Source organism: Pollicipes pollicipes, unplaced genomic scaffold (assembly GCF_011947565.3).
Source record: "Pollicipes pollicipes isolate AB1234 unplaced genomic scaffold, Ppol_2.1 Scaffold_6052;HRSCAF=7182_pilon_pilon_pilon, whole genome shotgun sequence".
Taxonomy (NCBI): domain Eukaryota; kingdom Metazoa; phylum Arthropoda; class Thecostraca; order Pollicipedomorpha; family Pollicipedidae; genus Pollicipes; species Pollicipes pollicipes.
The window spans coordinates 850,970-920,039 of NW_023596805.1; the positions used below are offsets into that span (position 1 = coordinate 850,970).

The following is a 69,070-nucleotide window of genomic DNA, read 5'->3' on the forward strand; positions in this document are numbered from 1 at the left end:
GTGTGTCTGGTGTGGAGCTGCTTGTGTGGAAGGTAAGCTGGCTTCCTTGGTGTCGCTCCCGCTATGGCTCTAGGCGCGCCTCTGACGGCGGTGCTGGACTGTGTTGCATGATGCTCGAGTGGTCAACATCATGGCCTGAAGGTCACCATCAATTGGCCGTATGCAAGTCTTTATTGGCCACTCCGAAGCCATAAACAGTCCGAATCCCCACTACGTCTTTTCTCGTCCGCATATGGTGGTCGGCGCCGGTGCAACGCCGGTGCCACATGGTCGCCTTCTTCGTCTCGGTCCCCCCCCCCCCGCGCGCCCCTCCCATGCGACCGGCCGCCAGAGCTGCACCGCTTTCTCCTCTGTGACGCGGTGCGGTGACGGAGGCCACGGGTGGAGCGCGCGCCGGCTCGGGGCTCGTTCGACCCGCGCCCGTCGCCGCCCGTCGGCCGCGCACGGCGTCCGGTCCGCTGGCGCCGCCGCCGCCGCCGCTGCCGCTGCCGTGTCGTGGTCGTGGCCGCAGCCGCTACTCCGGCATGGCCATGTCCGCGGCCGTGTCCGCTGCCGGTGTCCGCTGTCGGTGTCCGGTCCTGTGACCGCTGCCAATGTCCTCTCCTGTGCCCACTGCCGGTGTCTGGTCCTGTGTCCGCTCCCCGTGTCTTGTCCTGTGTCCGCTCCTGTGTCCGCTGTCACCCCGTCGCGTGCCAGACGTAAGGCGGTAGCTGTAAACCCAAGTAAATAGTCTGGCGGGAAGCTGTTTTGGGTCGGTGCTAAAAATGGTGCCGGCTGTACGAGTCGTTCAGCGCGAGATGCTATTTCTGGCGGGGTCGGCCAGAATAGTTGCAATGGCAGGCGCGGCGGGGTTTGAATATGGATGTGTATGCTCCACGACCGTCGTGATAGCACATCGGCCGGTCCGCGACATCCGCAAAGGCCCGGTGGACCAGTTTCTAGATCCGCCTGAATCACAGGAACTCGTCGAAAGAATTAGAGCCGCGTCACGTGGGCCAGTCCCGGATGCTCGACGAGACTGCGCCCGGTAGACGCGGAGCGACCCGGTTTGCCGGCCAGCGCATGACACGGGGCTTGCGGCGCGCGGCTGGCCTGCGCAGAGCCTGCTTGGCCCCTACGTGGCGTGTGACGCACGTGTCGTTAGGCTGACTGGGACGCGCGCGGCGTCACGCGTGGTGGCGCTTGCACGGAGATGACGTCATCGCGCGACTCGTGTTCCTACCTGTCAGCCCGGCTGCTGGGCCGGCCGGCCGGCCGGCGCTATCTTGGCTCCGCCCCTCCCTCCCAGACGTGCGCCTCTGGACTGCTGCCATCCAGCCACCCACTCGCCGCGGCCGCCGCCGCCGTCGCCGCCATTCGGTTGGCTGGATGGGCACGTGCCTCACTGCCCATTGGTTACGCAAGGGTCTGCAATCAGTGCTGGTGACCTGCATTCAGCGCTGCGCAGCCGAGGTGCCCCGCTGAAAAACGCGTGTTGCTATTAGCTCCGCGCAACGGAGGTACACCTGCGAGTGGGGCGCGTGCTGTCATTATTTCTCCGCAGTGAAGGTGCGTGAGTCAATTGGGCACGTGTAGTGAGTAGCTGTTTTTCTGCCGTCTTCGAAGCGGGTAATGAAAAGAAAGTGGGCCGGCTTCCTCCGTGGCGGATGTGTATTATATGATCAGACGCGTGCAACGACAGCGTCTTCGCGACGGAGGCGTACCAATTTGCGCAGAATCCTCCCGCTCCGCAGTGCCCCCCAGGGCAGTGCTGGTGCGCCCCGCCTTTCCCGCGCCTGCAATTTCTCCCATGTATGACACGGCATGCCGCTATGCGAGCGACGTTTTACTTCTGTGAGAAAATGTCGCGCGGCGCGCCCACGGCGGTGGCTTCCGCGCCGCCGCCGTTACACCGCAGCGCCGCCGCGCCGCCGGAGTCGGCCATGGACAGGGGGGACGCGGGGGCGCGACGGGCTGGCGCGTCCACTAGCCCCCGCACCGGATCTGGCCGGGCATTTAACCGGCCCGGCCGCGGAAGTCTGGGGGAAACTCGACCGCTATTAGTCGCTTCCTGCATGTGGACCGGGTTGGGGCGGCGGGAGCGGCGGGGGCGGCGGGGGCGCAAGCGAGAGCGGCAGCCGCCGCCGGCTGTGATCGGTCACAGGGGCGCAGCTGGCCGGCCGCCGCCCGCCGCCCGCCGCCCGCCGCCGGGCGTGTTTTGGCCAGACCCGAAATACCCGGCGGGGTGGAGATCGCGTCTGGCCTTGGCCAAGCCCTCCGCCAGCCGGCGCGGAGTCGGAGCTGAGGGGAGCCGTCCGCGCGGAGGCGGGAGCCGTCCGCGCGGACAGCGCGTTGTCCTCACGGAGTGTAGCCGTTCGCAGCCAGCAAACAGCTGGAGCTTGAGCTGGAGAGGGCTGCAGAGACCGTGCAACACGCAGCAGCTGAAGCTTGAAGGGTGCGGCACCCACGACACTGCCACTGTAGACAGGTGTTTCTGGCGGTGATCGCTTTGTCGGCCGTTTGCGGGGGTGTCGTGTGCAACAACTCTGCGACCTTCGAATCAACACGGGTCAGCAAGGACACGACGAGCAGGGCAAACCCCGTCTCCTCTCTCCGCCTAGCCCCGATGTTCCCGCGCCCCCGTCTTCTGGAAAGTCCGTCAGGTGGGGGCCGGCCTCGTCTGCCGGACGCCCTCGCCGACGACCACGCTGGCCTGGGCTGGGCGCCGGCGGACAGCGGAGCCGGCGCCGCGTCGCCCCGGGGGTCTCGGGCCGGGCCGCGCTCCGGCCGGGTCGGCGGGGAATGCCTGACTCACGGCTGGCGGCTCGCCCGCACTGCAGGGCAGGATTAGACGCCGGCGAAACATCATACACGGCCTGCCAGCGGCCCGGTGACACGGGCCCGATAGGGAGAGGCCGCGCTGCCGGAAGGTGCCGCTCCGCTGCTGGTGAGGTGTTCTCTGCCTCGGTTGGGTGACCTCCTGCCGCGGCTTGACGCTGCTCACGGTGGCAATTGGAGTTGTGTTGCCACCGGGGCCGGGCCTGCCGGACGGGTCGGCCGGGTGAGGTGAGGTGAGCTGTGAGGTGAGGTGAGGTGAGGTGAGGTGAGAGGCCAGGTGAGGTGAGGTGGTCAGGTTGTTCTGTGGACGGTATCGCGCCAGCCTCTGGTGCTGGAGGCCCGTGCTGAGCACCGGGTCAAGGCGCCTCCACATGAGGTGACGGGACAGGCTGGGGATCCCCCGGTTGAGTAGAGGTGGCCGGCACCGCGGACAAACCCGAACACCGCGGCAACCGGCGCTGGCTCGCCGGCAAGTACAGGCCGGTGCCAGCCCAAGCCAGGTCACAGTGTCAGACGATACTCTGGCATGACCCGACCCATCAGCTGTGTATCTTGCGGCCAGGGCAGGCAGGGTGACAAGCTGAGCGCGGAACGACTGGGGCGCGTGCCGTCGCCGCCCTACCCGGCCGCCCCGACCGACGCGGCCCGCGCCGCCAGCTGGGTCAGGTGTCCCGGCCGGCGGCCGGCGACGGCGCAGGGGTGTCCGACCCGGCGCCGGCGCCGGCGTCGGCGCCCGGTCGGCGCCCCCTGGCGGCGCGCGGTCAGCGTGTTGCACCGCCGGCGAGCGGCCGGCCGCGCTGCCAGCGGCGGACAATGGCAGCGCGCGCCGACGTGCTGTTTGCAGGCTCGCCGAGCCGACGGCCGGCCGGCCGGCGCCGGGATGTCCCGACGGCTGGACGCCTCGATGTCTCGGTGGCTCGACGGCTCGATGCCTCGACGACGGCTCGATGCCTCGACGGTGCGAAAGCTCGACGCCTGGTCGGCTGGCGGCGTCGGCCAGCGCCCCGCGGCGCCCGGCGGCCGTGGACCGGCGTGTCATTGTGTAATGGCCGATTTGCGCCGGTCGCCTCCGGTCGGCGTGCTGTAATGGGCGGTGCACAGCCTGATGTAATGGGCGGTGCACAGCGTGATGAAGACACGATAGCTGGCGGAGGCAGTGACGTTGACTTTTGATCTGTGTGGTGGGGCGCCTCAGTTCGTGCTGTGCGGTGGAGGCTTGGCGATGCCGTTGTGGCTGTCAGCCTCTGCCCTGTGGTCTGTGGCCGGCTTGTGTTGTGTGTCTCAGGGTGATGTCTGCTGTCATGATCGTGACGTTTTGATGTTGTGGCGCCGTGACGTCACCCTCGCTCCAAGTCAGGACGGTCATCCGGGTCACCCCATAACAGTGCTACCCTGCCCTCCCCGTAGTCCGCCTCTGCTGTGGCCGTATGTGACGCTGTCGGCCCGTCACCATGAGGGAAGTTCACCACATTTTCGAGTGGGCATGTGTCGTCTTTAACTTTAACTTTTGCAACCTATACTCGTTTGCAGCTTATGCTTAGGGTATGGAAGTTTTGCGCGCAGAATTTACTTAAGATGTCAAACTTGTGTGTACGCTAAGAGATTTTCAGAAAGTTGTCACGTGCTGCCAGCTACCGGGTACTCCAGCCGCCGCCCCCAGCAGCTGACGCCAGTCTCTGACTCGCGCCGTCTGTTGCAGGGAGCGGGAGGGACCGGTGTTGCTGGCCGCGGCCGGCGCCGACGCCAGCTGACCTGGCCAGGTCACCCGGCCACGGGCCGGGCCGGCCGGCGCGGCCCGCCGGCGCCGGGTCAGAGGTCAGGGGGTGCAGCGGCACCCCCGGCCGGGGCGCCGCAGGCCCGCCGCGCCGCCGGCCGCGCCGCCCGCCCGCCCTCCACGTAGTGCTCTTGCTGCTGCTGTCGTCGCTCTTTAGGATAGCAGGTGAGTGGCGGCGACGCCGCGCAGCTGGCGCTGGCGCTGGCGCTGGTGCTGGCTCTGGAGCTGGTGCTGGCGCTGGTGCTGGTGCTGGTGCTGGTGCTTGCGCTGGCGCTGGTGCTGGCGCTGACACTCGAGCGCGCCTGATGCGGGCAGACGCCGGACGATCCGGCTGTCGCGGGATGAAGGTCACTTGTTTCGTTCTGAGCGCGCGGGCTGCGGCGCAACTGCCTCAACAATTTTTGCAATAAGCTGCCTCAGGCTTAGGCCGGATTTAAACGCTCCGACCCTAACGGGGGGCGAGGGGGCGAGGCCCGGCCATGGTCGCGCCGACCGCACCTGGTCCGAGGCGTGGCCAGCCGGGCCATGCTGGCCGGCCCGGTCACAGATCAGCGGACTCCGTGCCGCGGGAACGGGCCAAGGTCCGCCAGAACGCGCTGCCAGGCGCTCCAGAGCCGCGTCCGCTCCCTGCGGAAGCCGATCAGCCGGCGGCCAGAAGCCGGCCGCCGTCGTGTTGGCTGTGAAAGTCGCTTGGCGGCTGCCGTGCGCGCCGTCGGCTGGTTCGGCGCCGCTGCCGCGCGTCGCCGCCGCGCCGGTGGCGAGTGGTGGCGCTCGGCGTGGCCGCGGTCGGCCGCCCCAGCGCGGCAAAATCGGCCAATCTCGCTAAAAGTCCGAGCGGTCTGGGCGCCGACGGGCGTCCGTTTTATGGCCCGTGTGCACCGTGTGCCAGGTGCGCTGCAGACGCCTCGCGACGGGGGCAGCTGGCGGCGTAGCGGTCGCGCCGGCAGATCGGGTATCGCACGAGTAATGCGACGGCAGCGCGCGCTTCATTTCGGCGGCGCGCGACTGTGCAGCGGATTGCCGTAGATTTACGGTGCCCGAGGCGGAGCTAAACCCCGTGCTTAATCCGTTAAAAGCATTGTGGGTGGTTCGGCCGCTGAGCCGTGGGCGGGTGCATGGGGGCTGCTGCCACCGGCCCAGGCGGGCGCTGATGGATGTCTTTCTCAGAAGCTTCTGTGCTAGCCGCGATTACGCCTGCTGTGTCGTCTCCTCGCTGTGGCGCAGTCGGCCCCGGCGTGTTGCGCCGAGGTCCTCCCGCTGCGCGGCGGTGTGTGCCGGCCCGCTGGCCGACGCGCGCGTGGGCGGCGCCGGCGCCGGTCGGCGCTCTGACCCGCGATAGGACTGTTGGTTTAGCGCGCTCTGATTGCCTATCGGCGCGACTGCGAACGCGGCCGCCCCCCCCCCCCCCCTCGGCGATTGACAGACGGGCGCCGTCTCGTGCCCCCCGTCCCCCCCCCCCGCCTGGGGGGTCTCAAACGGCGCGACGGTGGTGTTTCTCCCGCAGGACTGGGGCTCTGGTTTGATATGATGAGCGTCCTTCCAGTGCGCTCATAACGGAACAATGATAATCGGCGGCAGGGGAGGTTGGCGACAAATCCGCGTCCTCATCCGCCTCCTCATCCTCGTCCGCCTCCATGTCCTCGTCCGCCTCGTTTCAACCCCGCAGTGCCGGAGGGCGTTTGTCGTAGCCGCCGTCGGCACCTCGCGGCGCGGTCTCCCCACTGTGCGCCGCCGGCCGTCGCACGGCCCGGGGACACGCCCTTTCCAGCATCAGAATGCGTCGTGCGGCGCGGTGGCGCCGGCGCTCCCACGGGTGCCGGTCTGCGCCGGCGCGGGGTGAGGCGCTTCCCAGCGCCGCGATGTAGGCCGCGCGCTGTGAGATAGCGCGCCGCCCGCTCCCACGCTGAGAAAACGGCCGGCGACGGCGGTCCGAAAGCGCCGACACGTGCCAAAGGAGTCCAGGCACCGGCGGCGCGGCGATCGCCGGCTTTTACCGAAAACGCGCCGACCGGCGGGGAGGGCGGAGGGGCGCGGGCGTGTGCAGGATTTCGTGGTTGAGAGTGCGCGGTTTCGGTTTTCTCGGCGCGTTTCGCCGTTTGAAATGGTGAAAACGTGTTTTCGGCGTTGCATTAGCATGCAATTTTGTCTCGGAAGTTAACGATGAAGTTGCGATGTAATAACACTACTCATGTAGTAGATTCCATTCATTTCCTTGCATGCAGTAGATTTCATAACGGGCACCACGTCCCCCGAAGCTCCATACATTCGTGTGCGGAGGGGACCGTGTAAGATGTGCTGAAGGGATCGCGCATCCTTGAAGCCTGTATTCTCAAAGACAAGAAGGTTTCTGGAGCCTGCGCTCTTGTTGCGCATCCGAAGCGCCCGGAAGCCATGCTCCCCCCCCCCCCCTCCCCTATGTTGAAGAAGAGCGAATGTTTTGTGTTGTGGTGAGGAGCGAGAAAATGCGCCTGTCACGTTCGTTGTCGCCCTGTTGAAGCCCGCTTGCGCCGTTTTTTCACTGGGGTCAAGACGATCACTCGGAGCCGATGCGGATCAATTGAAGGCCGGCGACGCCTGCTGACCAGGCGGTTGAGACGAAATCGGTGCGCGGCGTTTGAGACGAAATCGGCGCGGCAGGGCCGACAGCTCCGTGTTTGCGTCGCACGCTATCGACCGCCGCTGTCGGATAAGGTGACGCGGCGCCCGCTCCCTGCTGTTGCGTCACTGGCCGGCGACCGGCCCCGGCACCGGTACGACCCGCGACGGAGACGTCGCACGTCGCGTCGGGCCGTGCCGGGTCGCCCAGGCCGAGCGTGCCGGCTGGAAAAAACGTCCGCCGCCTCGCCGGACCACCCAGCCGTCGTCCCGCCGCGATTAGCAAGTCGAATGGTGCCGCGACGGGCGGCCTCGCTGCGCGCTGCTAGACCTCGGCGAGGCGTTTGATCGCATCGGGAGGCGTTTGGTTTCATCACGGCCGGGATTGCCGCGCTAATAGCAAGTGGTGGCGGCGCAGAGGGTGTCGCTCGGGCTCCCCGGTGCTGCCCGCGTGCCCTTGTTCCGCACGCGTCGTATTTGTGCCGGCGCGGCGGCTGGTGGCGCGGTGGCACGCAGGGTTGCCACCTGTGTCCGGTGTAATTTGTCGGCCGCGCGCGCCGGCTCCCATTGAACAAACGATCGATTTTCAAATTTCACCTGGCGCCCGAGCATCTGCCGCCGCCGTCCGTAGTGGTCAGAGTCGCGGCGCGCGCGGCCGGCGAATGACCTCTGCGGACGGTGGCCCGGCGCGACCTCCGCCGCAGAGGATGCTGGGAACAAACGGGACGCGACTTTGATGGCGCCGCTCCGACTCGTTCGTTAACTGCCGCGGCGGCGGCGGCCGGCGCTCGACGGTGGTGATCGCAAGTGCGGGCGCGCTCATAAGGGCCCGGTACCGATCATGATCCGACCCGGCCGCTCGCTAATTATCTTGTTAGAGGAGGCAACTGCGCGCGCGGATCTGGCCGCCGGGCGGGCAGCCGAGCCCTCGGCGGTCGGTCGGACGTCTCCCCGCGCACCGCCCGCGGTGCGACGGTAAATAAACGCGGCGACGGGGTCTGTTTTTGCCGAGATTTTCCTGCCCGACCGCGCGCGCCGTCACAGGCAGCAGGCGGCTTTATTGCCGTTTCCCAGCATTTTGGAGGCGTTTATCTGGTGCGCATTGTTATTATCCTAGTTGTTCGGCGCACGCGCCACTAGGCCGACCGGCAGGTGCACCGACGTCGCCTTAATTTGTCCGCTAACCGATCCAACGCGCCCGGCGGCTGAGCCGACAGCGCCCATTGGCCGACCGCCTGTAAGCCGGCCGCTGATTGGCCAAGATGCCGGCAGCGTTTAGCGGGTCACGCGCCGCTGGCGCGCGCGGCCCGTCTTCGGCGGCGGCGGCGGCGCGCGCGTGCCGGTAACCATGGCGACGCGCGCGCGCTCGTGCGCCGCGGGTTGAAGGAACTCGTGCCGTCTTGCGGCGGCGGCGGCGACGGCGACGGGCGAGGGGAGGGGACCGATAATGGGCGCACGTATCGCCTTCAGGCCCGGCTGGACGCGCCGCGCCGGTCCACCGGGTGCAGGTGGAACAACAGGCGCGGACAATAGCCGGCCGCCGCCGGCGAAACTCACTAGCGCCAGCAAGGTCGCGGTGCGCGCCGGCCGCCGTCGCCCGCGGCGCGCACATTGGTCACGCCGCCTCGTGTTTGCGCGCGGCTGGACGGCGCCGCGTCCCCCTCCCCCTCCCCGTGACGCTCTGGCGGCGGATGACACGGTGCCGCGTTTCGATGCGCCGGCTCGGCCCAGGCAAAACAAGGCCTCCTGTGTTTTGTCGGCGTGTTTGGACGGCTGTCCGGCGGCGCGGCGGGCGGCCGCGCTGTCCCCGCCGACGCCCGACGCCCGGCGGCCGGCCAGCGCCGCGAGCGCCGCCGGTGCGCCGCTTTGTGTCGCGGCACCTGCCGTCGCGCCGTCTGCGGTCGACGTGCGTCACCGTCTCGGGACGGTGTGAGGGACGGCGGCCGGCGCCGCGGCCTCGGCCCGCCGGCGGCGTCCTGAGAGGGATCGGCGCCGAGCTCGGGAGGAAGCTGAGGAGAGGCGCGACACCCGTCCGGCATTCTCTGCGCGGGAGTGAGCGGACGCGCGTAAAAACGGCGTCGCCGGTGGCGGCGCGGCGCGAGGGGAGGAGAGGCCGCCGCCGCCGGTAAAAACGCCGCCTCGGAGGCCGGCCGTGGGGCAGTGACCTGGAATCGGCGTGGTGGGTCCGCCGGGCAGCGCGGCAGACCGGCGGGCGCGTCCGGCCGCGCGGCCGCTGATCGGGGGGCTCCGTCGATGCGGCCGATCCGCAATAAAAATACGCCGCCCCCGCCTGCGCCCCTCCCCCCCCCCCCCCCACCCCGTCCCCAGGAGGCGCCCTTCATGTCAGCGGAGACGGCGGCCGGCCGGCGGACGGCGCGAGAGGGAGAAGAGGGGGGGGGGGAGGAGGGCACGCGCCCGACGCGCCGGCGCAGGTGCAGCCGCGCGCAACACTTGATCCGCGCCGCCACCGAGGATGTGTGTCGACCGGCGCGCACGTGCGGCCGCGTCGCCATGGCAACGCGGCCGCGTCGCCCGCAGAAGGCGACGGAGGGTTTAAACGGGGCCGGCGGCGGCACCGGAAGCTGTTTTTGCGCGCGGCCGGCGCGTGGCAGGCCGCTGCGGCGGCCGCGCGCGCGCGCGCGCCGGCATCGCCGCGCTGATGCCGTCGGCGCCGGCGCCCGACACGACGCTGTAACGCGATAGGCGGGCGGTCGCGGCGCCGGAGGGCGCTTTTTGCGCCGGCGGCGCGGCGCGGCACTCGGGGACAGACCGGCCGGCAGCAGCGCCGGGGCCGGCCGGGCGCCGGCGCTGCCTGTCGCTCCTCCCGTCCGGCACTGCCGCTGCCTCTGTCAGCCTCGCCGGCCGCGGCGGTCGCGCCCAGCCGGGCACGCGTGGTGCGCCGGGTTCGCCGCCGCGGACCGGCTCGAGCGCGATCTGGCTGACCCGGTTCTGCCTTCCGCACGGCTGCCCCGCCGCCGGCGGCCGCCGTCCCGCCGCCGGTCGCCGCCGCTGGTCACGTGACGTGGCCTGTCGCGGTCCGCCGCCGGACGGCTGGCCGGGGTCAGGTCAGGTCAGGTGACGTCTCGGTCCCGAGCGGGTCCGCGCAGCCGCCGCGCCGACGCCGCCCTCTCAAGAGTGGCTGAGCGGGCTGGCCATCGTCCACCGTCTCTTTTTCCGCCGTCGTCCCTCTTCCCTTTTTCACGCGTCGGTGCCTTGAGCTGCTCATCCCATGCCGCTCCCTGAGTTTGGCAGTTTGCCAGCGCTGTGCTGGCGAAGCTGCTCGCTGGTCGCGGAGGACTTCCGCTGGCCGTGCGCGCGGCGGGTCCGGTCACCGGCGAGCACTGCGCGTGCGCGCACCCGCCGCCGTGCCCAGCCGTGGGTTCTGTGACGGGTGGCGTGTCGTGACGCGGCAGCATGTGAGCGGAGCAGCCTGTCGGCGGAGCAGGCTGTCGGCGGAGCGGCCTGTCGGTCGTTCAGCAGACAGGCATCGCTCACACACGTGACGGTGTATGGACGGCGGACCGAGACCAGCATCGGCGCCCACGAGACGACCGGGGCGCTGCGTGACCATTTGCAGTCGACGCGGCCTAGAACTTCGAACCGCCACCGCTGGAGAAGTCGACGGGTTAAACTGCGGCTGAGGCTGTGGAGTTAGGCGTGAGACACGCCGGTTCGGATCCCGCATGTTCCTGCATTGTTTCAATTGTTCCATCGCCGTTCCCGTCGTAGCATGACAAGTCAAACGGTTTCTCCCGTGAGTTCGTCAGTCTTTCGCACGCCGGGCTCGCCGGCTGGCCGGACAGCCGGACAGCCGGACAGCCGGACAGTGTGTCCGGCCCGCGACAGTCCGCAGCGGTCGCCCCCCCCCCCCCCCCTCCCCCAAGTCACGCGGCCGGCTCGTCTCTCCCATGCACCGGCGGCCGCTGTCTGGGGCGGCGGCCGCCGTGCAGCCGCGTGTGAACGGCGCGCGCGGCCCGCGACACGGGTCACGGGGGTCAAGGCGACGCCGGCGGCGGCAGCGGCGGCGGCGGCGTCCCGCTGTCTGGACGTGGATGGATCCACGTCCCGCCGGCCACCTGGACGTGGACTTGCTAACGTCTGGCGCTCTGGACGTGGAGTCACGCCCCGCGCTGATTTGTTTGTCGTTGCACCGCCGCCCGGCGCTTGGAGGCTGCTAGGGTTGTGGAGCACGGCTGTTCTGTCTGGGCTTCGAGTTCCGTGTCCTGGCCCCGCATTCTCATGTCCCGGTCCTGTCCCGCATTCTTGGGTCCGCACTGCCCGACCTGCTGCAAGCTCATGTCCCGTGATGCCGCGTCCCGTATTCCCGTGCTCTGGGATCCCGTGTCCCATATCCCGAGGTCCCATGTCCCGAATCCCAAAGTCCCTTATCCCGGCCTTGTCTCACCGACTAGAACTCTAAGGTCACGACCGCGTCCCATGTCCCGGGTGTGATGTCCCATGTCCGGGAATGGTCTCACGGACCAGAACTCTCAGGTCGCGACCGCGTCCCATGTCCGGGGACGCGACGTCCCGGCTGGCCAGCTGGCGGCCGCTGACCGGCCGTTCGCCGAAGCGGCGCTGCGAGCTGCGAGCATCGGCCGCACCTGTGGCGGCCGCGCCCCACGGCGGCCGCCTTCGCCGCCTGGAATGCAAATAGCTTGTGTACGACGACTGCCGGCCGGCATGCAACGGCCGTCCCGCGACGGGCGCCGGCGGCCGGCCGGTGACGTCACCAGGGTCGCCGGGGTCACGCGCGTCCTCCCCCGCCGGCGGCGCCGTCTGGCGGAGCTGACCGGCGGGGGGTGAGGGAGCGGGAGGCGGACTCGGGACGGGAGTGAAGGCCCCGGTGTTTGCGGTTGGCGCGGTCAACGCGTGTGAGATCCTTTGCACTGTTTGTTTCTTGCACGTGTAGCGTTGTAGAAGTTAAGATGGTTGGGAGATTGTTGTAAAACTTTTATGAGATCTCGACATCAAGTTGTCGAAATACCGGTGAGAAGTTCATGTCCAGATCGAGTTGTCGAAATACAAATGAGAGCTTGAATTTTAGGTTCACATTAGCTCATTTTTCAGACTTGCCGCTGCCTTCGTCTTGTTTGAGGAACGCAGCGGTGGAGACTCAAACAGGGTGTCGCTATAGTTATCAGCTGGGAACAGTTACCAGTCAAGAAATCGTCCGCGAAAGATACGGCCGTGATGCAGGCCTGCAGCTGCGGAGCTTGCCGCCGGCAGCTGCTAGCGGCCAGCTGGTGAAGCTAGCCGCAGCTGCTGCTCGCTGGGCGGGCGCAGTAGCTGCCTGGCGTTGGATGCGAGCTGGATAAGAGCGGGCATCGTCGCGCCGCAGGCATTTGGTGGAGGAAGTGGAGCGTGAAGGCAGCCGTCGCCGCTGTCACTTGGCGTCGTTTGTCAGAGGGTCTGGCGAGGGATCGCCGGCAGTTTGCGGACGTGGAGGCTCGTGAGCAGGCGCACGGGACACGTGACCTGTGGCAGAGCCAGTGCCCGGCCGCTGGTGAGACTCGCCGGGCCGGTAGTGATGTCGAGGTCGAAGTGGCAGATGATGATGGTGCTGTCGATGTCGACGAAGATGTTGCAGACGTGTCGGGGATTTGCGGAGCGCGCGGCTCTGACGCGTTCCACATGCGGCGAAGTGGGTCATTATCGTGGCGGTCGTTATCGTCGCAGTATCGTCGCGGTCGTTATCGTCACAGTATCGTCGCGGTCGTTACCGTCGCATGCGACGGTCTCCCCTCGCAGCCCTGCCGTATCGCCCTCATCTGCCATTGTCCGGCCGGCATTCGGTCGGCGAGTGTCGTGGGAAAGGCCGATCAAGACCGGGTCAGTCCAGACGGCCGGCATTTTTCCGCCGGCCGGGAGATCCGATCGCTGGAGCGAAAGCCGCGGCGAACAGCCCGGCGCTGTCCGGCATCGCGAGCTGGAGCGCCGCGCGGTGTCGGCGGCGGCGGCGGCGGCGGCGGCGTCTGTTGGCGCAACGCGCGACCGGTGCGGACCAACAGCCGAAGCCCCGCACCCCCCCCCCCCCCCACCCCTCTCCGGCGATCACCCCTTCCTGTTGTCGCGCGCGCGCGCCACCCCCGTCCATGCTCGGGTCGGATTACCCCCCCCCCCCCCCCGGCGCCAATCGATAGCCAGACGAGCGCCCATCTGGCGACCAGCCGCCATCCGTCATCAGCCGCCATGTTGACGGCCAACACGTGTTGACGGCCGACACGTGTCGGCGGTCGCGCGTGTTGACCGTGGTCGGCCGACCGCTGACCCGGTGCGAGCGGGGCGGAGCGACGCGCCGACGGCCGCGGCGGGTCGGCGCCGACGGCCGGCGCTCGGCGAGGAGGCGGAGGAGGAGAGGCCCACCCGCCGACCGACCGGCCGGCGCCGCGGACGCCAGGCGGAGTGGCGACGACGTGATGGCAAGCGGGGAACGGCGCCTGGCCGGGAGACGACCGTCGGTCGTCGGCTTGGTCGGGAGGCCGGGTCGGATGGCCGGCCCGCCGACGCCCCCGGCGATAGGCCAGAGGTCGCGGTGGAGCCCCGGGCGCCGCCGGCGCCGGCCGCGGTACCAGCTCGCGGGACCCGGGCGGCGGCGGGGACTCGCCACGGCGGGTGGGCGCGGCGGCGGCGCGGTTTGCACCTCTGCGTGACGTCGCCGGGCCGACGCGCTCCCAGCCGACGCGGCCGCAACCAATGAACCGGCAAACGGGCCGGCACCGTTCGGCGGCGGCGGGCCGTACGTTACCCATTTCCCACCGGCGGCGGCGGCGGCGGCGGCGGTCTGGTGCGCCGGACTGGCTGGTGACGTGACGCCGTACATGGGACGCGCCGACTTCGGGTCCACGGACACTGCGCCGCCGGGCTCTGGCAGATGCCGACTTGCGGACACGGGGCCTGCGGACGTCGGTCTCCAGACACGTGTCGCCAGGTCTGACGCCGTCTGCGGACATCGGCCCCACGCGCGCGGACTCCGCAGACAGCGGATCGGCAGACACGGAGTCCGCGGTGGAGACGGGTTCCCGCAGCGCTGCCCTTGGCAGACGTGGCTGCGCCAGCTGGCTGCGCGGAGAAGCTCGGACGTCGCCGGGAGGGAAGGGGGAGGGGGGGGGGAGACTGCCGGCTGGTGTTATGCTGTCGGGCCTCGCCTCGCTGGAACCGGCGGCGCTCGTTGTCACAGCGTGCGTGGTCCGCATCGTCCCGGCTGATCCCGTGCCGGGTCCTACGGGGGTCGTAAGCGGCGAGGGCAGGCGGCGGCGCCGTGCCTCAAACACGGCCGAGAACAGGCGCGTTTTCTCCGCTGCAGGGCGGGTTTTCCGCGATTGGGCGCGGCGCTCGGAACCGAGCCTCGCACGCCCTGCTGGTCACTAGGCCGCTCCGAGGCGTGTTGCTGGGTGCGTGGCCGGCCCCCGCCGTGCCGTGGTCAGGCTCGTGCCCCGCGGGCCGGCCGGGTCACCTGCGTGCGCCGGCTGGCCCCGATTCGGCCGCCGCCGGCCGCGCGGCTCTCGTGAGAACGAACCTACTTAGCGCGGTGGAAAGTGAAACTGCCGCGTGCAGGATGCGCGCGGCGCGCGCGGGAGGGGGCGGGGCCGGCGCCGCGACCCGCATGAGGTCGCCGGTGCTGACCTCGCGCGGGTCAGGCGGCGGGACGGCGGCGCGTAGCGAGGGGCGGCGCTGAGGTTTTCATGATGTCTCCTGCAGGTGGTGGCACGTCGGCCGGGTCTGTGTCTTCCCTGTGGAGTTTATCATCATCATTATCATCATTATCATCATCATGCCATCATGTCATATTTATCATTATCGCATCATTTTGGGGTAGTGGACGGCGTTGGAATCCTGCGTTATCCAGCAGCCGTTACAATTGTGAACGGGCAAGGAGGAGGAAGAGGGTGTGAGGGGAGGGGAAGCCGTCTTCGTACCGCCCATACGGCAAACAGAGCGTTGGATTACCTCACTATCGTCTCAGCCCACCGATAAACAGCCTATCTCTTCGTCCGGAATCGGCAGGCGTATTCAGTCACCGCCGCCACCGCTACTGGAATTACCTTCCTTCGCATGTGTCATCGTCTGCTTATCACCGACGTGTCACTGTTGTCGCCGTTGTCACTGTTGTCGATGTTGTCCAGCTGCTGAGTCGCGGACACACCCGGGACGCTGTGACATCTGACGAACGCATGTAATGGTCAGCACGCCCGTCGAAGCAAAGTGCCCGAGGCAAAAGCGCGGAAGGCGTCTTCGCCGCTCTGTAACTGGACCAATGTCAGTTGCATTGACGGAGTGAGGAGCCGCGGGCACTCGGAGACGGAGGAGCGTCGGTCGATCCTCGGGCGTCTGCGGTGTAAACTCCCGCGGGACCTCACCATATTGTCCACCACATGCGCGCCTCGCACCTCTCCACGCTGGTCCACTGGCCTTCCAGATCCTCCAGATCCTCCAGATCCTCCAGATCTAGATCCAGATCCTCTCAGTCCGGCCCGGCCCGGGCACGCACCGCCGTCCGTCCGGGCGGTTTTTTTCTCTCTCCCGCCCGCCCGCTCGCCTGCCGGTGCCGGGCGGCGGCGGCGGTGGCGGCGGCGGCCTTGGCTCGGGTCGGGCTAATCGCCGATCCGGGCGGCGGAGGTGCCGATCGGACGCGCCGGGCAGGAATGCGGCCCGCGCCCGGCCCGCTGCAACACTGCACTGTTGACGACGCATTCCGAGCGGCGCCGGCGGCGTGCGGCTCGGCGAGCGCGCCGCCGCGGCCGCGACCGGGCCGCCACCGGCGCGGCCAACGAGGCGCCATGTGGCCGCCGCTGTTGTGGCGCCCGCTGGATGGCGGCGTGGGTCAAGCGGTCGTTGGGGTACGACGATGCAGATGCTTTCGCTGACAGATCTTTGTTGTCACAGGTGATGCATGCTTCCAGTGCTCTAGTCCCCGACGGAGCATTTTGGGGGAAGATAATGAGGTTTATCATCAGCGAGATTACCATTTATTCATCAGGCAACTAGGCAACATAAACATAGCACGTGCAAGCCAACTCCAACTCCTTATGGCAAGACGGGACTTGAGCCTGAATTAAAGCTATCACTTTTCTCAAGCATTCATGCCCCGTCGCCGCGTCAAATGCACGGCATCGCTGACTTGGTTAGCAATATCAAGGCCCCGATGTCATGCACGGACGGCGTGGCGCTGCGGCAGCGGCCCGCACAGTCGAGCGATTTGGCAGCGATTTGGCAGCTCTTCCCAGCTCTTCTCAGCGGTTACCGACCGGGGGCCAGACGTTCGACGCTAGAGAAAGCGTGGAAAGATGTGGAGTTGGGAAGAGGGAAAAGCGCGAGGAGGCGTGGACACGGTGTTGAAGGGGGAGATGAGTTCTAGGATGAGTTCTAGGGGAATAGATGATCAGATGAGTGATGAGTTCGTAGCATGTGGGAGGAGTAGGTCCTAGGAGAAGACCGCGTTCTTAAGAAGGAAAGGGATGGTGCCGTAGGACTGGGAAAAAGTTTGAGAGTGGAAGGGAAAGAAGAAGAACCATAGAGGGAGTAATGTTACATGAAAGAAGGCACGACATTGTGATGGACTGGTGAAGGATCAATCCACAGAACGGAGCGCAAACGGACGGGACGGAACGGAACGGAACGGAACGGAACGGAACGGCACGGCACGGCACGGCACGGCACGGCACGGCACGGCACGGCACGGCACGGCACGGCACGGGACGAGGAGATTCAAGGCGAGGAGAGACGAGACGAGGCGGGGAGATTCAAGGCGAGATGAGAGGAGGCGAGGCCGGGCTGGCCGGAGAGAGGCCGCCGATTGTGACGCGCCGCCGCCGCTAATCCGGCGGCGACGCGCCGGCGCACGGAAAAACGCGCCGAAAATGTCACAAAACGGCGGCGAAATCATGACGGATGGCGGCGCGACGGCCGCCCGGTCGCGCGGGGCCATTGTCGCCGCGCTTGGCCGAGGTCAGCGGAGAGTACTGGACAGAGGGGGGGGGGGGGGGAGGGGGGACTGGAGGATGGCGCGGAGGGCCTGCGCCGCTCTGTCGAACGGGACGGTATGCATGTACCTTATAGGTGCACTATGACTTTGTGTACTGGGTGATAAGTATTGGTTAGTGGGCAACGTTAGACGCAAGCATGTTATGTAATGCACTTTTTTCCTTAGCCTGCATTCGTGGGAACTAGGTCTGACCTTTGACTTTCGTGTCAGAAATGGCCTCTCCGTAAGGAGTGGATGACGTGCACACATGGCATGACGTCTTGGGGAAGCAAGTTTCTAACATCGTGCCCATCATTTGAAAATCAAGCCTGTGGAGAGAGGCATTTCGCTTGCTGGCTGCGGTCGTTCTTCGTTGCGCCTTCTGCCGGGCCCGCCAGTGATCTTAACTCCGAATCCGAATCCGAATCTGAATCCGAATTCGAATTGGCGCGGACCGAATTCGGTGCCGTCGCCCCCGAGCTGACGGGGTCGGCGTGAGCGGGCGGTGGTGCCGCCGCAGCCCGTCAGAAGAATGCGGCCCGCGGCCGGTGCCGGCCACAGACCGCGCTCGCCGGCCACCGGTTCCCAGTACTGGGCGGTGGAGGGGCGGCGCCGAAAGTCGGCGTCGGTCGGCGGTGGGCGGTGGGTGCCGGCTGACGGCTGACGGCTGACGGCGGCGTCGTGCGCCGGGGTCGAGCGGACGCGCCCGGCGGCCCTCCGCTCGGCGCGGGCTACGCTCCTGTTCGGCGGGCGCAGTCGCCGCGGTAGCGCCGCGCCCGCGTCCCGGCGCGGAGCCGGCCGCGGCTCCGCTCTCGGCCCTCGCCCACGCCTGCCAGCGGCCCTCTCGGGGCGCGCCGGCCTGCTCTTCTCAAAGGCAAACACGCCGAGCCGGGGAACGGCGCGTATGACGTCACGGGCTGCTACGTCGGGGCGGCGTTGGCCGAGGAGAGAAGGGTCGCGGCAGAGCGGCGGTTACTTGTTCCTGTCGGCCCACTGATGGATAGGTGCTGGTGCTCGTGTCAAGACGGCTGCTTGGGTAGGATGCGGTCCGAATGGTGAGCTGTGTTTGTGTTTGGAGCGGGGCCTCGGTTTTTGCCGCGGTGGCTCTCCTCGTGCTGAGAGGGTCGCGCCGCGCCGACTTCGACTCGCCGCCGGAACGGAACGGAAGCTCCGGAACGGAACGGAAGCCGGGCAGACTCGCGTCACGCCAGCGCGACTGAGCCCTCACGCCGCCGTGACCGTGGCGTGTCCCTGACGTCGCGGTGTCGCCGACCGCCCGGCGACACGGCAGTGGCGTGTGGGCGTTTGGACACAGGTCGTAGCGGCGCGCCGTGGGCGTGCGATGAGGGTCGGTGGCGGCCTGAGAAAACACACCGACGCGCGCGGTGCTGAGCCAACGCCTCTGGCCCGGGCAGATGGCGTCACGGCGCCCGCTGAGAGCGGTGCGGTGCGGTGAGGTCTCTTCTGCGGTACAGGTGTCGGCTGAAGGACGAAGACACTTGAAAACGTTCCATGTTGGCTAGTGTTCCTTTTGTCATCGATGCTGCGTTCGTCCTGGTCGTCCTGCTCCGAGCCTTGTTACCGTCTCGCTCTTGCCGGCGAGCCTGTGAAGTAGCTGAGATAGTTGACTGCGCCACTGTTCTGGAGCGATCTCGTAAAGCGTGGCGGGCCGCTGTGTCAGTGGATTTCATCCAGGCAGACCCGGTCGGAGCCCCAGCTGGCCGGCCCCGCGCCTCGGCGTGGCCCTCCGGGACGCCGCGGGCCGGCTGCGCCTGTTTGTGCCGGCGCGCGGCGCGTGGTCGTGTTGACACGACCCGGCGACCGCGGCTGGCCCACCTGCGGGCCCGGCCTGTCCACCGTCCACGTGCCATATGCCCCGCTCGGACCACACGGGCCGGCCGGGTCAGCCAGCCGCACGGGCGACCGCCGCCCGCGCCGCGCGGCAGTCTCGCCCTTACGGCCGGCCGGCTGGCGGCCAAGGGGGTCGGCGAGGCGGCCGCGGCCGGCCGCGTTATGCAAATGATAGTGATTAGCGGCGCGCAGCTATGAAAGTCAACACGGTCCACGCGCAAGACGCGTCCAGGTGGCCGTGTCTCGTGCGCCGGCGAGCGCTCCGCCGGCCGGTGACGGATTGAGGAAGGACGCGCCCGGTCGGCAAGGTCGGCTGCCGAGGGGAGCGGGCGCTTCCGTGTTCGTCCCGTTTGCCCTCGTGTGGAGCACCGGGGTGATAGAGGAGCCGGGGCGCAGTTGATTGGCGACACGGGGTCTTGTGGTGCCTCTGTCTTGTCGCGGACAGACGCCGTTGTTTGCGGTGATCTACCGCAATGTTTTTTAAGCTTGAGTTGCTGTGATTCTCGACTTGGGGATGACGTTTGACTCGGGCCCGTCCTGTCGGAGGTGGCAGGCGGCCGGGGCGAGATCACGCCGCACTCTTATGCACGGTCACGCTGCACTCTGGCGTCATAGGCCGCGGCGCGTTTGCGCCTGTTTGTCGCTGCCACTCCGTACGGGCCGCAGTGTTATGGCGGCGTACCACAGGGGTCACCAATCGCCGCGGTGCTAATTGTTATTTCGGCGCCGGCATTGTACTGGCGCGCACGTGCCGTCGCCGGGCTGTATTATTTCAGGCAACCGCCCGGTGGGGGGGGGGGGGCAGAGGGGGCGCCTCGTGCGTCCCGCCCGCCCCGAAACGAGGTCACATGACGCGGTGGGCGGCCGATCTGCGCGGCATTTCCGCCGCCGCTGCAGACGGGCGGCCGCCCCGTTAAGACTATATTATCCTTCCCCGTCCCTGGAGAGAGCGCATGCCATTTGGCCAATGGACTGCCGGCGATGGTCGCTAATCGGAATCCTTTGGTGTCGCCGCTCGGGGCCCACCTGCGCCGGTCGCGCACTATTTGCGTGTGATTGGCGCGCCGCGGCGGGCGGCGCGCTTTGTGCGCCACAATAGGTGGGCGGCGCGGCGGCGGTCACGGCGCGGCTGCTGTTTGTGCGGCGGGGAGCAGGTCGCCGCGGTGGGCGGAGGTGCGACGAGCTAAAGGGGAACTGGTCGTGGGTGTGTTGGGAATGACGTTGAGGCGAAACCAGGGCTGGGGACTGGGGACTGCGAGACACCTGCCGCCGTGAGATAGATGTCAGTTGTTAAGTGGATTGCTCGCTGCATCTGCCTGGCTGGAACGTGATACGTTGCCGTTATATGTGAAGCACTTTCCACATGAGCGTGGCATGACCATTTGCAGGCGACGCGTCGTATAACTCAAAACCACCACCAGACCTCGAGCTCTTATAATATCGTGTTGTGCTTTGATGAACTTAACGATCGTTGTTAGAACATGGTACAGGTGTTGCCACCGGCGCTCAGTCCCGTGCTTTGATGAACTTAACGATCGTTGTTAAAACATGGTACAGGTGTTGCCACCGGCGCTCAGTCCCGTACCCGTCGGCTACGCTCCTGCCGGACGCCATGCGTCCCGCCCGTCCGCCGTGCGTGCGCCCGCTCGGCAGGGGTTTGGCGTGCGTGAGGCGGCCGCGCGCCGCCGTCGCACCGCTCGTAAACGCGCGCCGCGCAGTCGGAAAACGGCGGGCGGCGCCCGGCTGAATGGCGCGACGTGTCGCCCGACGCTTTCGACCCTGCGGGGGGAGGGCTGACCGGAGCCGGGTGAAGGTCAGGCGCCAGCTGAGTCACCGCAGCCTGGCGTGACCCCGCGCGGGCCGCCGCGCCGCGCCCGGGACGGATGCAGGGCCCAAATGTCTCGCCGGGGTCAGGTGTCACGTCGGGCGCGCTTCGCGGTGGATTTGATGTCGGGGAGTGGTCCGGTGAGGTCTTGCCGCGCGCCGCGCCGCGCCCCGGCCGCTGGAAGGGGCCAGCGTTCGACGCGGCCGGCGCTCGTGACCCGTGACGGCATGGGGCGTGACCCGGCGGCGGACGCGGTGTCCGGTCGGCTCCGGGTCGTGCGGAGATCCTGTTTGTGTGCTCGGCGATCGCCCCTGGCGCGGCGGCGGCGGCGGCGGCAGCGCCAGCGGCAGCAGCAGCGCCAGCGCCAGCGCCAGCGGCGGCGACGCGGTGGAGGAGCAGAGACGACGCGCGTCGGCGGCGCGGCCGTGCTGCGGCGAGCCGGCGGTGGCCGGCGGTGGCTGCCCGGGCCGGGCCGGCCCGACCACCGACAGCTGGTGCAGCGTGACAGCTGGCGAGGCCGGCGGGCCGGCCGTACCCGCACTGGCCCAGATCGGCGGCCGGCTGGCGGGCAGACCGCGTCGCGTGGCCGGCATCGATTCGGGCGCGGCCGACTGGCGCGAGGTGTGCGCCGCGCGTGCTGCGTGTTGGCGAGGCGCTCCAGCGGGGGCGCAGCCGCTACCGCCGGCTGGCGCGAGGGCGCGGACGGGATGGCCCGTCGCTGGGGCCGGGGTGTTTGTGGGTGGGTGGGCGGGGCTTTCTTTCTCGGCGCTGCTGTGCGTGGCGACGGCCTGTCGATGGGTGGTGCCGCCACCGCCGCCGCCGGCGCGCGGTCCGTGTCTGGGGGTGTTACCCGCTGTCGTGGTCGACCGCCCACGTCCGGCCGGTCACGCACGGTGGCCCTCCCGCCCTCTCTGCCGGCCTCCCGCGCTCTGCCCGCCTCTGTCTGCCCGCCGGTATAACGGCCCGACGGGCGGTTCCACCTGAACGGCGCGGTAAACACGACAATCTCCGCCGCGGAGGAGCCGCCGGCACGACGGCGCGTGCCAACTCGTGGCAGAGGGCACTTCCTTTGTGAAGAGCTGTTGAAGGGGTCGTGTTGAGCCATTGTAGCCGGCTTATGTGGCCTTTCCAATGAATATCAGCCTGGGCATTGGCACTTGCAGGTTTTACTGTTGTGCTTATTGTTACGCCACTCGTTTCAGGAGCCGTGCAATGCGCCGCTCTGTTTGCCCATGTCGTTAAAACGTGATCATTAGCAGACACTCGGCAAAGAGACCCTGCCATCATTGCGTAGCGGCACGTTTATAAACTCGGCGCCGTTTTTGCTGCCCGTTTTTGCCCGGCCCCTGGTTAAGCGGCTAATGGATGCCGGGCGGCGGGCCGTTCGCGCCAAACGTCGGCAGAGAATGGCGGGAGATGCGCGCTGATCGCGTGGGAACTGTCCGTCGAGACGAGCCGCTCGGCCGGCGGCCGGTGGGTTTATCGCGCCATCGCTGCGCCGTCGACTAATTAATTCGCCGCACGGGCGCCGCGGCCGCCGCGGCCGCCATGTGCGATGCCGTTCCATGCCGGGCGCTTCCATGTCGGGCAGTACTGAGGCGCTGCAGGGCGCTTCTCGGGATCTCGGGACGGGGCGCCGGCGGCGTCGGAGAGGCGCCGGCCGCGGACGGCGGCGCGGCACGCTCGCCGCCGCGCGCGGACCGTGCGCCGCGCACGTATCGCGACGCGGCGTCGTGTGGCGCGGCGGCGGCAGGCGGCGCGGGCTGCTGTTGTCAGGGGCACGAGCGCTCCGTCGAGTATCAGGCGATATCGATGCGCGGAATTATGAACGGCTTGGCAACGGGTCGACTGCCGCGCGGCTTTATTACGATGTTTACTTGCCGCCGCGAGGTAATGAACGATCATTAGGTAGATGGCTGTCTAGTTAGCGAAGGGTTGCGCCGATTTTTGGGTCTAGTCCGGTGGAAAGGGCGTTTTTTGCTCTGATCTGGCTTCCATGGTTCCTGGCCGAGGCGTAATTAGCCAGTCGCACTTCGACGTGCGCCAACCCTACCGGCGCTGGCAGGCGGCGGCGGATTATTGATAATTCGGGTAATGAGCGGGCTGCGTTTGACGTGACCTCGTCCGTCACCCCGGCCAGTGGCCAGCCGCCGGCGGCGCGCGCGCGCGCAGACGGTCACGTGACCGCCCCGGGCGCCGGTCGCGTGCCACCGCCGCCGCCGCCGCCGCCGCCGCTGCACCTGGTGACGGTCGTGGCGGCGCCGCGGCTCCGCTGCTGGCGGCCGCGCAGCTGGCGCTGGCAGCTGAGTGCCGGCCGCGCGCGCGCGCGCGCTCTCGCCGCGGCTGCCCGTGCACCTGCCCGCCGGCGGGCTAAATTGCCCATGCCTATTGATTCCTGATGATAATTGGGGCGAGCGCGCCCTAACGAAGCGGCCGGCGGCGCGGGGGTGGCGCGCTGCCGCCCTGCTGTGGGGTCCCGCGTGGGCCGGTGCACTTCATATCCCATGCGGATGTAGCGCAATGCGGTGTAAAACGGTAACACATGCAGCGCGCCCGTTCTGTACAGTGCAGAGTGGTGGAGGTCAGAACCGGTGCGGTGATCTGTTCCGTGGGAGTCGTTAGCCTGAGGTCATCATGCCGAACGACTTCATCGGGCGGTGTGAGGCCGAAGTGAAGCGTGACGCGGTCGCTGCTCCCTGCATGCGGCGAGGCGCCGTCGGCGGCGCCGCGCCGATGGGCGCTGCGGCTGACGCCGTCGGCTCGCCCCCGTGGGAACTGGCCCGCGAGGGGGCTGCAGAGTGCACGTTGCAGGGATTCCGACAAACGCCGGAGAGGGCGGTCGTCGGCGGAGCGGCCGCATTCTGCCGCCGAATAGCTGGCATGCCAGCTGCCGATTTGCGGACCGCTGACGGCCCGGTGAGGTGGTCGCGCATTTTATCACGCGCGGCGGCGGCGGCTGTGATGCGCGCTCGCGGCGCGCCGGCGGACGCGTCTGACGCGGCAGCCACCGCGCGACTGAGTACCGGCGGCGCGCTCACGGCTCGCAGCGCGGCGCCGCCGGTCGGGCGAGCTGGGGGCGCCAGCTGGACAGACTGGCTGTGGCGTATCGGCGCGGCGGAGGTGCCCCTTGACCCCGGGGTCACGGCCGGCCGCCGGCTGCAGCGGCGGCCTGCACCGGCCGCCGCCGCCGCCGCCGCCGTCCGGTGGCCGTTGGCCTGGACGGGTTGAGCGAGCCGCGGCCACCGGCCGTCGGTCGACGGGGACGTGAAAGCGTGGCAGTCGTAATCGGGAAGAGGAGCGTGGCCGGTGCGGCGGTCCCCGCGAGGCCACCCGTGTCGGCGGGGCTGCACGCTCCCGGCGGCGTGCGCCGGCGCCGCCTCCAGGGCTGCAGCAGACGGCGGGCACCGATCGGAGCGCTGCCCCGGTGTTTGGGGGCTGGACAGATCGAATTGCGCGGAAGTGGTGCGCTAGATAACGGGCACGCCGTCTGCGGGTCTCGGATTGCGGCGGATGAGCGCATGTCGTAGGGCGCGGCATGTAGCGTCTCGAATAATTTGACATCCACACATCAGTTGAGCGTTAACATCCGTATTAGTTGAGAAACGCCCATTGGGATCGTTCGCCAGGGCTGCTGGTGGTCGGACACTCAGTGGAGCTGTAGCGCAGGTGACGGTGCTTCGCGAAATCTGAACGTAGATAGTTCAAGGTTGTTCCCGGCTGGACGCCCAACCACGACGGGAGCTGTTTAAATCTGCAGCGGCGAGCTGCGACTTGGAGCTGATTGCTGGTGGCATTCACGATTTCGCTTGCAACATCGTGCATCGTTGTGTCACCATCACGCCGTCGTAGTGCATGCAACATGCCTATGCAACATGCCCAAGTCGGTGGTCGGAACCAGAAGATCCGGGCGAAATAAGTTGTAGATGGTTATAAGCACTTGTACAAGTCGCTATCTTTCGTCTTTGCGTGGTGGTGGGATTCAGCAAGCGCTCTGCAAATGACCCCTAGAACTCGATGCGAAGAATGATAAACGCAAGCTTCACAGCCTGACGGAGCGCGCCCGCCGATTCGAATAACAGCGTGTCGCCGGGATTGGACCGGCGGACCGGCGGACCAGCAGTGGATTGTTAGCCGGCGAAAATCCAGACCAGTCGCGCCCAATCAGCCTCCCGCCCCAGCGCTTATAGCCGCCTCCCGTCCCAGCGCTTATAAATGAGTCGGCCGGCGGTCGAACGTTGTTTGAGCTTACCGCAGCTCGGGCGGGGTTTACAAACTGAGCCGCTGGAGCCGCTGGCACCGTCGCCGGCGGCGCCAAGTTCACGCAGGCTTGTCTGGGATCGCCGGTGGTGTTGTCTGGGATCGCCGGCTTCTCAGCCCGCCCGCAACAGACAGCCGGCGGCGGATGCCGGACTAGCGCGACTGTGCGGCAAGTGACGGTCGTAATGTGACGGCGACGGTCGTAGTGTGACAAGTGACGGTCGTGGTGTGATAGGTGACCGTGTTAGTGTGACAGGTATAGGTTACAGTGTGACGGGTGAAGCTGTCTGGCGGTGACAGTGACGACGGCTGCGGCTGGGGCTTACTACACGTAGTGGCCGGGACTCTTCAGCTCACGCCGCGAGCCCGGGCAGCTCGCGGCGCGTTGACGCCGCCGCCGGCGTGTGCGGCGGGATGACGCGCGCCTGGCTGACCAGCGGTGAAGGTGACCAGTACCTGTGCCAGGGGGAGTACCTGTCAGGTACCAAGAGGAGGACCTGTTAACCAGGAGTATCTGCTCGGTGTGCAGGCGTTAAGCTCGGCCACACGACGCCAGTGGGTTTCTCCTGATGCCCTTGCACTTTGATCAATCAGAGGGGCTTCAATAGTGCACCAACAAGTCGGTAAAAAACAATACGGGTGTCCTGCGTCAAAGCCTAAGCCGGCTTAATCTACTCTGATACTGTAGCACTTCTGCTTACTTTAATCCACGTTTTCCAGTCAGAAAGGATATACTGCGCCTGATCGCTCCACAAAAAGTTTCCCCACCATCCAGTATCACCAGAGTCGGCCAAGGATTTGGGACTTCTCATCGGGCTGAAACTGACGCGGCACCTCGCAAGCGGTCGCTGATGAAGACCGCCGGCTTCGGGCTGGCCACGGTCATCAGAAACCGCGATCAGTCAATCGGATCAGATCAGCGATCCCTCAGCGCTGGTGGCAAGACGGCGCGACGGGTGCGGCCGGGTGCTATCTCTTGCTGTCGCTGTCGCCGGCCGTCAGCGGAGGCACACAGCTCACGACACTCCAGCGCGTCCAGCCCCGGATCGATCGGTGACTGCCTCTGTGGGCAGCGGGCGGCCGCCGTCGGCGACGGAGGCTGGCGAGCCCCAGACGGCATCTCGTGACCCCCTGGCCACCGCCGGCGGGCACGGGCGCACTCTGCGGCGGCGGCGGCGGCGGCGGCGGCGGTGGCGGCGCACCTGCCGACACTAATGGCGCGTGACGGCGTCCGGCCGCCGGCCGGCCGACGATCGGCGGCGGCGTTTTTGCAAACCGAGCGGCCCGCCACCTGTTGGTGGGGGGCTGAACTGCTCCCGGGAGGACATGTCTCGACGTGAGGGTTCTCCTGGTGGGGGAAGGGGGGGGGGGACGAAAGGCGGGCATCGCGGCCTGAGACACCGCGTAGACGTGCTTGGGCAGGCTTGGAAGGGGAGGGGCGGGACGGACTAGCGTGGCTCTGAGCTGTCAAAATGTGGCAGCATGCAACGCGATTTCCTGTCCGTTTCGCGGTAAGAAACGCATCGAGAACAGCACTGCCGCTGCTCCTCCTCTTCACTTTGTGGATGCTGATAAAGCTGCCGGTCAGGTCCGCTTTCGAACTGGCCGTCTTCATTTGGCGGTGCACGCGAAACGAGAGAAAGGTCCGTATTAGAAGCACCGAGCCGATCTTGCGTACATCTGATTATGCCCTCTCTCGAGCTTGCAATGTCGTCACCGCCGGCGCCGGCGGGTATCTGCGGGCCGCAGGTTACTGCGGCCCGCGGGGAGTTCACGCAGTAAGACACTGCCAGGCATTTGACTCGTGCATACTCCTGTATTTTATGTGCGCACGTTCGGAAAATATAGCTGGTAATACAGCCGGTAATCAAACCTCAGAAGCTCGGCTGGGACGGCGGTGGACTGTGCCGATTTCGTAACTTGACGTCGATCAAAGACAGCGCCGCGGAATCGGCGGCGGCGAGCGCACGCGGCCCGCATAAGAGCACCAGGTCACGGCCCGGGGTAGCCCCGTCATTACGCGGCGCGTCCCGCCCGCCGCCGAGCCTCGTCCGTCGAACTCGCCCCAAACAGCACAGGGCTCACGACCGATCCCGGGCGGACACCGCGGCGCGCCCGGCCAGGCGGCGCGACGGACACTCCAGGGGCGTCCCCCGCGTGGGCCGCCATCGCCGAGCGTCCCCTGGCAACGCGGGGCGGGCCGATAACGAGCTGATCGCGACTCCCGGCGTCTAATTGCCCTATTTTCCATTGTCGAATGCCTGGCGTGAAGTCGAGTGGGCTTCCTTCCGACCAGCGCCGTCCCTCGCGCCGGCCGGTCGCCCAGCGGGCGGCTAGGGGCGGCCACACCTGCCGCCGGCGCGCGCCGGCGAAACCCGATCGCTGGAAGTAACGCGGCAAATCGGCGCGGCCGGGTGCGCCGCCACTAATTGGAAGGCGCCGGCTCGGCCGACCCGCGGGTCGGGGCAGGTCACGAGCGCGTGCGGCACGTGCGGCGCCCAGCCGCCGGGGTCAGGGAGCGGTGCAGTCTGGAGAGGAGGCGCCGCGGGCTTGCGAGGCTTTGGTCGTGGTGCTGTGCGTGTGCCTAAATGAGCGTTTCTTCGAGGTCCAGTGAATGAGCGCACGTATGTTTCATTTGGTGTCCTAGTTGCTACTCGAAACATGGTGCTCCCAGCACCTGTTTTCAGACGTCATGAATTGTAGTGGAGCCATTTATTTCAGCAGTGATATGGGGTGAAAAATTGGGATTTGTTCCCCGCCGCGTGCCCTTCGTTCGGGCGCCCCGTGTGAAAGGCGCTGTCGGGGAGTGTGGGAACGGACAGAAAGGGCACGCGAGCGGGAGAGGCACCGGTTCAGGTTCTCGCCTGTCGTGACGCGCACGACCCTGCCATTTCGTTGAGGAAGGGTGCTTAGTGACGGGCTCGTGCGCTGCCGCGGAGGGACCGAACGTACCCTTTGTTCCCTGGCCTTGATGGCCAGGTTTAGGTGGTGCCCACTGTACCAGGGCCGGGCCTGTTCCGTTTTCTGTAGTGTTCCATGCTTTTTCCCGAGTATTTATTTGATCTCTGATCACCTGACGTGCCTTCGTCATCGGCGATCGCCTGATCCGCTGGAGAACAGAGGAGCCGCTCGATCCGCTGGGGGACAGAGGAGCCGCTCGATCGGCTGGGGAACAGAGGAGCCGCTCGATCCGCTGGGGAACAGAGGAGTCGCTCGATCGGCTGGGGAACAGAGGAGCCGCTCGATCCGCTGGGGAACAGAGGAGCTGCCATCCCGTCGCCACCATCGCCGCGCCCCTCAGGACCGCGTCGCGCCGGCACTATCGCGCTGCAGGAGCGTGGCCCGGCGTCTAGACGATGTTTAACCCGATCGGCGCCGGCGCCGGCCGGTTTGTTCCGTGGAAACGCCGAGGCAACGGCCGCGGCGGCGCTCAGTGTTTGTCCGCCCTGGTCACGTGGTGTGCGGACGGGCCGGGCCGCAAGGTCACGTGTCACACGGTGCGCCGCGGCAGCTTCCGGCCGCCCCCGCCCAACTTCCGGCGGCAGCGGCTCGTCACGGGCGCCCTCCGCCGGCCGCGTCGCACCGTGGCCCCGGGGGAATCGGCCAGCCACCACGTTGCGACCCTGGGAACAACCTCGGGCTGGCCGGGTGGCGCCTCGCCCCGGCGACTGGGTGACGTTGCGGGCGCTGGCCGCCGCGGTGTGGGGCGCCCCCAGGTCGGGGTCGTCGCGCTCGTCCCCTCCGCGCCGCCATCGCCGCCCCCGCTGACCGTCACAGCGGTTGAGTCGCACGCTTTGTGAGAGTCGAGGCATGCCGGCGGGGTTCGTCATCGGCGAGGTCCGTGTCTGGTCGCTGGTCGATGCGGCGGATGCATTGTTCGGGCGCGGCGCCGACTCCGTGTGCCCGGTCACGTCCGAGCTGACGCAGCCGCCCCGCCCCGCCCCGTCCCACCAGAGCGCCATCACCTGCCCCGTCTGAGTCAGGCGGGGGCTCCACCGTGGGCCAAAGACTGGACAGCTGGACGTCCAGGGTTTTGAGTCGCCTTGCCACGCAACGCGCTGGATTGCTGCTCTGTGTCAATGACATCGCGGCTCCAAGGGACGTGGAGTGGGGAGTGGGGCAGGCCCTCCCCCAACTTTGCGGGGTCCTGGAGCGAAGTCCGTCCGCCGTGGGCTGACGTCGCCGCCCCGCCCGGACTCGGCGCCGGCGCAGTCCGCTTTAAAGGGCCGGCTGCGCAGGAAGCGGGGCTAACTGTGCGCCGCGGCAACCGGACGTGCCGTCTGGCGCGGCCGCGGGGCCCTCCTCAGGCCGCGCTGTTTGGCCGACGCAGCGCACAGGATGTTGTGCCCATTAGCGGTGACCCGGCGCGCCGCCAGCCTGTCGCTAGCTGTCGCGGCGCTGACCTGTGACGCGCCGTCACCCCCTCGTCGCTATGCGCGGCGCGCGCGGCGTCCTCCTGGTCAGGGGCCACTGGCGCAATATCCGGCGCGCGCCGCCTCGCTGGCCGCGCCGCCCAAGGCTGCCGGCCGGAAGGAACCGGATCTCTGCGCCGGCGAAGGTGCCCCGGGATGGGTGCACGCGCGCGCGCGCGCGCCCCGCACGGGTCGGGGTCCTCCGCGGTGGGGCGTGGCGCGCCCGGAGGAAGTGGACGCGGCGGCGCGGCGCGACGGAAGCTGGCGCGGCAGAGCGGGCGTGGCGGTGGAAGGAAGCGGCCGCCGGCTCGGAAGCCGTGGCGGCCTCCGCCGCGCCCCGTCGGAAACCCCGGTCACGCCGGCCGCCGCCGCTGATGATGAATGAACAATGTCGATTTGTGAATGGGGCGGGCGGAATGCGCCCGCCACGAGCGGCCCCGGTCGGCTGCGGTGTCGCCGCTGAATGGGGTGTCGCCGCTGAATGACGCCAATGCAGGCGTGTCCGATCCCGCGTGGAATGCGGCCGCGCTGCCGGGCGGCGGCGCGCGCCGGCCTGCGACAGCCGGCGCGCGGGAAAACGGCTTGCGGCGGGAATACCGGCCGTGCATGCGGACGCGTGCCGCCCCACACGATCCGTCGCGGTCGGCGCCTTTTTTGCGACCGGCCGCGGTGTGCGTGGCAGGGTTTCCGCGCGCGAGAAGCGGGAAAGTGCGAGGTAGTCACCCGGTGACGCGGACTTTTTCGGCGGTTAGTCTGGCTTTCCTGGTTTGGTGGCGAAGGGGTTGCGCGGTACCGGGGTATGTTAGCTGACTCATGTGAGAAACACGTTTGGAAAGATGCCGTAGACATTGTTCACGCGATCTGGAGATTGTCGCTCCTGATGCTGGCTGGTCATGATTATATATATATATATATATATATATATATATATATATATATATATATATATATATATATATAACATGCATGTGTGTATGGGTGTGGGTGGGTGTGCACATGGTTTAAATTCTGTAACCTGCAAAAACGTGCATCATTGCACGCCATCCTTTGGCGTCCTTCGGCATCCATCACCGCGATACTACGAGCCTGTTCGCCGTCCGCTGGCGTTGCTCGTTGTGCTAACACTGACCTCAGTCAGCTGCATGGGCCTACCGAAGCCGACCGGCCCGGCTAGCTGAGCCAACGCCTCTCGTTCTCCGCGCCCCAACTTCAAATGTCCACCATCTGTGTCTTGACTGCATCTGCATCTGCATCTCCACCATCTGCATCTGTGTCTTGACCTGACGATGCCTCCTCCTGTTCTCACGACCCGAAAAGCACATTGTCCTCGCGACCCGGAGACACGTGTGTCTTATCCTCACGACCCGAAAACATCTGTGTCTCGACCCGGCCGCCTTGGCCCGCTCCAGCGGCGTCCCTCGCGCCCGATCCCCGCCCGGCGGCCGGAGCTCGTGTTCGCCGCCGGCTGACGCGGCTCGTTTTGCTCTCCGTTCGCAGAGTGTTGTTCGTCGCGAGCCAATCCGCGGCCGCGCAGCCCGTCGCCGTCGACGCGGCGGCCGTACACATTCCAGACGCAGCCTTGCCCGGCCATGTACCAGGAGCACTACTGCCTGAACGGCGCCACCTGCTTCAAGGTCAACATCGGCCACAGCCCGCTCTACAACTGCGAGTGAGTGCTGACGGTCCCTTGCTAGGGGGATACTAAGGGGCGGAGTCGCTCATTGAAGGCGCCCTCTTGTGTACCAAGGCTGCGTGAACATGATTTTGGACCCCCGCGAAGGTAAGTGAAGCGGAAGAAATGGCGTCGTGCCCCAGCCCCCCCCCCCCCCCCCCACGCATGTGATGAAGTCTGCGTCGTCGTATGATGTCGTTTCATGCTGTTTTTACGTCGCATCTGTTATTTGTTTACATCCGTGCAATGACTGCTTCGGGCGCGGGGTGGGTTGCGCTGCATGCGAGTGTTCATGTGGTGTGCTGACGACGCCTGTGCCGGCCGCGTCCTGCGGTGGTCGACCCTGTCCTTGTAGACCACCGTAAATGAGAGCCGACCCGACCGCGCTGCATCGGGTTTTTGCATCAAATTACCCGCGCGGAACTCCTAGAAAGTCCCCGTTGCCGGAGATACTGCATTGTTCTGTAGGGCTGCATGCGCCGATCTCTGTATCTCAGCACGCTATGCGGTGATCATGGGAAGTGCTCGCTTTTTGCGAGAGCACGGTGAACGCGGTCGTGACAAGCGCGAGAGCCCAAATCGGGGCATGTGGCCGGCAGCGCTCGGCGCCGCGCGGAATCCGAACGGCGGCGAACGGCGGCGAGATAATCGGGGTCCGAATGCGGCGCAGAGGAATGAGGAGACCGCGGGGACCGCGGCGCTCCCGACGAGGAGACCGCGGCGCTCCCGTTAGGCGACTGGCAGCGCGCAGGCCGCATGCATTGTGTGCCGACACTGGCCATTCTGGATCGCCGTGGTGGGGTCGTCGACACGCGGCAGGTCATCGCGCGCACGGAGGCGGCGAATTAATGGGGGCCGGCGGAACGCCCCTCCCCCCGCCTCCCTGCCGCCGCCGCGTGCCGAAATGTGACATCAGCCCCGTGTTGCTGCATTGAAAGGCGCGGGATAAGTCCTCGCGCCACCGTGCTGTGCCGGGAAGCTCGCCGTCACTGCTGTGCAGTGCGGTGCAGTCATTAATGACGCGGGGCCGCGGCGAGCGTGCGTGTGCGTGCGTGTGGACGTGCATGTGGGCTCGCAGTGCGCGCGCGTCAACCGTCGCGCCGCCGCCGCCGCGTCGCCGGGTGGACGCCGGCGGGACCGGAATTCGGCCAGTGCACGAGAGGCACGCGGCTTTCCGGCGGCCGGCCGCCGGTCACGGCCTGGATTGGCGCTGCCGAACCGGGACAGTCGGCCGGCCTGGCGGTCACCGCCGCTCGTGTCACGTGACACGGGTCAGGCTGACACGGGTCAGGCTGACTTGGGTCAGGCTGACACGGGCTAGGCGGAGGACGAGGGGCGCTCCATCGAGCGCGGGCTAGAGCGCCGCGCTCGGAGCTGGGCTCGCCGGCGGAGGATGAGGGGCGCTCCATCGAGCGCGGGCTAGAGCGCCGCGCTCGGAGCTGGGCTCGACGGTGGAGGACGAGGCGCTCCGTGGAGCCCTGGCCGGTCCGGTCGCTGCCGGCGGCCGGCCGAGCCGAGCTCGACGGTGCGGTGACAGCCGTCAGCGCGTGGCGCCGCCGCGTCCGCAGCTCACCACCGTACGGCTTCCGCGCCAAGACGCGTGCGATGACGACCGTGGTGAACCGATGAACCGCACAACGCCGGCGCGATTTTTGGCGCTGGCGCGATTTTGTCTAAGTGGTTTCGTGTTTGATGAGGCAGGATCAGACGTTATTGTTTGGCAGTAAGCGGTTCGTGCGCTGATGTAGGTCCCGACCGCCGTCGAAATTCGCCATCCAGTGTGCCTTGAATGGCGGGCAACATGGATGGACGCTCCTAGTCTTTGAAGAGTCGGGTCCCTCTCAAATGTGGAGTTTCTTGGGGTCCACTGGTGTCGCGTAGACAGAATCCAGTTCAAATCGTCGTGCGCCCGAGCGATTTTCAAAACGTGACGTGGCTGGCCGCCGGCGCGCTCCTCCAGCGGCATTTTTTCAGGGTGTGTCCTGCCGGTCCGGACCGTCCCGCCGGCGTCCGCCTCTGAAGTCCTCGCGCCATTGAATTCCCCGATCCTCAGCGCGAGAGCGGCGCGCCAAAAAATGCGCGCGCCGCGTGTGGCCGCTAATCCGCGCCCCAGTGTTTCCCTCACGCCCCGCGCCGTGGCGCTGCCGATGCCGGCGTTTTTGTGGCGGTGCCGATTTATGCGCGACCCTGGCCGCCGGGGAGGGGTCACAGTCGCCTGACCCGGCGTGGGTCGACGGGGTGGGGAGGGGGCCACGCCCAGTAGCACGGGCGAATGACGGCGATGTCTTGAGACGGAGGTGTTCGTCGACACAAACCAAAAACAACGCCATCTGTGGGACATGACCACCGCGACGGCAGTCGACCCAGCGTCCATGCATTACGAGTTGGCGCGAGTCTGATCGAGCCTCCGCACTCGCGCAAGCTCTCGAAAGCCTGCTGGGTGTCGCCGGGCATCCACCGCGGAGCCCCCCCTCCCCCCCCCCCCCTTTGGTGGCCCCGGCTCCGCGCGACGGGCCGGGCCAGGGCCCCGCGCGCCGGACCGGGGCCGCGCCGTCAGATTCCGACGCCGTCCGAGTGTCAATAAAAGCCCGATCGGCCCGGTCGCACAATGCGCCGCGCCGAAGGGATTAGCGGCGCACCGTGGGAAGGGCCGCCGCCTATCGCGCCGCGATCGCCGCCGAGGCCCGCCCGCCGGATCGGACGCGCTCGCTGGCGCTGGCGGCGGCAGCAGCGAGGGCGGCTGCGGCGGCGCGCTGCGGGTGGGCTGGTAGGGGCTGGTTGTGGGTGGCTGTGGTTGTGTGGTACGAGGTGCGTGCGGTGGTGGCTAGTTTTGGTTGCGCGACTGGTGCGGTGGCGGGGTGGAAAGTGACTGGTTGTGGCTGTGTGGTCGATTTCGGTGTTTCGCGGGTGTGGCTGTACGGTTGAGTGTGGCGTTGGTTGCAGCTTTTCCTTGCATTGCGCCCTGGCGCTATTGAGCCAGTCATTTGCCGTGCATTTGCGTTTGTGTCAACCGGTGCTCCAGGAGCAGTGGCGGCTGCTGTGTGAAGAGTCCTCGTGTGCAAGCGTTCCTCGTGTGCGCGCGTGACGTGGCGCGCTCAGTCCTCACGTCGTGGTCCGTCGCCGCCGAGGACGCCGCGTGACGACGCGCCGCTCCGGGGAGCGAGAGCGCGGGAGCGCGTCTCTCCCGAGAGCTAAACGGTGTGCTCCCGCGTGTTGCAGGTGTGCAGACGGCTTTATGGGACAGCGGTGCGAATTCAAGGACCTGGACGGCTCCTACTCCCGTGAGTATGGGGAGGCGACCTCGGATGATATGTCCGGTTGCTGGCCACTGCGGGAGCCAGTCGGCCAGTGTCGGGGAGTTGGGGGAGTCTCGGTGGGGCGCTCCCATTGCGATGAAGTCATGTGACGCACACAGTTGGCGGTTGGTGTGGTACGCGTGTCTAGTGCGCTAACGGCGGTCCTTGTTGCTGGGCGACCTGTCGTCGGGGTGTGTTTCTTTGCGTTCCGTTCCGCGCCGTTCCGTTCTGTTTCGTCGACGTTCCGCGGAACTGCCGTTCCGCCGTCGTTCACGTCGCGTTCCGGTGCCGTTCCAGATCTGCGTCGGCCAGGTATGCCCTCGAGTCGCCGTTCGCTGCAGGCGCGCGCGTCCTTGACCTCTGCTGACCTCGTCCTCGCCCCGCCCGACCTCGCGGCGACCTCCGCCGACCTCGTCGCCCCGGCGACTGACCCCGAGAGGACCTCTGCCCGGCCGGGGGCGGTCTCCGGTCGCGCGGCGGTGGCGACCCCGGCGACCTCTGTGACCTCTCCTGACCCGCCTCCGTCCGTCCGCCACCTGTCCTCGGCTCCGCCTTGCGCGCGCGGCTCAGGTAGATGGCGCGACCGTCTCACTCACACTCACTGAGACAGGAGCGCCGGCGTCGGCACGGGGCAGGGCGGGCGCTTGGGATGGGCGACAGGGGCGCGGCGAGGGCAGGCGATGGACGACGGTCGCCCGTCTGGCGACCAGCTCATATGCCCGTTGGCTTCCGATGCTGAGTCTTTCGACTCGTGCGCTCTGATGCTAGTGGTAGATGTCGGCGCGCCGCAAAACCTCACTTACCATCATCATCTTCATCGACTTCACGATGATGACTCACCCGCCTTCAGGCTTTACGGGTGGAAGTTCAGTTCAGTTCAGTCCAGTTCAGCTCAGCATCGCTAGTCGCTTATTGCCGTAAACCATCGCCTGCCCCTGCTGCCCGTCTGGCGTGTGTTTGTGCGCGGGTGTGTGGTGCCGTGCTTCATGTGGTGCGGTCCGTCCGCTGCCCAGGCCGTGGGTGCTCACGCCTTGTCACCCCGCCTGGTCACGCTTCACCCCTCACGCCCGTCGGCGCGGCGGGCGCCGGCCGTGCTCACGCCCGCCGCCCACCGCCGGCAGCCGGGCACCGCCTCACTGCTGACACCTAGCGGTAGACCGGCAAACCACGGGGCGCTGCGGACGCGGGCCGGCCCGCCGCCTCGGAGCCGCGACTCTGGCGAGAGCGCGCGCGCCGGCCTCGCGTCTGCAGCGCCTCGTGACGCGTCTCTCTCACGAGCTGCTTCACTGACGCAGCGTCCGCGGACCGCGTAACCGCGTGTGTCACTAAACCAGCTCGTGCCCGACGGCGTGCGCTCGCCGCCGTGTCGCCAACGGCCGCCCGAACGTGAAGCGTCGCCGCGCGACGGCCGCTGAACTGTCTGGGCGGCCGCGCGCCGGCGTGTGACCGATGCTCGCCACGCGCCCGGCCGGCCCCGTGTGACGGTCAGCTGGGCGGCCGGCGGCTTGACGACGAGGCGGATAGTGCTCTCCCCCCCCCCCCCTTCCCCCTCCCCGACGTTGGCTTGTCTGTCCGTCTGCCGCCAGCGGTGTCTCGCGCTCTTTCGCGCTGGTTTGCCGTTTTGCTGTGGTGTTTCCTGTGGTCCCACTGTCTTCCCGCCCTTCGATCCTGTGGTCCCGCTTGAAAGTATTCTATCTGTTCGCTGTTGCGCCTTTTCGCTGTTCGACGCCCGCGTCCTCTCGTGCTCATTCTCGTCGCCTTCTGCCTCCCCTTTCTCTCCCCCTGGTGCCGCCTCTGTGCCGACTGACGCCGCCTCTGTGCCAACTGACGCCGCCGCTACCGTCGCCAGGCTCGCGGGACGCCATCCTGGAGACGGCCAGCATTGCGGGTGGCGCCGGCGTGGCCCTGCTCGTCTGCGTGCTGCTCACCGGGCTGCTCTACGTGTGGAGCAAGCGGCGCAGGAAATCCCAGGCGTGAGTGCCGCCTCGCCGCGTTCGGCCACGGGCAGTCCCGTTCGGCCGCGTTCAGTCCCGTTCGGCCGCGTTCGGACGCGTTCGGCCGCGTTCAGTCCCGTTCGGCCGGGTTCGGCCGCGTTCAGTCCCGTTCGGCCGCGTTCGGCCGCGTTCAGTCCCGTTCGGCCGCGTTCGGCCGCGTTCAGTCCCGTTCTGTCGCGTTTCGGCCACGTTCAGTCCCGTTCGGCCGCGTACGGTCCCGTTCGGCCGCGTTTGGCCGCGTTCAGTCCCGTTCCGTCGCGTTCCGCCGCGTTTCTGCCGCGTTCGGCCGTGTTCGGCCGTGTTCGGCTGCAGCTGGCAAGCTCCGTCGGCGGGGCTCAGGGCGGGTTTGAGTCCGCGGGTGCTGGTGCGGGCTTCAGCTGGCGGGGTGGGTTCGGATCGGCCTCTTGTCCGGTTTGGGTTAGGTTGAAGTGTGGATTGGACCTGGTGCGGATGGGCGGGCTGGACTGGCTTCGGCTGGGTTCGGCTGTTGCGGTGATTTTGGTGCGGGATTTTTTCGTTCTGCTTCGTTCAGCCGGGTTGGATTGGAATGTTCGTGGTTTCTTTGCGAAAAACGGCGCTTCTGAATGGCGTCGAGGAGAAGTCGAGCGCGAATGAATCACGTACGGCAGTGATACGCCACTGGGCACATGTAGCATACGGGGAAAGAGACGGTTGGTGCCACCTATATGTGGTGGGTGCGCCAGTAGCGACATCTAGAATCAGGCTTCTTCTCGCATAGCTGTCATTGTCTCGTGGCAGTTTGCCAGTGGTTTGCTTCCGAAAGGGGAGGGGCCTTCTTTCCATGCTCAGGGCGGTTACTAGTAATAATTATAAACATACTCTGGTGTGGGACACTAACGCATAAAACGTTGCATTTCCTCCACTGCCAGTATCCGTGCACAGTATTGCTCCACTCATCGCTCATGGCATTGTTCTCATGGGTCGTGTTCGCCAGCTGCGCGGGCTGGTCGACCCATGCCCGGTACCCGCCTCCCCCCCCCCCCCCTCTTGACCTTCCTTGACCGATGACACCCTGCTGACATCGCTCTCCGCTGCTGCCAGCTCCGCCAGTCAGCTGGCGCCCCGGTTCAGCCTGCGGCAAGCCTCGCACGTGGTGCAGATCGACCGTGGCGCCGCGCCGCCGGCTAATCAGCAGCCGACCGCCGGTGACGTCATCGAGCTGCAACCCGCCGATAGGTGGGCGCCGTCGGCCGCCCCGCCTTCGCCACCAGAGGAGCAGCGAACGGTGAGAAGTGCTCCGAACATAGGCGCAAGGAATATCGCGTTATGTGGGGGGGAGGGCTATGGACGACTTGACTCTACATACTCTACCACCCTACTTCACGCCATCCGTACATTTAGGATGCTGTAGCACTGAGCCTATGGCGGTGTATGGAGAGGAGCGTCTGAGAGTGCGTGTGAGATGTCCCGATCCTGGACACCTTTCCCTCTCCTCAGCTCTCACCCTGTTACTGAGTGACGAAAATCCTGGATCAGATCAACAAGAGATATATTGTTGCATGGCATTTGAAGCTGCAAACCCACTAGCGTGTTAAGTTGTCGCTGTGCCTGCCGCGAGATCGCCAGTGAAAACTCTTGCCGTATTTGAGATTCGAACCGGGTCCTGTGCTGTGACGCTGACTAACGCCGCTGCCGCCGCTGTGCCCGCAGACAACCCCGGTGCCGGCGGCAGGCTCGTCACCCGGCCCCGGGCCGCCGGCCGAGCCGCAGAGCCAGCCCTGCGAGCCGCCTCCCCAGCCGCGGTCGCCATGGCAACGGCCGCCAGCCGGCCGCCAGTGTGAGCTAGTCGGTGAACAATCAGTGGAAGGACGCCCCGTGTCATAATTATTATACAAGGTGTTGATGGATTCAAGTTTACGTTTTTGTAAATACGACGTGTATAAACGTGTACGTGTATGGAGTGACTATTTATTGCTGGAGGGCGGCTGCGGCTGGCCGTTGCGTTCTGGCGGGCGGCGGCCGTGCGCGCACGGCGTGGCTCGTGCGCGCAGCGACTTTTTAGCATTTTCTCTTCGAGTGTGATCTCGGCGCCGGACGTAGCGCCGCTCTGGCGGGGTTTTAGCGCAACGATAGTTCTGTTATCGGCCGCGCGATGGCGCGGGGACTGCACGGCCGCGGCGCCCGTCGACTCTGTCTCCATTTTCGATTTTAGTTCCGTCTGCAGTTGGATTGACGTTGGCGTGTTGCTCTGTTCTGTTTTGTTGGTGCAATCTTGTCCAAACGCCCGCTAACTTGGCCCTGGTGGCTTCTGTTGACGTTTTAACGGTGACTTCGTCCCGCCCCTCCAACCCCCCGCGCGACCCAAGCCAGGGGGCTAGAGAGCCATGCTGACATGCTCGGTGGCCTCGGGTGCCTCCTGGTCTGGTCACCAGGTGAATTATCGCCGGCCCCGGCCTCGTGCGCGTGCGCGGAGCTCGCTCCTTTTATCCCAGCGTGTGATTGGAGCGACGGTTCCGCGACTGGCCACTGATTGGCGCAGCGGTTCTGACGCGGCTGCTGATTGGCCCGCGCCTCGGAGGCTGTGTCCCTATTGGCCGAGCCGTGTTCCTCGCTGTTGTCTCAGACACTCCTCGCGTTGTTTGTATAGGTTGAGTGGTCGTGTCGGATAAAGTTCCTGGTATCAGAATTAGCATATGATATAGCACTCACAGAGATTAAATGTGTATATAAATAAACGACTTTGCAATGTATGCTTTTTGTTGACGTGGTGGGAACGACGAAACTGATCGGAGCGAGCCACTCGAATGCACGCCTCCTTGTCTCGCGCGTTCGCCTGCACATACCGAGGACGGGATACGTCAAGGACGAGGACACCGAATAATACAAAGATAATTACACTCATTCCTTTTCAATCAAAATGAAGTGCCCTTACACCATTTTTTATGAATGACGGACAGGGGAGCAGCTTGTCCGCCGGACGCACACCGAGGACTGAGGACACTGAGGACGCACACCGAGGACGGAGGACACTGAGGACGCACACCGAGGACGGAGGACACTGAGGACGCACACCGAGGACAGAGGGCACTGAGGACACAACGAAAACGGAGGACACCGATGACTGACGACGCCGAAGACGGAGGACACTGGTGACGCACTGCAAGGACGGAGGACACTGAGGACGCACTGCAGCGACGGAGGACACAGGATGCGCTGCGAGACCCTTGGCACACGTCACCCGCCAGGGGCATCCCGCGGGGTCGCGCCAGGGTCTCGCGTGAGAGGACGGTGGATCAGCAGCCCGCCGGTTGTAGGTTAGGCACGCCTGAAACCGGTGGCGAAAGACGGCTGAGGTGACGCTGGAGATGACCTGGGTCTGGTCAGCGGGGTGTATCAGGAGTGTTGTCACGCAGTGCCGTAGATCTATGTTCTGAGCGGTGTGGTGAAAGGTAATCCATCGATGGAGCCTTAAGGAGAAGACTTGGTTCAGTGCTATAAGACCATTGTAGCCGGCGCGTCCTAAATCCCAGAGCACCATCATTATGGGGGAGGCTTGGTTTTGGCTTCCTCAAAAACGTATTTACCCAAACCCTTAATGACCAGAGGGGAGAAGAGTGGCTAGAACAACGGCGAGTCATAAGAGGACCTCATTTTTAATCCCCGAGGCTGTATGTGATGACTGGAATCCTGCAGTGCATACATGTCTCGATATTTTAAACTTGTCCATGTCTTTACCGCCGATTTCGACGCATCCTCAGAAGATCCTATATTACGTATATTTTATACCCTCCGCACGCTTGGCGCTCCATAAACATAGACACGTATCATCATTGCCTACTGTGAGAGGCAGCGAGCCCGGGTACACCTGAGAACCAAAAATAATAAAACACATCATTCATGGTAAACGCAACAATAAACAGCGTATACAGACATGAAGGGTTACAAAAATTCCCGATTAAACACCACCTACCACCTGGCAAGTTCAATAAACGCTCGAGGAACTACAAAAAAGGGCTTTCACAGTACCTGCATCACGTCATGAAGGTTACCCCGGGGGTCAGGCCCACAACGAAGGGGTCAGCGACCCACAAGCTGGTGATCCACACCGCCCTAGAGATCAGCGACCCACCGACCCACAAGTTAGTGACCCACCGTCCCTTGAGGATCGGTGACCCACCGCCCTACTAGGGTCAATGACCCACCGCCCAAAAGGTCAATGCCCCCCCATAGGTCAGTGACAAGGTCGACATTCACGGGCCATGTCGTCGTCACCACCTGACCCACGAGAGAGCCCCCGCAGGAGCTTGCGATCAACCCGTCCGAGGACGGTCCACGTGGATAGTCCTCACATCAACACGTGGATAGTCCTCACATCAACACGTGGACAGTTCACATGGACAGTTCTCGTACAGTTTGCGTTATTACCCGAGCCAAACACTGAGCCAGTCCGTCCAGATACAGGCTGACTCACACCCGCAGCTTAATGCAGCCCACACCCGCAGCCTAATGCGGTCCACACTCGCAGCCTAATGCGGTCCACACCCGCAGCTTAATGCGGTCCACACCCGCAGCTTAATGCGGTCCGCACTCGCAGCTTAATGCGGTCCACACCCGCAGCTTAATGCGGTCCACACCGGCAGCTTAATGCCCAGTTTCACAACCTATCGATTCACGACAGTCGGGGAACCTTGAGGTTCAGCGGGAACAGTGAACAGAGGTTTCAGGCCATTGTAGCACACTTTCTTCTCGAGCACCAGCAGGCTGGCAGATGTTTGCAATGTCTAAGATCAGTTTAAGGCTCCAGCCCCTGACGTGTCTGACAATACCAAGATCTGTGGTCAAAGCTCTTGATAAAACTGGATCATCGCAAGGCTAGATCCCATTGATATAATGACGGCTGAAACGGGTTACTGATGTCATAATATCCAGTTCGCATTCCGGCCGTTATGTGGCGGCCTCACCGGCGGTCATTCCAACATCAGTTGATGCGGTCAAGGGTCAACTTGCGGAGGTTGGAGATCGAAGCCGAAGTCGCTGAGTCCGCTGATCAAGTTTTTTGGATCATCTGATCGAGTTTTCGAGATAAGCTGGCCAAGATCCAGATCTGGCCGAACACTCAGATCGGTTGGCGCAATCTCGACAAGACAGCTGGGGTGTTTAGCGGGCCGGCTGCGAGGTCACGCAGTCAGCTGCGAGGTCACGCGGTCAGCTGCGAGGTCACGTAGTCAGCTGGCGTCATCTGAGAATCAGCTGTCTGGATGGTCAGACGGCTGCTGCGGACTGCAGGTCAGCTGACGTGACCTCTAAGTCAGCTGGCCGCATCGGCCGATCAGCTGGCGCGGCGCGGGCGTCAGCTGGCCGGGGGTTCGTCGCCGGCGCTGGCCGCTGGGGCGGCTCTGCGCAGTAGAGGTGCAGACACCCGCCCCGCAGCCCGGCAGAGAAGCTCCGCTGGTAATGACAGGAAGCTGTCGCCGCGGTGGGACGACAGCAGCAGGGAGACGGGCACGCTGGAACACGTCATGACGTCAGTGGCGACGTACGACATCAGCGGTGCTGACGGGTCACTGACGGGCTCGCCGGGAGTCACGAGCTCGTCGCGACGCCGTAGTTGTGTGGATTTGAAACTGTTTGACCTCGGAGCTTCGGCCCTGCGGCTAGGATCTGAGCGGGAGGTAGTGCGGTACGGTGGGGCAATATTATGACGTTAAAATGGTGTATTTCCTTCCGGAAACCAGACCGAAGTCAGGCACTAATCATCCGGGGATTGCCTGCAGGCAGGCAGGCACTTATCAGTTGCAGACAACTGGTTATTAGTTGAATACATTGTCGACACACGCTGTTTTGGCCGTCGGTGTTGCACAACTGACGACTGAACTGATATGCCTGTACTCCATATTCGTATTCGCAATGGTAGTTATGCCAAACCCGATGTGGGGCAGAGCAACTCTCACACAGATACTCTGAAGACCCACACAAACACTCTCTCAAAACACAGATTTTGCAACACTGACTAAAGAGTTTGTGGTGACCGGACCTACATACACTGTAGATCCTGCCCCTCCCCCCTGGCGCCCCGCAGGGTAGGTCCTGCCCCCCCCCCCCCCCTTGGCGCCCCACAGGGAGATCTGGTGGCTCAGACGAATGCCGGCGAGTCACATAGACTGTTGTAGCTGGAGGAGGGCGGGAGGACACAATCGAGCCCCCAATATAACATGAGGCTCAGCTATGCAAATATCAAATCTGATGTTAGAATTAGCTATCTGCTCTTCGATAGAGACGCCATGCAGTTCACGTATGCGCTTGCTTTGCGGTGTGCGAGCAACACCCTGCGGGCATGTCTGCGGCAGTTTACAGGCCTGGCACCAGCAGACAAATCTGAATGAAGCATTAATAAGTGACAAAAGAGGAAGCTTTGCTCGATGATTTCTGATTCGGCCCGAACGACGGTTGCACCACACGCACAGCGCGACCGCATGGGGAGTGGACGGCGCTGACCTGGCGACCTTGAGCAGGCTGTGGTTTGACCTTGACCGCCTGACAGTGTCACAGAGCCGGCGCCGGAAGCACGGCTCCGAGCGCAGGTCCCGAATGAGGAGGATCTCCAGCAGAGAGGCCACGACCGGAGCTGGAGACGGACACACGTTAGGCGGGTGTCAGCCGTCGGTGGTGAGAGCGCGCGGGCACGTGGCAGAGCTGTCGATATCATGTGCTGGAGGGCCATCCAGCGAAGGACATGGAAAGAAGATCACATCGTGATGAATTGTGACCGAGCTGATGGTTCGACGGGTGAGATATTTGCGGGACTGCTACATCGTTATCATGGGTGTTACAACCACTGGGGTCGGCTCAGTCTGGGCCCAAAAAAGACTTCAGGTCAGGCGGGGCTATTTGTTTTTTTTACCATGCAAAATGGCATCGAAACAGAAATGAACCACCGGAATGTCTAACGTGCGGTTACGCCGATGGGTCTCCCAGCACACTGTTACTTATTTTCGGCCGCATACCTGCGCCAGAACCGAGGAGATAAGGTTAAGACGAGACAGTGATTCCTTCTTAACACACCGCGTGTTGCTAGCAGTAAGCGAGGACATAAGCAATTCATGGCACGAACACCTCGCCTGGCGAATAAAGTCGTTCAGCATGGAAACGGGCGGTGTTCAACGCTGGCAAAGCACGAAACACAACGCTGTTTTGCCAGGTAGCCGGCCGGCAGGCGCTTTTGATGCACCATTCTTGTCCTTAAACGTCGGCTTTCATGGATTTACGTCCGAGAAAGAAGTGAACAGGAAGAAATGCAACAGCTCAAACCATGCGACGCAGGCAATTCATCGATCACCTAGACATGGTCGTCCCCGCCCCTCTCACCACAACAAAAATCCCACCCACTGACCGCCCCCTGACCTGCGGACCGATGCCAGCCCGCCATAAACCGTCCTGTCGAGCAAGCAAACATGTGTCAAGCAAACCAACCAAACAAACCTGTCCTGTACCCGCCGGTCGCGCGGCCCGTCGTGGCACTGTTGGTGTTGGTGATGACGTCGTTGTCGTTGTTGGTGAGCGTGTTGGTGTTGGTGTTAACCGGATTGGCGTTGGCCGCCGTGGTGATGACGTCGTTGTCCGTGTTGGTCAGCGACGGGCTGTTGGTGTTAGCTATCGTCGTCGTGTCGGCGTCGTTGATGGTGACGGTGACGCTGCCGGCGGCGCCGCCCGACGCCGCCGACGAGGCCGCCGCCGTCGACACCGTCGTCGAGTAGCCGATCAGCACGGCCTAGCGGCAGGAAGCCAAGGATGTCGCCCAGGTTGGACTTGCAGTCGCACATGATGCGCTTGCCGTACGGCTTCGCCTTGGGCCGCTTGCTGCCGTAGTGGGATGGCCCTGGCCGACGAGTCGGGTACTTCTTTTTCGGCTTCTTTTTCTTCTTTCCAGCACCTTTTCCAGCGCCTTGCGGCCGTTTGCCCTTCTGTGCAGTACCTTTTCCAGAGCCTTGCGGCCGTTTGCCCTTCTGCGGCCTGGCCGGGTGACCGCCGGAGGCGGTTTTGGCGCGCTCGGCCGCTGAGGTGCTATTGCCATCTGTCGGTGACTCTGTAGTCTGTGGTGCGCTGAGAGAGCCACTGGTTATGCCTACCATCGTCTCCTTTCTGGGGCGCCGTTTAGAGAACCTGAGCTCCTGCCGACGCGACGACGGCCGGGGCTGACGATCCGTCGCCCATCGCGGGTGTCCACTGCGACCACTCGGCCTGAGGCGCTCCCAGCCGGGCCGCCATCGGACGGCGACGGTGGTGCCGCCACGCAGACGACCGCGGCGCCATCTGTCGACTGGCGGCCACCAGTCGCTGGCCGCGTCGGATGACGCTCAGCGGGTGGAACGCGCCGCGAGCTGTGCCCCTGCTTCTGGGTGAGGGGCGCAGCCAGGTCAGCGGTCCGCGCATGCGCAGACGCCGGCGCTGCGGGCGCGGCCGGCGGCGGCCGGTCTGCAGCGGGACAGTCAGTGGAACGGACCCAAGTCGCGCCAGGCGGTTCCCCGGGGCGGAGAGCGCGTGCTGCGGTGGAGACGGCGGCGGTGGCGGAGGGGCGGTGGCAGCACGCCAGGGGAGCCGGTCAGCCCGTTGGCGGAGCCCGGTGGTGTTCATGGCAACCGCGAGACCGCGGGAGACTCCAAGGAGCGACTCGCTTTTGTTGCCGACCGCTGCCGCCTCGACGGGAGATGGAGATGACGTGCCCGAGGATGCATCCTCCTCCGCAGCTGCCGCCATCGGAGGGGGGCCGTAGTCGGGAGCGGTCGCCGGCGCCTCGGTGCCGGGCCGGCTCTGCAGCGACTTGAACAGGTCGGACCACTCCAGCGCCGGGTGGCGGCGCGCGCCGGGCCGCGCCCTCGAGCGCACGTTGACGCGCACACCGCTCTGCTCCAGACGGCGGGCCGGGTCCGGCCGCCAGGCGGCGCTTAGGCCGCGCGCACCGGCCCGCCCGACGCGGAGGAGCCGGTCCACTAGGCGCCGAACCCAGTGTCCGCCGCCAGGGGGCGTCTCGCGGTGCTCTGGCCACAGCGGCCGCGGCGGGGGCCTCCATGGCGGGGACCCCCGTGACGAGGTGGTTGGGCGCGAGGGAGCCTGTGGCGGTGGTGACCGAGTTGCTGTGCGGTTTGGCTGGGCGATGACCGGGCTGGGAGACTCAAGGAAGTCCAGCAAGAACGCCGAGAGGGTCTTCAAACCTGGAAACATCAAAAGATTGCGTTTTGTACGGCTCTTTTAAGCCCAGACTTCGGAAACAATGAGGCTCCGCACATCCACCGAAGCGTATTGCGAGCATGGTGCCCGTGCATTTAAAGACAAGTTGTGCCATCAGTCGGTTTCGGAAACTCTGAACCAAATCACCAATTGGTCTGGTAAAAAAGAAGAAAAACTTCTAGCAATGTTACGACAGAGTCTGCCGCATTCAGCGGCATTCCGCTCAGAGGACTTGCTAACCAAACTGCCCAAACTGGTGGGCAAAATGCTGTAATCTATAAGTTTGACTTCTCATGATTGCGTTTAAACTGACGCTGACACCAACCCACCTGGCACAGGGCGCAGCAGAGTCCGTGCGGTGGCAGTGGCGGTCGCGGTGGTGGAGCTCGTACCATTAGTTACCGAGGTCACCGCCAGGGTAGCGATGGACGCCACGTAGATCAGCAGCGCCAGCAGTGACGTCAGCGCTGCCAGCACGCCCGGGGTGACGGTGGACTCCGGACAGCGGCACAGCGCCTCGTCCTGCTGCGGCACCGCCTGCCCGCGCCTCACCTCCGCCCCGCCCCCCACCTCTGACGTCAGCAAATTCGCGCCGACGCGCACCAGCACGTCGATGGCGTCGTCGGCGTCCAGCTGGCTCAGCTGCGTCTGCAGTCCGCCCAGCTGCAGGCTGGCGTTGCCGCCCGCCGCCGGCTCGCCAAGAACGTAGCGGGAGCCGATGGCGGTCAGTTGGGTCACCAGTTGGCTCAGTGGGTCGTCGCTGGGCGGCGCCACCGGCCGCCGCGGCCACGTCGCGTGCGAGGTGTTGCGGACGAGGCCATCGCTGACGAGGTCGGCCCAGATGGCGTGGGAGACGTTGTTGGAGAGGCTGATGCCGGAGGTGAGGTTGGCGCGGAGGATGCTGACGCTGGTGGCGAGGTCGGCCGGGTCGTCTCGGGTCCACCTCGGCGTGACGTAGAGCTCGCTCAGGCTCCGCAGCGGCGTGACGGGCGTAACGGGGTGTGACGCGACGGGCGTGACAGGCGTGACAAAGACGGAGCTCCTGTTCCGTGGCGGCGGGCGGAGACGGCCTCGCACGCCTCCTCGCACCCGCTGAAGCGGACGGGACCGTGTCTTTTCGACCGCCTCACCCCCTCCGGACTCCTCCTCAGTCCGGTGAACAGGTCCGCCAAGACCGGTCTTCATAAGGTCGGTCGACATCAGTTCGGCGGACGGGGAGGTCACGACGTGAGCTGTCCCCGCCCCGAGCAGGACTGGGGCGTTCCGGGTGCGTCCACCCCCCGCCAAAGGGAAGTGGTTCCTATGACCTGGCGAACGGTGACCGGGGACGGCGGAGTTGGCGATGTAGAGGGCGCTGTGACCGCCGCTGCTGCCATCTATCGGTGACCTGTGTGGGTAGCCGTTGGCGGGTACGAAGTTCTGCACGTTGTATAGGGTTACAGGCGTCTCGTCCATGTTGTGCGCAGACAGCTGACTGGTGTTAAAAGCAGCGCCGTTTTCGCTGTGCAAAGAATGGTTCTTATGTGCCCAAGGGCTGGGAGGTTTGGGAGTCGTTTCAGTGGTCGTTTGGTCGTAAAAAGATGAAACGAAGGTGTAATTCGTTGTGTGTAGGTCAATTGGCGTTGGCAATATAGGTCTCTTGGCGTTCTTCTGTTCGTCTTTCGAACTACGCAGGTCACTGTGTGAACCTGAGAGCAGCATGCGATTTGGTTTCTCGATGTCCTGTCCAAATGACGTCCCTTGTCGAGTCCCCATTGCATTCGTGTCGGGAACTGCAGACACCTCTCTTTTGTCTCCCGCTTCTACAGGCATGTCAGCGCCTTGGCCTAACCCTGACGGTGACCTTAACCCCGGGACTCGACCTTCTCCTGACACCGGGAGAGACTTCTCGCGTGGCGCCGACCTTGCAGGCGCCGTCCCATTTCGCGCCAGCTTCAGCCACCGTGACAGTCGATCCACCACCGTCCAGAGTGAAGTCGCCGCCCCCCAGGGCGGCCGTGGCGTCACAACCGGTGACGTCACAGGATGCGGCAGGCCGATCAGCGTGCCAGTGAGCGGGACCGGCGGTCGGTGGCGTGGCCATGGCGCCGCCGCGGGCGAGGCATCTCCGACCCGCCGGCGCAGCTCCGCTCCGGCGCCGGCGCTGGTGCTGGGCTCCGTCACCAGCACCAGGCTGAAGTTGGAGCGCAGGCGGGCGGCCAGGTCCGAGGGGAGGATGTTGCGCCGCTGCAGGCGCCGCAGCAGGCGCCGCACCGGGTCGGCGGGACGCAGCATCTTCGGAGCCGCCGCCGTCGAGCCCTCCCGCCACCTGGCGGTCGGACGGCGACTCTCGGCCTCCTCCGCCGTCCGTGGGAGAGGTTCCTCCGCGGGGAGGACTGAAGCGCTCGCATGACTATTGCCGGCACCTGAGATGTCCGGCTGCAGCGGCAGCGGGGGCCCGGCTTCCCAAGGTCGTTCGGACAGCGAGGAGCGCCCGGCGCCGTCCGTTTGGAGGGTGAGGGCAACACGCAGCGCTGAGCCCGCCAGGAGGGCTGCGAGCCAGCAGCTCAGCATAGCCAGAAGAAGTGCTTCACAATGAGTCCGACACTTCCACCAGCAGGTGCTGAGTGTCCTCTCCTGACCTGAAAGACAGGTGCTGAGTGTCCTCTCCTGACCTGAGAGACCTGTGACGGAAGAGGACAGCAGACACGTTGCAGCAGAGTGCGGCGGCCACTGCAGCGAAGACGCGAAGACTAGCACGCCAAATGCTGGCCGAAGACAGCAGACGGAGGCACCTGCGAGCTTCACAAAGGCGCTGATTCGCTCCGGCAGGTCGGCCTGCGATGCGCTCAGCCGCGTGTTCCGCTTCCTCAGCCGGACCTCCAGCTACCGTCGCGACCTCACACAGTGCTGCTGAGAGTAGCGAAGGCGCCGACACCGCCTCCGGGGCCTCGCGACGAGTCCAGCGCACTGCGGAACTGCCGCCGCACAGCCCACGCGGACGCCACAGCGCGGAGCTATGCAAATGCCCCGTCCGCTGATCACTGGTCGGCCAGCCCGTGGCGCGTCGGTTTCCCGCGTTTTTCCGCGCCATCTGTCAGCGGCGTCAGTCACTTCCTACGACGCGTGCGAAGACGAACCAATCAGCGCTCGAGGTGGGCATGATTGCCGGCTGGTAGCTGCCGCGACGACGTTTGTGGCGCGCGCTTCCTTCTCTGACGAACGGTGTTCGTGGCCGACTAATAGGCCAGGAAGTGATCGAAATTGATTGATGGCGAGGCGTGCACGTGCCAGGTTTTGTAGCGGTGCGTCAAAATAACCGACACGTTGCGTTCAAGTGAACTTCAGCTGATGAAGTGCAGATACCGACAGAATATATCCGACGACTGAATACCACGCGTTAAAGCCTGAACGAGCGATCCGCGATGTCATGTGATGTGAATGAGTGGAGTTAAGACTCTGATGACGATAACATCATAAGTTATACACGTCATGGAATGATACTAAACACATTACTAAAGCGATTTGATGTAAGCAGTTAGCACCTATGGATGTAACCCCCATTTGAACAAGTGTAACCCGCATCCCGGAAGGTTTGGAATCTTTCCCGTCCAGTAATTTTTCGGGTTGCGTTTTGCTTTCACCATCTTACGCGTTATGGACGCCGATTAAGCCACAACAACGTTTGTTTAACCCCTGGAACGTCCCTGTGTTAGCTACTCTCAGCACCTGTGAACGTTCATCCAGGTTGAATTGCTGTTATGATTCCACCTGCAACAAACCGGACAAAACCGCTTTTCGCTGCCTCTTCTCAGCTGACAGCAAATGCGTCAAAGCATTCCACAGTCCCTCCACTCTAATCGGTATGCCGTGGCCCGTTAACTGACCCATGACGTCATCCAAACCCGCCCGCCTTCCAGTCGCGGTGTTCATGATGATGTCGTTGTTCATGTTGCTGGCGACCTGCGTGCTCGTGCTGATCGGGTTGGCCGACGACGACGCGGTGATGACGTCATTGTTGGCGTTGCTCAGCGTCGGCTGGTTGACGTTGGTGACCGCCAGTACGTCAGCGGTGTCGACATTGACCGCCAGGTCGCCGCCGCCAGCGCCACTAGCGGCGGCCGCCGAAGCTGCCGCCGTGTAGCCCAGCAGCACGCCCACCGGCAGGGACTTGGCCATGCGGGCGAAGAGAAGCGCGCGGCAGTCGCAGGGGGGCGGCGGTGGTCGTGGCATGAGCTGCATGGTCCCCTTCCCACGCAGCCACCGCGACAGGCGCGCCCGCAGCGGGGCGTGACCTGTGACCCGTGGGTCAGATGGACCCGCGACGTCGGGACCTCGGCTCGATTGGCGACGGTAGACGGCGCCGCCTTGCTGACGCGGAGGAGGTTGTTTCTTGCTTGTGAGCCGGCCCGCAGTGGGTCGACGGTACGCCGACAATCTGTAAACTTCTGACGCTCGCTTCTCCTCCGCTCCTTTCTCGCGGTCTGTCTGGTACCGATGGGAAAGTCCCGAGTCCTCCAAGAAGCCAGCATCAGCTCCCTCTGACAGACCTCCCAGACGACCGGCGCGTGACGGCGGCAGGAGCTCGTGTCCATGGCGTGGATGCCGCAGCCACCGCGAAGGCGCCCTCCCCGCCGCCTCTGCAGCTACCTTCCATCGCCAGCCGTCGAGGAGCGGCGGTGCGGGCGAGCCGAGGAGCCGCTGGGCCGTCGGCCCCCATGGCAAGGCCCTGGGAGGACCGGCCGCGACCGGCGCGCCACCTGGAAGCGAGAGAGGAACATTACCAGGCCAACATCACCGGCATCGTCGCGAGAGAAGAGCTCACCTGCTGACCGGCGGGGGTCGGCGCCGCGCCGCGGTTGTGGTCCTGACGTGACGTGACGTGGCTGAGACGTGACGTGACGTGGCCGAGACGTGACGTGATGTAGCCGGGATGTGACGTCCCCCTCTCGCGGTTGCCACGGCGCTGCTGGTAGCGGCGGCTTGCGGGGGCCGGGCGCGTGGAGTTGAGCGGGGAAAATCAAGTCCATCTCTGTCGGCGATCTCCTGTGGCGGTGCTGGGATTGTCTGTACCGGCGCTGAGATTGTCTGTGCCGTTGCTGAGATTGCAGAGACCGGTGCTGAGATTGCAGTGTCTAATACTGAGGTTGTCTGTATGAATACTGAGGTTCTAGGCGCCGGTGCTGAGATTGTCTGTTCCAGCGCTGAGATTGCAGGGGCCGGCGCTGAGATTTTCTGTGCCGGTGCTGAGGTTGCAGGGGGTGATGCTAAAATTGTTCGGTTTAATGCTGTGATGGCCACTGTCTGTGCTGGTGCTGAGATTGGTGATGAGATTGTCTGCCCCGGTGCTGAGGTTGTCTGTACCAGTGTTGAGACCGCAGGGGCCGGTGCTGCAGCTGTTTGGCTTGATGTCGGCATTTTCCTTGCCGGCACCGAGCTCGCCTGCGCTGTTGCTGAAGCTCTCTGCGTGGGTACCGAGTATGTCTGTCTTGGGGTGGTTGGGACTGTCTGCGCCAGTACTGGAATCAGCTGTGTTGGCGTTGGGGCTGCCGGTGTTGGCGCTAAAGCTGCCTGTGCCATCGGTGCAAATGTCCGCACGGGCTCGGAGACAGACCGAATTGACCCGTAAGCGAACGGCGTGACAAGGGGAGGGTTCGACTTTGGACGGTGCCGCCAGTGCCGGCGCGCTCCCCCTGTCTCACGTCGCCAGGAATCAAGCAGCTCGGTGACAGCCTTCCGCAGGCGGCGGCGGTTGCGTGGAACGTGACGGGCAAAGCGTCTGGCCGTGTTGGTGATGATGTCGTTGTCCTGGTTGCTGGCCGTGTTGGTGAGCGTGTTGATGGGGTTTGCCTGTGCTGTCACGGTGATGACGTCGTTGTCTGTGTTGGTGAGCGTCGGCGTGTTGGTGTTGGTGCTGGTGACGGTGTTACCGCCGGTGACGGTGACGGATGTGGTGCTGCCGCTGCTGTCCGAGCTGCCAGACGCTGCCGCCGATGCTGATACGGTGGTGGTGTAGCCCAAGACGACGGCAATGGGGAGGAAGCCGAGAAGCTCTTTCAGACCACTTCGCTCTGGGCAATCGCACTCCTTTTCATCGCCATAACCCTTCGTCTTCATATTCATTTTCATCTTGTGCTTCAGCTGGGACAGAGAGGCGGCGAGCTGAGACACCCATGGTTTCTTCCGCTTAGTCTTCTGCAACGCCTTCAGCATCGCCGGCCGCATACCCAGAGGGTCCCACGGACGCTTCGAAGTTCCCCTGACTGGCTGCTGGCTGTTAGGAACAACGGAAGGCCTGCCTGGTGGTACCAGACCTTTTCTCGCCTGCGCCCACTGTGGACTCTTGGCTGACGCTGACCCGCTCCTCACTCGTTTTCCCGCTCGTCTCTCGTTTCGTTGCTGGCGAGGGGCGTCCCGTCCTCGGCTGGTGACCCGGGTCCCTAGCGCGGCCACCCCGCTCCGCTTGAGCACCTTCCTCGGTCGGCGACGCCCGCCGGTGGCTCCTGGGTTTCCCCAGAGGAGAGCGGACACCATGCCGGCAGGGGTGCGAGGGCGGCGAGGGGTCGCCGGGTTGAGAACCTTGCTGATGCGAGGGGTCGACGGAGAGAGAACCCTGCCGATGTGAGGTCTCAACGGGATGAGAACCCTGCGGATGCCAGGGGTCAACGGGGTGAGAACCCTGCGCGTACGACGTGCAGCGGGTGAGTCTCCAGACAGACTGGAGCCGCTTGGAGCGTGACTGAGGGGAGAAGCGCTACGGAAAAGGAGAGGAGCGCTACGGGCGGGGCGGGGAGCGCTACGGGTGAGGCGGGGAGCGCTACGGCTGAGGTGGAGAGCGCTACGGGTGGGGCGGGGAGCGCTACGGGTGGGGCGGGGAGCGTTACGGGTGGGGCGGGGAGCGCTACGGGTGAGACGGGGAGCGCTACGAGCGTTGAGAGGAACACTGCGGGACAGGAGAGGAGCGCTACGGGTGAGGCGGGGAGCGCTATGGGTGAGGCGGGGAGCGCTACGAGCATGGAGAGGAACACTGCGGGACAGGGGAGGCGAGCTGCTGGTGGGGAGCGGGGCGTGACGGGAGAGGAGAGGAACTACGGGGTCGTGGAAAGCAACCACGCGGACGTGGGGCGAAACACCTCGTCTAGGGACAGGAGCGCCCCCGGCTGATGCTCTTTTGTGGGAGGATGTTACTCTATCGGCCGACACCGACACGGAGCGCCTGACCCGAGCCTCTGCGGGGGGAAGAAGACTTCCGTCTGACGAACGGTCTTGGTCGACGATGCCCACCAACGGGCCGGTACTCGCGATGGGCATGGCGTAAGCTTGCGCTCTGGGTTTTGAGCCGATCACTGCCTCCCCACCGCTGGTGGCGAAGCTTGTCCGAGTTATCTCACTGAGATGCTTCTGAAAGTATGCGTCGGTGTCCTCTGAATTTGCCAGCGCCAGAATGAACTTATTGAGGTTGTCCATTGTTCTGCTAAACATGTTTGAGTCTAGAATTTCACTCAGTGTGTCATCGTTTGAAGAGTCTTCGGTAAAACTGAGAAGTAAATCTGAAAAGAACATATTATAAGTGGATACGGAATGGTAGTAATGTGGCCAGTAGGCGCTGACTGTCACAAATCATTAATCGTGATCTGCGTTACACAAGCGCTTGAGCTTGAGTGCTTCAAACCGATGCATGAATGTGAGCATCATTTTGGGTGCCTCAGCACAACAATCCATGTCGTCTGATATGTTGCACGGGGTGAACATCACCAAGAACATGCTATATTTGCTTGACGTTGAGGAGACATCACGGTAAGGCTCTTAATTGAAGGGTACTACATTTACACGCCGGCAAGAGACACTGCAATGAAAAAAGCAGGCCTAGTTGTCGCTGCACGTGACACTAAGAAGTGCTCCTGGAACACCGAAAGGCATTACATCAGGAAATCACGCTGATTGAATTTCAGATTTGAAGAAGCTGGCCAAGGCTGTAAACAGGACAGCTTACTTCACGTATGGTCGCCACTGCCAGTATGCTGGCAGGCTGCCAATCACAGCTCAAATGCTCGACAGGCTCCGACTCTGTCATTGGGATGTTCTGCAGTCAGACTTGGGAGCTGCCGACATCACGATTTTTTAAGGCGCCGAGGCCCGTCTCTACAAGGATTTGTTAGAATGATGTTCATTTGCGTTTTAGGGATCACAACTGTATGGTTATTTGGCACTTATTAGAATAACATCGCATGAACGACGCATTGCTATGGAAGGTTTATTATGCTTCTTGTGTTATGCAGATACAAATATTTCGTTTATGAGTTTTCCGGTCGTCATTGTAAAAAAACGTACCGCAGGTTTTGTAACGAACGTTCATTGACAAAAGTCAAAATTAGTTATTCAATAACTGAACAGTGCTTGCGGTGTACTTTTCCTGGAAAACGTAAACCGGTGGTTGGTCAAGAACGGTGCAGTGCGGAATCACTTATATTACATAAAGCAGCATAAGGTTTTGGATCGGGTAAGGCATATTTTATAAATCATGTCATGATAACCGTTAGATGTATAAGATAGAAATGGACGAAATCTGACTCTAAACGCTCTTCAATGGGTATTAAGCACAGATGAGTCGGTGGAAGAAACTGCGGCACAAAATCAGGTGATGTGTCGCGGTTCGGACGGAAATGTGTCAGGGAGAGGCTTTAATCTCAGAGTTTTTTAAAGCTTTAAGCTCATCAGAGCTTTAAGCTAGACCACTCTCTGCTTAGGAAAATGATAAGCGGTCGTGTGTGTGTTTATTTTGGTGGTGCCGCAATAAATGAACCACATCAGCTGAATAATGATCGCAGGTTGTTTTTGGTTTCACTTTGTGCACACATGGTCGACGAATTCCATCTGCTTTAAATGCCTTGCTTTGCTTCCGGCAGACTTTTTACAGCTCCCTTGATTGACCTAATTCATTTTCGTCACGGCATGTTTGCTTTGCAATTTATTTGTCTGCAGTGTTCGGGTTTGTCAGCGACGGCCATTGTGCACTCGTCGCTCAGCATGTCGGGCGGTAGGACAGTAGGGAGAGTTGTAGCAGGTTTTACTCTGGGCGTTCTTCTGCCACTACCACTAAGGGTAGGGCTAAAAAGTGTATAGCCGCGGACAGCTAAAGCCTTCTCCGTCACGAGCAGCGGTGAAGCCCTCTCCGTCACGTGCAGCGGTAAAATTTCGGGAATTACGTCTTCGTTCTTTGGTAAATGAGTTATGAATGAGACCCGTTCAAATGAGACAATCTACCCCTCCCCCCTGGGTTAAATCGTATCACATAGTGGTAGAAGCTTCCTCATGATTTTTTCTCCAAAGTACAAGCTCCATTGCAAGCAAGCTGAATGCTTTACGACGCGTAGACCGAATGTATTTGTCTGACCTATTAAGTAATTCGTCGTAATTGCGACATGACACAGTTTTGCTCTTTAAATCACTCAGTGTTTTTTTTGTTTTTTTCTTTTTTATAAATATGTCTCGAATATTTGCGTGGGTGGCTTCGGGCTCAGAGTACCTGCTAAGCATAGCTTGTTGCGTATACCCTGAACCCACCACCCAAGTCGTACCGTCCAGTTCAACGGATAGTTTTGCCTCCGTCCTTTCGCCAGACAGGAATGCGGACGTTTTACGTGCCGCACAATGCTGCGGCACGGCCGCCCCGGGTCTGGATTGAACCTCGTTGGCCAGTTGCCAGCTGACCTTTCCATTTCAGTCGGGTCAAACAATGCGCCCACTCTGGGACCCGTATCCAGTGCCGCTGGACTACGAATCCAGCATCTCTCCCCTACACCACGAAGGCGGCTACCGTTTTGCGACTACTACCACCTTGGTTTGGGTTGCTCAGGTGAAAATTATAGACCTACATATATAATGTTGACGTCGATTTTTTCTGTATGCCAGTCGTTCACGGCAATCATGTCGATTAAGCATTGACAGCAAGTCGGCCAATAACATGTCGGCGCATCGCATCAATGATATGACATGCCCCACGTAAAGATCATGCAACATACCACTCGAACACTTTAAGAAAGTTTGCGCCAGCCTGGAATCCTTGGCTAGCAGATCATTGGTGCACGAACAGGGGGGGGGGGGGGCAGGGGGCCATGCCCCCCACTTTTCAAGATGGGGGACCAGTAGGTGTGAGCTACCCCCCCCCCCCCCTGCCGATTTACCTAGTTCAACAGCCATTTTCCTCAAGATGCGTCATCTTTTTGGTTTGCTTACTGGCCATCGCTTAGTATCACAGCCACAGGACCGACGCCGCGCAGCCTATGGACACTGCAACGCCGGGCGTCCAGGCCGTTGTTGCTATGACTTGCGAGCGCGCATGTTCAAAACCATATTGCATAGTTTTTTATTAGTAATCAATTTTGACTGAATCTTAAACATTTTAAGACAAATATGGATTAGTCATGTTAATGCAAGCTTAGGACCCCATTTCATCCGCAATCTACGTTCAGTGATTTCTCAATAAATCTGAAGAACACAGTTAACACGGAACTGGAGCCTATGTGACAATTATTGGACCCCTTTGGCGATCAGGGACGTTGTTGCTTCAACGAGGGTTCAGTTCAATCCATTGTTTTCTAGTCCAGTCGGTTCTGATGGTAGGAGATATATTAAAGAACTTGTAATTTTCAGGACGTTAATTGGCATTAAACCTAAAAAGGGGGTTGAGAACAATCCTGAAAAATGAAAACGATACGTAGTCGTCAGCTAACCTGTTGGTGACCAATCACCCCATAGCTGTAGTTCGGTCACCCCGTAGTTCACTCCGTTGGTCACTGCGTCGGCTACCCGGTAGGCCACATCAGGGATCACATTTTGGGCCATCCTAAAGGTCACTTTGTAGGCCACTCATGTAAGCCATTGTGTGGGCCACTGTGTAGGCCACCATGTAGGTTACCATGTGGATTCAACCGTAGGCCAGCCTGCAGATCACCGTTTAGGCCACTCTGTAGACCACTCTGTAAGCTATTGTGTGGGCCACTCTGTACGTCACCTCGTAGGTCGCCACGTAGGTTCAACCGTACGCTAACGTGTAAGTCACCGTGCACGCCACTCTGTAGGCCATGCTGTGAGCCACTATGTAAGCCACCATGTAGGCCGCCACATAAGCTCAACTGTAGGCTAACGTGTAGGTCACCGTGCGGGCCAACGTGTAAGTCATCGTATAGGTCCCACTGTAGGTCACCCTATCGACCACAACACTCACCATGCACGTCTGGAGGCTGCCGTAGGCCGCTCTGTAAGTCACCCTATCGACCACAGCACTCACCGTGCACGTCTGGTGACTGCCGTAGGTCGCGACCGGTGGCGCTGGCGTTGGCCGTGGCCGTCTGGAAGCTGAGCGACGTGCTGACCAGCGCGTAGACCAGCAGCGCCGCCAGCGACGCCACGCCCAGCAGCGCGCCCGGCCGGCTGAAGTCCTCGCACACGCAGGCCTCGGTCAGACCGGAAGTGGAGTGGTTCCGGTGCCGCTCGGACAGGATGTACTCGGCGCCCACCTGTGGGCAGTGCCAGAAGGTGAGCCAAGCGACATGATTTTTGACGTCCACGCAAAAGGAATGCGCAAATTGTTCATATTGCTTGTGAGTCCATACCATGTTTCCCTAAATCGTGCAGATACAAACACTGTAAACAGTTAAATTCGCTCACTCCTGTTCATCTGTGCATCAAAACCCGGATGAGAGGAGGCATGAGTGCGCTTCATGCAAATATGCATCATCAAAACGACGATGTGCCTAAGGCAAGCCGGTGACGGTCTCAATTTGGAAGGTTGTAGGCGTCGGCTTTGCTGTGTTCGTTTAAAAAGCCTCTTGCAAAAACCTTGCGGAAAGTCGACCGCGGAGGAAGTGGACCGACTGGACGAATACTTGACGGCGAATGGAAAAATGACGATAGGGTGAATGAACAGAAGAGCCCACGTGTAATGGCACGGGTCATTTGGGCGAAGGTCATTGGGTCAGTGAACGCTTGAGCTGACAACTGGCGCGTGCTGAACATGTTAGCCCGTTGCCTTGAAAAGTACTCTCTCTTACTCTCTCTCTCTCTCTCTCTCTCTCTCCTCTCTCTCTCTCTCTCTCTCTCTCTCTCTCTCTCTACTCTCTCTCTCTCTCTCTCTCTCTCTCTCTCTCTCTCTCTCTCTCTCTCTCTCTCTCTCTCTCTCTCTTCCTCTCTCTCTCTCTCTCTATCTCTCTCTCTCTCTCTCTCTCTCTCTCTCTCTCTCTCTCTCTCTCTCTCTATCTCTCTCTATCTCTCTCTCTCTCTCGCTCTCTCTCTCATCTCTCTCTCTCTCTCTCTCTCTCTCTCTCTCTCTCTCTCTCTCTCTCTCTCTCTCTCTCTCTCCTATCTTCTCTCTCTCTCTCTCTCTCTCTCCTCTATCTCTCTCTCTCTCTCTCTCTCTCTCTCTCTCTCTCTCTCTCTCTCTCTCCTCTCTCTCTCTCTCGCTCTCTCTCTCTCTCTCTCTCTATCTCTCTCTCTCTCTCTCTCTCTCTTCTCTCTCTCTCTCTCTCTCTCTCTCCTCTCTCTCTCTCCTCTATCTCTCTCTCTCTCTCTCTCTCGCTCTCTCTCTCTCTCTCCTATCTCTCTATCATCCCTTTCCTTGCTTCTCCTTTTTAATCAACCCTGGCTGTTCCCTGCCTCACTTCCCCTTTCTTTCTCTCATCACATCGTTCTCCTTATCATTCTTTTCCTTTCCCATCCGCACTACTCACCTTTTACCCGTTTGTGGCTGTCTGCTTCCCTTCTTTCTCTCATCACCTCACCCTCCTTATCACTCCCTACCTTTTCCGCCCTCACCCCTCACCTTAGACAGGATGCCCTGCAGCTGGCTGTAGCGGTCCGCTGAACTCAGCTCCGACCTCGTCTGCCGTGACGTCATCAGAGTCCTCTCCGGCCGTGTCATCAGCGGCGCCGCGGCGGCCGCCGACCAGCGCGCGGCGGTCACCTGCGTCCGGTTTCGCGTGAGCAGCGTGAGGAGCCGGCCGGCGGTGAGCGCTGGGTGCTCGCTGCGGTCCTGCTCCATTCTCTTGCCGTACCAGGGCTGGGTGCCGATCGGCAGGCGGCGAGACGTCCTCGGCAGGCCGACAGTCGCGCTGGCGGTCACGGGTGCCGTGTCGACGCGCCGCTGTCCCAGTGACGTCAGAGCGCCGACGCGCCGCTGCACGTCCTGGGTGGCGCTGACGAGACGCGCGCCACGACGGAGGTGGCGCTGGCGCGGCGGCGCGGCGCCGGTCAGCCGCCGCCGCAGCCGCGCCAGGCGCGCGCGCAAGCGCCAGCGGGACGAGCCAGGCGGACAGGCGCGCGCGGCGGCGCGGGGGGGCTGGCCTGACCTCGCCGACCTCGCGCGGGGCCGCGCCTGGGTCGCGCCCGAGCGCGCCCGCCGCGGGCCGTGACCCGCGCCCCAGCCGGCGGCCGGCAGGCGAGGACGGAAGCGAGGCGACCGGAGCGCCTTGGGGAGCGGCGGGACGGCGTTCGTGGCCGGAGGAAGGTGAAGACGTTGCCTTGTCGCCGCGTAATGCCGCCGCCGCGGTGGGGGTCGGCCGGGGCCTCGCCTGGTGCTCTGGGCGGCTGTGCTGGGTGCTGGCCCAGCCAACCTCTGAGCTGGCCGCTGGGCGCTGGTTTCCTCCGCTCTGCCCCACGCTGGGCGACCGGCCAGGTGAAGCCGTTGGCTTGAGTACGACCAGCGGACGTCGGCATCGAGCTGGTCCAGAGTGGGTCCGACTCCGGCGCTGCGCCCTGACCTAAGCTGACCTCTGACCCCGGCACTGGGAGAGAGCTGGAACTGACCGGTGACGCGGAGCTAGCGCCGGAAAATGCGAGTTCTCCTGGACCGGCCTCTGCAACGGCGGCTGCAGAAGCGCTGCCGTTCGCAGCTGCGAGGGAGTTGACACCTGTACCTTGGCCCTCCTTTCTTCCGTCTGTGAGGTGATGAGACTTTTTGGAGGTTTCCACACTTGAAGCCTCGTCAGTTCGAGCTCCTTCCCCCGCGGGCGGTCGCGGCAGAACGGGGGCCTGTGCGGGCAAGGCCGTCACATTTCTCCGGCTCGTCTGCCTCCTCGAGGAGTCCTTCGTCCCTCCTGCATCACCGGGCTGGAGCGGGGACAACCCTGCGAGCTGTAGATCATCTAGTCGAATCGTGCGTGGCGTTTGCCGGTAGAGTCGTGCCCGTCTCGGGTTTTGTCCAGCAGGTGTCAGCTGATGCGAGGACAGTGGGCGCCGCTGATGGGGTGCTGGTGACTCTTGCTGACGGGGTGTCATGGGGGTGTGCCGATGTGACGTCTGGGTCAGATGTCGGAGCGATGTCTGGTGCGACTGCCGGTGGGATGCCAGGGCCGGTTGCCGGTGTGAGCCCTGCTCCTTATGATGTCGCTGCCCAACAATCTGATGGCTGAACGGGTCGCTGGCCTTCTCGAGAGTCTCCTCCGCCTTCTCTTCCACGTCATCTCTCCCCCCAGCCGGGGCGCTTCGTCTGGGTACCGCCGGCTCTATCCAGTGCACGTTGCTCTGGCTGGTGGGCCCACCGGCCTCCTCCCAGCGGCGCGGGGGCACCGCGGCCGCCCCGGCGGAGGGTGCCCCGAGCCGGGGGTCGTGGTAGACGTAGAAATTCAGCAGCCGCACTGAGCGGCCCGGGCTGGCTGTGGCGACCGCCACTAGGAGCAGGAGCAGCGCGCCGCGCAGAGGTGGAGGTGCCGGCATGGCGAGGTGGGCAGGGGGCCGCGGGAGCGAGCCGCGAGAGGGAAGGCGAAGTGGAGGAGGGAGCCACGAGAGGGAGGGCGAGGTGGGAGAGGGAGCCGCGAGAGGGAAGGCGAGGTGGGGGAGGGATCCTCGGGCACTGCTGTGCCTCCGAGCTCTGACGATGATGACCGACGGAGGCGGCGCTTCGCAAGAGCTTGAGTAAGGTCCTGGAGTGGGACGGGGTCAAACCATCGCAGGAGCAGGAGACGGGCCTCAAGGGCGCTGATCACGAGGTCGCACGGGAGCCAGAGCCTCGCGTCCCAGAGTCCACGTCACGCGGCGACCGGCGCTGGAGTCCACGGAGCCCAGCCACAAACCCGCCGTGACGGAGACGGGCTCGCGCGAGACCACAGCCGGCGTCGTGTGGGGGTCAGACTCGGAGCTCAGCGAAGCCAGATGGAGTCAGCCAGACGTCTCAGCGCCGGGTGGAGCCGACGCCGCACGGGGGCTGGAGTCGGAGCCTCGCGGGAGCCGGACGGCGTGCACCGCAGCCTGCTCTCGACGCAGCACTGGCGGCGCCCGCCGCCGCCCGGTCGGCACCGCCGTCCACCGGCATGAGTTATGCTTACCGTCGTGCGGGCATAACTCACTCGAGTGTCCATCACCGGCCGCTTAATCACACCGCTGCCCAGGCGCCGGCCCTAAATCACGTTGACAACAATGCGACGGGAGCGTGGCGCGGAGCGACGGCGGGCAGCCGCGGAGGGCAGCGATTTACTGCCCGTCTGCGGTCGGCACCGGACGTGCGTCGCTTCCGGTTCCCACGGTGGGCGGCGCCGGCACGCGGCTCGTAACCGGGTGTGGCGAGCAGCTGTTCGACCGAGGTGGTCAGCGCAGCGCGGTGTAATGGCATACAGATCGTCCGGTAACGGAAATGTGCGTCCAAATCGTAAAAAATGTGGATCAGTCCAAAAGATGCGTATCAACACGAATAAGCATGCAGCCCTAGCTTTACGTTGGCGTAGTTAGCGTAGTTACGTAGTGTTAGGATGCATATATTATATATATATATATATATATATATATATATATATATATATATATATATCCTAATGCTGGGATGAACGCCCGTAATTATAAGATGATCCTTTGATGCCTGTGTGACCCATCTCGAAGAACTCTATCGATGTCCCCAGCGTGTCCAGATATCCCCAGATCCCGAAATATAGATCCGAGCTTGGGTTCTTCATCTGGGTCACGATCCTGAGCTGAGATATACACATAAGATTGGTCTGGAAGCAAGACCAGCTTCGGCGTGTCGACACAGCCGGGGGTACTTTTCACTACACTGCCGCTATGCGTTTGAGAATGTTATTATGCGTTTGAGAATGCTGCATCCGCACGTGGCCAACTCGCTGAGCCGTGGCACACGAAGGCAAAGTCCTGGGGTGTATGTGCTGTGTGTGGTGCGGCAATGCACTGCATGCGTTGGCACCAGGGGAGTTTGTAAAACGAGGGCACACACACGCGATTGTCTTTTCATTGGCGGCCTTACGTGCTATGCATAGCATATGGAAGCACTGTCAGAATGGTACACGCTGGCTGTAGTTCCGTGCTAAAATCCCTCTGTTTGTGTGCACAACACTTGTGCCAGATGAGTGCTGGTGGATATTTCACTCAAGGTATCTCGGTGCTCCGCCGTGGCAAAATATTTCGTATAAATACCCAAACGGGCTAATAAGCGGGAGCATATATTCGTAATAATCCCATGGTGCCAGCCTTTTGACCGATATTCTGGCCACCATTTCTCTCGCCGTTTCTTTCCAACCTGCCGCACGGAACATGTATATTCCATTCCTGCGGCAGCCGTCTCGCATTTCGATCCCCAGATCTTCCGCTGGACCAGGTCTGGAAGGAACAGCAGTGACGGGGTGAGGGGAGGGGGCAGGTGATGGTGACTGGACGGCGTTGACTCACCGCGGATGTGGGGCAACTGCTCCGGAGACTATCTGCCGCACGTCCTGGCCCGGTCCGCCCGCCCGGCTCCGGGGCTCCAGTGAAGGGGCTCCGGCTAAGGGGCTCAGTGAGGCCGAGCCGCTCCCCGTGCGCGCAGAAACGCGGCGCGTGTGTGCGACGGTCAGTCGGCAATGCTGGAGATGGCCTGCGTTGCTGGAAATAGTGCGAAGACTCCAGGCCATCGCCAGCTGCTCAACCTGGGAGCGGACGCCCGCACAGTACGTGTCAGCGAGCAGCCAGAGGGCTAAGGTCACCAGTGAACGGACACCGAGAGGCTCCTGAGAGAGACACCGAGAGACATCCCGGACTCCTGCCATGCCGCGTGCGCACAGCGCCACGCTCAGCCAGCTGATGTTTGCCGCGGTAGCGTTCATCGCCGCCGGCCAGTGCAGTGGGGAGCCGCGGGCTTGCGGTTATGCGTGCTGCACATTCCTCCCCGACTGTACGAGCCCTGTCTCCATGAACTGCGACTGCGGTGGCCTGTACGGGCTGCAGGTAGGCTCTTGTTGTTGCCAGTCCACTTCATGCTTTGTTCTGTGACTTCCTGAGAACCTGAGAGTTGGTTTGCGATGCGCCAGCGGAATGTTCTGCTCGTATTTTGCACTGAATGCACCAACAGGACCTTCATCGGCCGGGATGCAGCAAGAGGTCAGGGCAAGAGATGGAACAAGAAATGAATGCTAGAGATCTCCATACGGAGCCAATGCTCGGAGCCTTGCGGTTTCTATATCGATTTGTGGTGGCCATAGTATGAAAAATGTTAATATTCTCTCACCCTCCCTCTCCATTCCTCTCCTCCAACTCCTCTTCCCCCTTTCTCTCTCTCTCGTACCCCTCCCTATTCCTCCTCCTCATGTTTCTATCCTCATCCCTTTTCTCTCCTCCTCCCCCCTCTCTCTCCCTCTCCCTTTCTCTCTCCCTTTCTCTCTCTCTCTCTCTCTCTCTCTCTCTCTCTCTCTCTCTCTCTCTCTCTCTCTCTCTCTCTCTCTCTCTCTCTCTCTCTCTCTCTCTCTCTCTCTCTCTCTCTCTCTCTCTCTCTCTCTCTCTCTCTCTCTCTCTCTCTCTCTCTCTCTCTCTCTCTCTCTCTCTCTCTCTCTCTCTCTCTCTCTCTCTCTCTCTCTCTCTCTCTCTCTCTCTCTCTCTCTCTCTCTCTCTCTCTCTCTCTCTCTCTCTCTCTCTCTCTCCTCTCTTTCTCTCTCTCTCTCTCTCTCTCTCTCTCTCTCTCTCTCTCTCTCTCTCTCTCTCTCTCTCTCTCTCTCTCTCTCTCTCTCTCTCTCTCTCTCTCTCTCTCTCTCTCTCTCTCTCTCTCTCTCTCTCTCTCTCTCTTTCAAGCGCTTTCACTTTGAAATCTGGAACCTTCGGAACCTGTTTGAGACAGAATGCTGCTACGTCCATCTCAAGCTTTTCGTTTGTATGCGTTCATTTACAGGAGAGTTCGATAATTGCAAACATTGATGACTTCCTTCCAAGTTTCAGCAAAAGCGAAGCTATATCTGCAGTATGCTTTCTGCTCATGGTACTTAGCTCACGATGCTTCTTTAAAGCTTGCCACTAAAAAATGCTGTCATACTTTATTTCAATGAAAAACAGAACGTCAAAATTTACAACAGGGTGCACACCATATTTGGATTTCAGACCAAACATGTTTTTAAAGCTTTAGTTCATCTCGGGCAGCTACTCTCATGTCGGTATTCATCTACTGCAATTGCATGCTGCGTGTCATTGAGCCTCTGAAATGGAATGGAATGGAATGGAATGGAATGGAATGAAATAGAATGAATGGAATGAAATAGAATGAAATAGAATTAAATGGAATGGAATGAAATGGAATAGAACTGAAATGGAATGAAATGGAATGAAATTGAATGGAATGAGATGGAATGGGTGGAAAGGAAAGTTTTTAGCAAAACGAAGGCATTCCAACAAATGGTGACCAGTGTTTCTATCTTAATCCACCTTTGGGTCTTTCAGGACACACCGCCAGAGAAAAACACCGCCACACCTCAGCTGCTTTAAAATATCGGTTATCTGGTTATAAATCGCATAAGATCAAGTCCGAAAGTCTGAGGACCGTCCAGTCACGAGGTGCAATTTCACCTCACGTGGAATATGAACCAGGCGGTATGGCCCTCCATCAATCTTCCTGAAAATGCAGTACCAAAAATGAAAAGAACGAGCGACTCATGTTTCTCTGGATTAAAATAAAATGACAAGAAGGTCGCAAAATATACCTTGTTGAATGTCCAAAGCTGATTTTGGACATAACAAGGTCGTCTATTCTTCTTATAATGGTTGCATCTCGGCACATCTTTTTTATTTTGTTTATTTCTGTCACCAATTTCTTTCCTCACAATTTCGGTCATCCTTATCACCAATGCTGTAAAAGTACATGTTTTATGAATAAAACTAGAGAAATAGGCTCTGGCGGATGCCAGGAATTTAATCTATTTCACCGAGCGTATATACGAGCATTTGAGGTCACCCAGACATTCACGGAGTCAAACAAACGCCATGGAGATATTTCCGCCTCATTGGGCACGCAGTGCTCAAGACCAAGAACAAATGTGACGATCGAATTATTCCAGTCTGGTGCGCGTTAGCATGATTCATTGCATTAGAATTCATCTGTTGACTTTCCATCATTCTTGGTGCGTTAGGTGCAAGTTTCGAGCACAAGTCATGCCATGTGCTATATAATATAGGAATTTGGGCAGATGTTCCAGTTATAACGGAAGTAAGACTGGGAATCGAATAACTTTCAGAATAACGTCATAACGGACTATGTGCATACAAGTAAGCAATATAAAATCACGGACAAATATACAAGGACGTTACAGGAAGGGGTTAAGACAAACAAACATAGCGATATTAGGTGTTCGCCTACACGTACCAACGCGCGCTACCTCTCGGCAGGTTGACGTATTACAAGTGAGTCAGCCCGTCCGCTAAAGTGACAATCCTGGCATGGTCGTCTGGCAATGACTCTGACGTTATACAAACGGCTCCTGACATAACCAAATGATGGTGTATGGATGAGGATCTTCCGCTGTTTCAGATAAGCCGCAAAAGCATGCAGCAGTCCTTAGAAGATGTGCAGATTACGAACGCGCAGACTGTTATCATCAAGACAGGAGCAATCTTCGATTTACTGTCGCTGAAAACGTTTAAGATGATAGACATTGCATATCTGACTGTTGAAAACGAGGGTCTCAAGTTACAGGATGGTGCCAACCTGCGTGAACTGCGAATTCACCACGTGAATACTCTGAAACTGCTTGACACGGCGCTGTCCGGCTACTGGCACCATGATGTGCGCGTATCTATACAGCACGTCGTTAAACTTAACATGTATGAAGCGGCCTTCTTTTTCACGTCGGCCCCGCCCGGGCCGAGTGTTGAGCTGAAGAACGTCAGGGAGTTGCTGGCTTCACGAAACGCATTCACAGCAGCCATCCGCCAGCTGTCTGTAGTGAACGTCTCCATGCGGTGGTGCTCACAGAGGTGCTTCAGTGGACGTGTTTCTCATTTGGAGCTGATTGGTGTGAGGATCACCACAGCATTGACCCAGTGCGTAAATGGCGGGGAGGGCTGGGAAAAACTGACAATTCTTCACTCCGAGGTGTTACAAGTACACACTGACGCGCTTTACGGCGGCATCCGAGAAGTTATCATCAACTCTACGAATATCACAAGGGTTGAGGCCCTGGGCTTTCACCTGAATGTTACAACTCTGCAGATACATGCTTCGGCATTTCAGAACCTAACAAGCCATGGGCTTGATGTTTTGGCGACTAAATCATTCCTCATGAAGAACACGACTGTTGGCACTCTCCAAACATCCGCGCTGACGGGCGTGCGTGTCGCGAACATCTCTTCTAGTGAGCCCTCATTTGCTCTCTATTCGCGAGGTACGCATCGGACAAGCGAAACGCGGGTCATTGGTGTTCGCAACAGGCACACAAGTTTGCATTGAAGATCTCCACATCGACGGCACCGCTGACTCTGACGTCACGTGTCCGGCGGCGAAGTGGACCCGGTGGCTGGTGGCCGCGGGCGTGGCTGGCCCGCTCAGCCAGGCGCAGCGCCAGGTGCTGCGACAGCTCCAGCGCAGGAGCCGCTGTCCCGCCGACGCCAGGGGTCCCCACGGGGCCGGAGAGGCCGGCGACCAGCGCCAGGAGGCCGGAGATGTGATCGGCTGGGACCAGCTGGTGCTGTACTGCTGCCTGGGAGCGCTGCTGGTGCTGGCGGCGCTGGCGGCGGCGCTGGTCGTCCGGCGGCGCAGGCTTCGCGTCTCGCGGCCCTCGCCCGAGGCCCTCCCACTCCGCACGTGGTCAGCTGACAGCTGCGGTCCAGGGCGCGGCCGATTGAAGTGGCACCAGGGGGCAGATGGCGCCAGCGGCGCGGCGGCGGAGGAGCCCCTGTATGCCGAGATCGAGATGACCTGCTCGCCGTCGCCCGCCGCCGGCTCCTCGCGCAGAGGGGACGACTGGTGGTGTCCCAGCGCTCCCAGAAAGCACGGTTTCGGCGGGGCGCTTGAAGACCGGGCTGCCCGAGGTGGACTTAGTGGACAGCGAGCTGTCCGAGGTGGACTTGGTGGACAACGAGCTGTATGGAATAACCCTGGTGGACAACGAGCTTTACGAGAGGGGCTCGGCGGTGGCGCGGCGGGGCTGCGCGGACGGTGCTGACGGCGCCAGCGGATGTCGAGATTAACCGGCTGTGTATGGTGTGACAAAGTGATAACGACGCCGCCTGACTAATGCGGTGAGGACGCTCGGTGCGTTTTTCAGCTGATGTTGCGTTGGACAGAAGATGTGCACGTGTTTTTGCTTTGCACAGTCGTTATATCCATCGAGTGGTTGATGTCGACATATGGGCGGTTTATACACATGCTTTAACAGGTAGGCAACAGTGCATTGCATTGACGTAGGCGAATGGAATAACAGAATATATATATATATATATATATATATATATATATATATATATATATATATATATATGTGTGTGTGTGTGTGTGTGTGTGTGTGTCTATGTGTAATGCAATATTTTGTTTTTCCGCTGTTGTGTGTTAGGTCTGTGAGTGTTGGCTTGACAATAAAAAAATGAGCAAAGGTTGAGCCCGTTGTCTTTTCTCCTACCCTAGAGTCTCCTCGAGTTCCACCATAGCATGTTGCACGACTGCAAATTGCTGCAAATGAAAGACCTTGTTCATTTGCGCTTTTTCTAACGCAAGCTGATATCTGGAACATGCCAGTGTTCAACAAGCTGTTCATTTTTGCTTTTTCAGATGTGCAAGATATCATTATTGGTATGTCGTTTTATTCCGTGTGTTCTTACTACGTACGCTCGAAATTCTTAGCGGCAAACACCTCGACGCTTAGCGTTGCAGTCTCCATACGCTGCTTGACGTCTGCCCCGTGGCTGTTGCTGACGGTAATCAACGGGTGGACAAAATCTGGTTGAACTAGAAGGGTAAAGGTAGAATCTCTTGTTTTTGTGCTGCCGTAACTGTTAATATATCAGAACATCCTCGAAATTTTCGAAAAGATAACTCCCAGCCTAACCTTTGTGAGCGGCACGGATTAAACAAAAAACACTTTGAAAAGCCTTGTTTCGCGACGGACGTCCTCGCTCCAGCAGTGCCCATCGTCTGGCATTACTTGCAGTGGCCAACACCGTTCGGTTTTAGGGAAATGGCAACCCCGGCCATCACTGCTCTTCTTTCTGAGATTGGGAGCATGCAGACTCAAAACTTTGTGATGCAATTTGTCGATTCTGCCAAGGAATGAACGTTCTCAGGCAAATATGGGTTTGCCTTTTTCGTTTTGGAACGCATTTCGACTCACTCTTTTCAACACTTATGAGATCCCTTGCATTTTCCAGGCAAGGGGCCCCTTGATTAGAACACTACACATTATCATTATGCATCAATCAAGCAATCAATCTGCACATTATCAATGTGCATATATGCACTTATCGTTCTCGGTCTAGTGCGGAAAGGCTATTCCGTGCCAGCGCGGGGTGCCGCCCAGCTGCCATCCTGGTGACACGGGGCGGAGTCCCGTGGTCGATCCGGAGGCGCTTAGAAGAAGGCTTTATACCACACTGACACCCCTCCTGGCGAGGGAGGCCTTCTGACCAATGCGGTTGGCTCCAAACCGAGGCAGGAACTCCCAATGACGTCACAAGATCCCTGATTGCCGCAGGTGGTCCATTCACTGGCACATAGACACAGTCCGACGGCCCCATGGTGGGAATCGGGATGGAGGGCTCCCCGTTCGGTACAAGGGGGGCCTGTTTGGTACAGACACCTTTCATTTTCTCAATATAAACTCGCATCGTAAGCTCTCGAATTTCCTTTCTTTGCCTGCGGGTCCTGATCAACGCCATTCGAGGTCCCGGTCATTCGGTCCTCTGGCATTCGAGGTCCCGTCCCCGTCCCTGCTCAACAAATTTTCTCCTAACCGACTCGAGACCCTTATTGAGACAGGACACCGTCAGGCACTGTGGAATCCTGACCGACGCGGAAGCTCCCGCACTGTTGCAGGGGCACAGGCCAATGTGAATCGCGTGCTCAGGCTCGTCCCCGCTTGGAAATTGGCCCCCAGAGCTCAGACCGACGCGGAAACGACTGTTTGGTATTGGTGGCCTCTGACCGACGTAGAGACACACGCTGCCCAACGGGTTCACTCTGACTGATATTTGAAGTCAAGGTCCTACGAGCGGGGCCCTCATTGT

At 62.7% G+C, this 69,070-nt stretch overlaps 2 protein-coding genes across 2 annotated transcripts; both read left to right on the plus strand.

Moving 5' to 3' along the window:
* Positions 1 to 4,695: 4,695 nt before the first annotated feature.
* On the plus strand, positions 4,696 to 39,166 carry LOC119104628 (atherin). The gene is made up of 7 exons (XM_037228344.1): positions 4,696 to 4,756; positions 30,993 to 31,164; positions 34,387 to 34,448; positions 34,761 to 34,775; positions 36,313 to 36,436; positions 37,520 to 37,703; positions 38,129 to 39,166. Exons 2-7 carry the CDS (start codon positions 31,085 to 31,087, stop codon positions 38,300 to 38,302), a joined length of 639 nt encoding a protein of 212 aa, XP_037084239.1. The 5' UTR covers positions 4,696 to 4,756; positions 30,993 to 31,084; the 3' UTR covers positions 38,303 to 39,166.
* Positions 39,167 to 62,387: 23,221 nt separating this feature from the next.
* On the plus strand, positions 62,388 to 66,415 carry LOC119104655 (uncharacterized). Its single transcript, XM_037228376.1, has 2 exons — positions 62,388 to 62,824; positions 65,385 to 66,415. Exons 1-2 carry the CDS (start codon positions 62,645 to 62,647, stop codon positions 66,300 to 66,302), a joined length of 1,098 nt encoding a protein of 365 aa, XP_037084271.1. The 5' UTR covers positions 62,388 to 62,644; the 3' UTR covers positions 66,303 to 66,415.
* The last annotated feature ends 2,655 nt before the right edge of the window (positions 66,416 to 69,070 follow it).

What these genes read in the sequence shown, in the direction of transcription:
- LOC119104655 (XM_037228376.1), top strand. Translation starts at nt 62,645, where the DNA reads ATGCCGCGTGCGCACAGCGCCACGCTCAGCCAGCTGATGTTTGCCGCG. An exon ending in GTGGCCTGTACGGGCTGCAG is followed by an intron (nt 62,825 to 65,384) that starts GTAGGCTCTTGT and finishes CCGCTGTTTCAG; the next exon opens with ATAAGCCGCAAAAGCATGCA.
- LOC119104628 (XM_037228344.1), top strand. Translation starts at nt 31,085, where the DNA reads ATGTACCAGGAGCACTACTGCCTGAACGGCGCCACCTGCTTCAAGGTC. An exon ending in AGCCCGCTCTACAACTGCGA is followed by an intron (nt 31,165 to 34,386) that starts GTGAGTGCTGAC and finishes CGCGTGTTGCAG; the next exon opens with GTGTGCAGACGGCTTTATGG. An exon ending in CGGCGCAGGAAATCCCAGGC is followed by an intron (nt 36,437 to 37,519) that starts GTGAGTGCCGCC and finishes CGCTGCTGCCAG; the next exon opens with CTCCGCCAGTCAGCTGGCGC.